This window comes from Rhinolophus ferrumequinum (assembly GCF_004115265.2).
Source record: "Rhinolophus ferrumequinum isolate MPI-CBG mRhiFer1 chromosome 15 unlocalized genomic scaffold, mRhiFer1_v1.p scaffold_54_arrow_ctg1_1, whole genome shotgun sequence".
NCBI lineage: Eukaryota > Metazoa > Chordata > Mammalia > Chiroptera > Rhinolophidae > Rhinolophus > Rhinolophus ferrumequinum.
The window spans coordinates 10,292,755-10,359,445 of record NW_022680357.1 but is presented as its reverse complement, the minus strand read 5'-3'; the positions used below and the strand labels follow the sequence as shown (position 1 = coordinate 10,359,445).

At 49.3% G+C, this 66,691-nt stretch overlaps 1 protein-coding gene across 1 annotated transcript; it reads left to right on the top strand.

Moving 5' to 3' along the window:
• Positions 1–13,142: 13,142 nt before the first annotated feature.
• TEKT5 (tektin 5) lies at positions 13,143–47,129 on the top strand. The gene is made up of 7 exons (XM_033102087.1): positions 13,143–13,718; positions 16,679–16,762; positions 17,392–17,462; positions 21,764–21,907; positions 25,989–26,211; positions 44,041–44,195; positions 46,916–47,129. The coding sequence occupies exons 1-7, from the start codon at positions 13,143–13,145 to the stop codon at positions 47,127–47,129; spliced, it is 1,467 nt and encodes a 488-aa protein (XP_032957978.1).
• The last annotated feature ends 19,562 nt before the right edge of the window (positions 47,130–66,691 follow it).

Genomic DNA, 66,691 nt, shown 5'->3' with positions numbered 1-66,691 from the left:
CGTCTTTGGGTTTTTAAGGAGGCTTCATTACATACGTAAGCATGATTAATTAAATCATTGGCCATTGGTGATTGATTCAAGCTCCAGGCCCTCTGCCCTTTGGTGTGTGGGTGGTTGGGACTGAAAGTTCTGATTCTCCAATCACATGGTTGGTGTCCTTGGCAACCAGCCCCCATTCTTAAGTCAGACATTAACATAACAAGGACAGCTTGATCACTCTCAACACTTAGGAAATTCTAAGGGTTTTAGGAGCTCTGTGCTAGGAATTGGGGGACAGGAGGAGAAAACCAAAAATATATTTCTCATTATAAATCACAATATCCCCGCATGTTTCAAAAACTCCTCAGGGTGAGGGCAGATTACACAGATGACAGTTTAAACTCTGAACACAGATCACGTGTTCAAATCCTGACCCAACCCTTATGAGCTGAAAACATTGGGCAAGTCTCCTTCCTGTCTCCAGCCTCGTTTTGCTCATCTGTAAAATGGGGGTAATAAAAGCATTTGCCCGTGAGGTTGCTGTGGAGATAAAATAATTTACTTTATGCAAAGCACCAAGCACAGAACATCCAGAGAACAAAGCTCCGATACAGGCATACATTGGAGATATTGCAGGTTCCGTCCCAGACCACTGTAATAAAGCGAGAATTGCTATAAAGTGAGCCGTAATCATTCTGCTGGGGGAGGGGCTTGCCTTCAACTTGTAAAAAACACAACATCTGTGAAGCACAATGAAGTGAAACGCAATAGATCCATCCACCTATACAGGTTGTAGGGTTGCAGGTGACACAGTTGCCGAGGTGAGATTCTGCACCCTTATTTACAGATGGGGGAACTGAGGCCTCACAGGGAAAGTTGCCCCAAATCACACAGAAGGTTATTGGATGAAACAAGACTAGCACGTGGGTCAAACTAATTAAACTAATTCATTGGGATGCTGATTCAGCAGGACAGGAGCATTTAAAACACATGCAGATGGTGGAAACTGAGTGTGTAGGGGTTTCCTGCAGTTCTCTGTGTAACCACTAGATGGCACTCCTTCCCCACATGTGAACAAAAAAGGAAATGGAAAAAAATTTAAGTTTAGGAATAGAGAATTTTCTACCTCTTCCCGTAGATCCAGCAAAAAAATATCTAACAAAGAGCTATATACATCGCAGTCACTTAATATGTAATTGAGTCGAAAAATAAGGTTCAGATCTGTTGCATACAGAGAAACCAACTCTTGTTGGTTAAGAACATTAGGTGTCTGCGTTTAAGTCCCAGCTCCCCATTTAGCAGCTGTCTGCATTCATGCCTCAGTTTCCTTCTCTGTAAAATGGCCATAATAATAATAATTACCTCAGAGGGTTGTCTTTGGGAGGATTAAATAAGTTAATATGAGTAAAGCAGTTTTTAAAAAGTGCCTGGCCCGTTTGAGCCTTCTATAGGTGTCCACAATTATTTCTCAAAACAACTTTATTGAAACCATCACCGCTATCAAGATAGTGGACACATGTGTCATCCCCCAAAGTTTCTTCATGACCTTTTGCAAACTTTCCCCTGTCCTCATCCTCAGGCAATCACCAATCTGTTTCCTGTCCCTGTAGATTAATTTGGATTTTTCTAGAATTTTACGTAAATGAAATCTTACAGTATGGGCTCTTTTGTATCTGGCTTCTTTCACTCAGCATACTTATTTTAGATTCATCCATGACGTTGTGTGTGAGGTTTATCTCTTCTGGTTGCTGTGTAGCGTTTCATTATCGGAGTACACTACTTGTTCATCCATTTCCCTGTGGATGGACGGTTGGATTGCTTCCATTTTGGGGATGTTACAAATAAAGCTGCTATGAACATTGTTGTACAAGTCTTTGTAATGACATATGCGAGGTGTGATCAAAAGACACCGTGAATGTTTAAATAAAAAAAATTTATTGCAGTAAAAGACACCTTGCCATTCATCCCCCTCAAAATACTCCCTCTCGCTTCGAACACACTTATCCCATCATTTTTGCCACTTTCTGAAGCAGTTCCTGAAGTCCTCTTTCGTGAGTGTCTTTAGTTGCACTGTCGTGGCTGCCTCGATGTCCTGAATCCATTCAAAATGTTTTCCTTTCATGGTCATTTTGACTTTGGGGAAGAGCCAGAAGTCGCACGGTGCCAGATCCGGTGAATAAGGTGGGTGAGGACACACCGTAATGTTTTTATTTGACAGAAATTGCCATATACCCGAAGCAATGAGCTTTACACAGAGCTTTACCATTGTGATCAGGAAATATGGTGACTGCTGCTGCCGAGTGCCATCCAACGGAAAGGCAGGGATCTTCAACATGGGAAGTGGCACATCCAACCTTAGTCACAGTGTGTGACAAGCTTCAACTTACTCGGCACAGTCAGTCGGGTGTGAGCTACAGTTGAGAGAAGGTGTGTTTTAAAGTGTGCCGCAAATCATCCTCCATCATCGCAATGCTCCGTGTCACACTTCGCTTCTGGTATGGCAATTTCTGTCAAATAAAAACATTACGGTGTGTTCTCATCCACCTTATTCACCGAATCTGGCACCGTGCGACTTCTGACTCTTCCCCAAAGTCAAAATGATTCAGGACATCGAGGCAGCCACCACAGTGCAACTAAAGACATTCACGAAAGAAGACTTCCAGAACTGCTTCAGAAAGTGGCAGGAACGATGGGATAAGTGTGTTTGAAGAGAGGGGGAGTATTTTGAAGGGGATTCATGGCAATGTGTCTTTTACTGTAATTTTTTTTAAATTTAAACTTGCACTGTATTGTTTGATCATAACTCGCACTTTCATTCCCTGGAGTAAATACCTAAGAGCGGATGGTAGGAAACTGCCAAACTATACACTCCCACCTGCAGTGTGTGTGGATTTTAGTTGCTTCGTATTCTCTCCAGCAGTGGGTATGGCCAGTTTTTTAGGTTTCTGACATTCTCTAATAGGTGATAGCGGTGTCTCATTGTGGTTTTAAGTTGTATTTCCCTAGTCAGAATTATTTGCTCATTTGCTATCAGTGTGTCTTCTTTACCGAAGTGTCTCTTCAAATCTTAAGCCAATTAAAAAAATGTTTTTGGCTTTTTGTTTTACTATTGAGTTTTGAAAATACTATATATATTATGAATGCAAGTCTTTATCAGTTATATGTTTGTCACGTATATTCTGTTCTGTAGCTGGTCTTTTCCTTCTCTAATGTGTTGTGAAGAGCCATTCTTAATTTTGATGAGGTCCAATTTCTCAATTTTTTTCTTTTATGTATTGTGTTTTGGATATCATATCTAAATCTTTGCCTAACACAAAGTAATCTTGGCCCAACAAGGATTTTCTCTTATGTTTCCTTCTAGAATCTATAGTTTTAGACTTACATTTAGGTTTATGACCCATTTGGAGTTAATTTTTGTATGTAATTTTTTCTATATGATGGAAAGTATGGGTTGAAATTCATTTTTTATATGGACGTCCAGTTGTTCCAGCACCATTTTTTGAACTGACTACCCTTTCTCCACAGAAATAACTTTGCACCCTTGTTGAAAATCAGTTGATCATGATAATGCAGGTACGTTTCTGGATTTTTTATTCTGTTTCAATTATCTTTGCTTATATGATAGATAGCCGGTACCATATGGGTTTTATAATAAATCTCAAAGTCATAAAGTCTAAATCCTATCACTTTATTTTTCTTTTCAAAGTTGTTTTTTGGCGATTTTAGGTCCTTTGAAGTTCCACATGAATTTTAGAGTCACTTTATTAATTTCTACCCCCGAAAAGCCTGCTGGGATTTTGAGTGGGTTAATCTTCAGTGTGGGGAGAACTGCCCTCTTGACAGTATTGACTCTTCCAATTCACGTACATGATACATCTCCCTAGTTAGGTCCTTTTAAATTTCTCTCAGCTATTATAGTTATTATTTTTCTGTTTCATTTTGGATACTTTCTATTGCTGCGTGTTAAATGTCTTCAACCTCACTAATCTTTCCTTCCGCAACGCCTAATCTGCCTTGTAGTGGACTGGATGTGTGTCCGCCCTCCCCCACCCGGTCCCCAAATGCCTATGTTGAAGCCCTACCCTGCAATGTGCCGGCATTAGGAGGTGGGCCTTTGTGAGGTGAGGAGAGTTAGATGGAGTCCTGAAGGTCTCATGTAAGGTTCAGTGTCCTTACGAGACGAGACACCAGAGAGCTTGCTCTCTCGTCGCATGAGGAAAAGGCATGTGAGGGCATAAAAGGTGGCTGACTGTAGCCAGCAAGGGAGTCCTCACCAGAACCCAACCATGCTGTCACCCTGATCTGGGACTGCCAGCCTCCAGAGCTGAGAGACATGCATTTCAGTTGTTTATACTAGGCCACCCAGTCCGTGGTACTTTGTAATGCAGCCTGGGCTGCCTGAGACATGCCTCTAACCCCATTTTGTGTACTTTTCATCTCTGCAAGTTCAATTCAGCTGTGTTTTTTTGTTGGTTTATTTTTTATCTTCCATGTCTCCACTTGACATGTCCAATCTTTCCTCTAGCTTCTTGAACATGTAGAATGCAGTTATAATAACTTTGTAGATGTTCTTGTCTACTAATTCTATTGTCTGTGCCATTTCTGGTTTGGTTTCAATTGTTTGATCCCCCTCACTCACCATTATGAGTTGTATTTATGCACTCTTTTCATGCCTGATAATTTTTTATTGGATGCCAGATGTTGTGAATTTTACCTTTTGAGTGCTGAAAATTTTTGTTTTTACAAATGTTCTTTACCATTTGTTCCGGGACACAGCTAATTGACTGGCAACATTTTTATCTTTTGGGATCTTGCTTTTCAGCTTTGTTGAGTAGGACCAGAGTGGTGTTAAGTTTGCCCTAAGCCTTAGGCAAAACCCTTCAGGTATTTGACTCGATGCTACACAAATTATGAAATTCTGTCCTGTGGTTGGCGGGATGGGGAGCTGTTCCCAGACTCCACGGAGCTCTGGGGATTGTTCCTGCTAATCCTGCGGGGTGGATTGCTTCCTCACAGGCCAGCACTGATCACGCTCAGCTGAAGACCAGGGACCCGTCTGCAGTGTCCAGAGCCCTCTCTCGGTAGTCCTCTCCTCTGTCCTCCTCTGTCCTTCAAACTCTGGCCACATTGGCGCCCCCCCTTCCCAGCTCTGTCTCCCTAACTCAAGAAGTGCCCTCTCCCTGCACTATGGCCTGGAAACTTTGTCCCCATGGTGAGCTGGGGCGATCGTAGGGTTCACCTCATTTGTTTCCCAGCTCTTAGGGGTGACTGTCCTTCACGGTCTGATGTCCAGTATCTTGAAAGTCATTGTTTTATTTTTGGGGGTTGTTCCAGACAGGAGGGTGCAGACAATCCCTATTATCCCATCTTGACCAGAAGTGGAAGTCCCATTAGGTCACATATATATGTATGTATTCTATATATTATGTGTAACATATAGAGTACTATATGTTATTATATATAACATACACACTACGTATGCTGGGGGTGCCAAAAAAATGTATACACATGACTTGTATTCATCTTTTGTTATTGGTATATATTATTACAATTTTAATACAGTTTTTTCCTTTCTTACAATGTGTATGCATTTTTTGGCACTTCTATATACTAAAATTAAAAAAATATACATATTCTGAAAAGCTTCATCAAAAAGTAAGTTTCCCTCTGTGCCCCGCATTCCACCCCCACCCCCACCCAAAGGTCATCACTGCACTGGTTCCTGTGTATCCTTCTGGAAGTTTTGTATGTACAGTCGGCCCTCTATCCACCAGGTTCCATATTCGAGGATTCCACCGACCATGGATGGCAACTTTTTGAAAAAAAAGATATTCCGTCGTTGCTGACGTGTACTGTATAGTTAGGCCTGTGATGGCTCATGTGTGCTGAGTTTTCTTTCTTGTCATGATTCCCTAAACAACACAGTATAACAACTACGTAGATAGCATTTACATTGTATTAGGTATTACAAGTAATCTAGAGATGATTTAAAGTACATGGGAGGGAAACATTCCAAGTGATGAAATATACCGCCCTGCAACCAAGATTGCTGTACCCAGCAAGGCTGTCATTTAGAATTGAAGGACAGATGAGGAGTTTCCCAGACAAGAAAAAACTGAAGGAGTTCATCACCACCAAACCAGTATTACAAGGAATCTCAGAGGGATTTCTTTAAGATGGGAGGAGGGTAAAGGATGGGTGAAAGGGGAAGGGATTAAGAGGAACAAATTGGTTGTTATACAGTAGTCAAGGGGATGTAGGGTGTAGCATAAGGAATATGGTCAATAATATTGTAATAACTAGGTACAGTGCCAGATAGGTACTAGATCTATCAGGGTGATAGATGGGAATGGGGCTGGGGGCAGGGTGAAAAAGGTGAAGACATTAAGAAATACAAAAGGTGAAGGCATTAAGTTAATACAGTATGGGGTATATAATCAACAATGTTGTAAAGATCATTTAAGGTGCCAGACGGGCACTGGACTTATCAGGGGGATCACATCACCGACTGTAGATGCCTGACCAATGCGCTACACACCTGAAGCTGAAGTAGAATAATATCGACTGTCAACTATAACTAAATATATAGGTACATATAGTCATGGGATGTGACTATCGGGAGCATAGGGAAGACAGGCAACAGTACAGTAACAGCCATATACGATGTCACAGGGGCAGTAGATTGGGGGGTGGGTTATCACTTTATGGGGGGTTTAAATGTCTAACTATTACATTGCTTTGTACACCTGAAACTAATAAAAAAGTTTAAAAATAAATAAAAAATGAAGTACATGGGAGGATGTGCATAGGTTATATGCAAATTATGCCATTATATGTAAGGTATTTGAGCATCTGAGCATTTTGGTATCTGGGGGGGGGGTCCTAGCACCAATCGCCTGTGCGTATCGAGGGACAACTGTATACAGTCGCGATACATACATAGCTGCCTAAGTGGTATCATTCTATATAAACTGTTCTATATCTTGTTTTCTTCAGTCATGTCTTAGAAATGTTTTCTTACTATCAAGTACAGATCTAACTTCTTCTGTTGCAGAGTATAGAATGGGTGTTCTGTCCTTTATTTAGCCATCCTGTGCTCAGGGACATTTGCTTAGTTCCACTTTTTTTTTCACTGCTACAATCAGTACAACAATGAACACACACGTGCATGCATTTTAGCACACATGTATGTATGTATCTGAAGGGAGATTTCCAGAAACATTGCTAGGTCATTGGATACCAGCCACAGAGAGCTCTAAGCACCAAAAAGAGAGCTTCTGAAATTCAAAAAAAAAGAAAGAAATTGTAAAATACAATTTTTGGTTTTCAGTGACACAAACCGACATGGGCGCTGAATAGGAAGCAGCTACTTTCTAGCTTTTCTCTCTCTTTCCTGCATGTGTCCCTGTTTTGCTGGGTTTCTGAGCACTGCTTGGAGTCACAAATTTTGGCTGCTAAGAAGGCCCAGGTGAAAAGTTCCTGCCCACCCGCAGAGGGCAGCCACGGAATGCCCGCTGACTTGCTGAGTAGATTCCTTCGCCGCCCAAAGTCCCACCAGACAGCGCTGCTGCAGCCATCACCCGACAGTCTCCAGGCCTTTCTTGTGTGGACTGATGGGTTTCTCATTAAGTTCGTGGGCAGATGTGGAGCCGTCCCTTCACAGCCATGGAAGTCAGGCAGCCCTGAACAGCAGGGTCCAGGCAGAGACTGCGATAAAATAGAGTCAGTGCAGGGCTGAGCCCGGAGCCTCCGAAGTTGGGGAGGCAGAGCTGGGTGGAGCTTTGGGAACTCCCCTCTAGGGGGCAGTCAAGTCTCCCATCTCCCCAGCCTCCCCTATTCCGCAGACGGGTCCCTGGTCTTCAGCTGAGCGTGGTCAGTGCTGGCCTGTGAGGAAGCAATCCACCCCGCAGGATCAGCAGGAACAATCCCCAGAGCTCCGTGGAGTCTGGGAACAGCTCCCCATCCCGCCAACCATGGGACAGAATTTCATAATTTGTGTAGCATCGAGTCAAATACCTGAAGGGTTTTGCCTAAGGCTTAGGGCAAGCTCTCCTTTCCCCCGTGGGAAACAGTGCGTTACCCAAGCCATTTCCGGAGAGGCACTGGGTACCCTCGGCAAGCAGAGTCACCTCTCTGAGCCTCAGTTTGCCTGTCTGTAAAATGAAGGAGCAAATAATGCCCACCTCCCAGTGTCAGCGAAGGATAAAATGAAAGGCTGTGGCAAAGTGTGGTGTAATAATACTATCAATAGCAATTGTTGAACACCTACTATGTGTTCAAGCACCTTGTTGTGCCCTTATTTGGTTCTTATAGCTCCCACCTCAGGGCGGCAGTTAGCATTGTTTTCCAAGCTGGGAGAGGGGGCAAAGCTGGGACTCCAGACCACCTCTGCCTGGACAGCACTGACCACATTTCCCTGTTTTCTTCATCATGGGAGCCCCTCAACCCGTGGTCACTGACCCAGCCACTGACATTTTTGTAAACAGGCTGAAGTGGAAGGACAAGTACTTAACAAGTCTGCGAAGATGGATTCATTAGTATCAAACCTCTCCCCAGCTTTCCACCCGACATAGATTCTATGGAAAAGAATGCTTGAGTCATATATATGTATGTGTATGTATATATATACACATACATATGTGTGTATATATGTATATATATGAGGTCTGACAATGAAGTTCGTGAACTCATCCTAGAAAAAGTGCTACATACCTCATTGCTGAGTATCACTACGGTCACCTTCGAAGTACACCCCTTGGGAAGCTATGCACCGATGCCAGTGCCTAGTGCACCCTTCAAAGCAGTTTTGGAACTCTTTTTCTGGAATGGCCATCAGAGCTGTCGTCTTATTACCCTTGATGTCCTGAATGTCATCAAAATGTCGTCCTTTCAGTATTTCCTTTGTCTTCAGGTAAAGAAAGAAGTCATTGGGGGCCAGATCAGGTGAGTAGGGAGGGTGTTCCAATACAGGTATTTGTTTACTGGCTAAAAACTCCCTCACAGACAGTGCCGTGTGAGCTGGTGCATTGTCGTGATGCAAGAGCCATGAATTGTTGGCAAAAATTTCAGGACATCTAACTTCTTCATGCAGCCTTTTCAGCACTTCCAAATAGTCAACTTGGTTAAGTGTTTGTCCAGTTGGTACAAATTCATACTGAATAATCCCTCTGATGTCAAAAAAGGTTAGCAACATTATTGCAACAAGTTCGCAAACTTAATTGTCAGACCCCGTATATATGTGTGTGTGTGTATATATGTGTATATATACATATATGTATGCATATGCATGTGTGTGTATGTATACACTATATATATATATATATATATATATATATATATATATATATATATATATATATAGTTTGGGCAAAAAAGGTGCATTGTAATAAATCTAACTGAAAGTCACCTCACAGGGTGATGTGATCATAAACTCCCAGCCGGCCAGGTCATGGTGGGTAGTCAGCCCCAGGCCTATAACTTCTTTAGTAAAAGTTTCTCTTTGCCTTAAGCCAGCCCTGTCCATTGTTTCTGTGCATCTAGGTTAACACACCTTTGAGATGCCACAGTAATCCTCTTTTTCAGACCCTTCTTAAGCTTTACCACCCTCAAGAAAGCACATAACCTTAACTGTCCTTAGTCCAATCCCCGCCCTGCTTTCTCCCACCTCCATGTAATCTTCCTTGCCTTCCCGCCTTAATTCCAAATGTCAAAAGAACTGGCAAAACTCATTCTCCAGAACATTTCATATCTTGCTTCCCAGCAATGTCGTCAGTTTGGTGCATAAAATCTTATAAAAATTCTCTCTAGGTCTGGACGTTTCTTATGTCGACAGTAGTATTATATATGCAAAGTGAAATATAAGGACTCTGAGATCCATTCTTTTTTGCAAGGAGTCCTGCCTTGCTTAGGAAAATCAAGCCAGAGCCCCAAAGGGCTGAAAGGCAAGCAGGTTAGTTTCTCTGGTAACAATTTCACTTTGTGGATGGCTGCCTTTCTTTAGGGTTTGTCCTCGCACATTTCCCCAGATCATTCAACAAGTGACCTAGAGCCCAGGTAAGCAAGGCCACAGATGTTTTCGTCCTGCTTCGAGCTGTCCATTCTGGAAGTCACCATGGGGCCTATCTTACCAGTCTCTGGTTTTTTTCTGAGGCCCCACCCCCCTTCCACAGCAGCCCTGTAACTGACGCCAGGCGGGGGGGGGGGGCCTTGGTGTTCATGTCTGAGCTCCCCACACCTGCAGCACCGGGCTCCTGACCAAGACAAACAGGCAGGAGCAGCCACCCCTGACTAATGTTCCTCGGTGTCTGCATCGGAAGCCATCGCCATGGTTCAAGGAAAACCCTGGCTGCTCCCTGCAGGGACCCACAGGCTGGGAAAAGCTTTGGGACAATACCCACACACACGGCAATCTAGTAATACAGTACATATATAGAGGCCCCAGGAGGGGGAAACCTTCAAGACGATACATATAAAAAATATACATGCGCTTCCATCTGGTAACTTCCAGAAGTTATGCTCAGACATGCCCAGAATGTATGTGGAAGGGTACTGGTTGCCTATACCATTATGCTAAGCTGGAGAGGCTGGGCTCCCAGGACTGCAGACTACATTCTCCTGGTTATATGGCATCCCCTGGGGACAGAGTGCCCATTAGTGGTTGCTGCCGTTGGGGGCAGAGGGAACGGCGCAGAACAACTTCCTGGGTGATGGAAGTGTTCTCATCTTGAATCTGGGTGGTGGAGATGTGCCTGTCAGAACTCAGGAGCCCATGTGCTGAGAGGGTGAATTCCGCTGTGTGAAAACTGTCCCTCCGTTAACCTGAAAGAGATGCACGTGAGAGGCCATTTAGGAAAGTACTGTTTGTAACAGCAAAAGACAGGAAATAACTTAGATGCCCAGTCAGAGAGAATGGTCAAAAGAATAATATAGTACCTCCATGTAAAGGAGGACCACGCAGCCACTAAAAGGAAGAGAGTTGTTTGTGTCCAAAGTGAAATGCTGTCCAAGAGCTGTGGTTATGTGGAAAGTGGTGTACGTGGTATTTACCTTTATGTAAAAAAAGATATAGGTTCACATATGCTTGTACATGCATAGAATAGCTCTGGAAACATACCAAAATCAGACAATAGTAGTTATAGCCGGGGAGACCGAAAGGAGCTAGGGGTGTTGAGAAAAATCTAATTTTTTTAACTTTTATTTATTTTAAGTGTGCTTTTCCAGGCCCCATCAGCTCCAAGTAGCTGTTTCAGTCTAGTTGTGGAGGGTGCAGCTCACAGAGGCCCACGTGGGAATCGAACCAGCAACCTTATTGTTAAGAGCACCATGCTGTAACCAACGGAGCTAACCAGTCTCCCTGAGAAAATCTAAATTTTACTGTATACCCTTAGATATTGCTCACATTATTTTTGCCGTGAACATTTAGTGCTTAAAAAGTACCCTGAGTCTTTTTGGCGCATTTCTTCACTGCCCTCAGTATGCTGACACTCCGTGCATGCAATGTCTCTTCTTAAAGGATCCTTCCTGCAAGGTGAACATTGTAGGTACAGAGGGGTCCAGACCCCACCCTGTTTTCTTATCTCACCCTATAAGGTGGGTGGGTCCAGGCTTTCTTTATAGGTTCACTGTGGAGATTAAATAAAGGAGTATATGTAAAGCATCAGGTATGAGGACGGCACTTAATAAATATTATTTCTCTCTGCCTTAGTCCTCTCAGACCCACTCCATTTTTCAGTTCTGGTTTTAGACAAGTGGGGAGAAAATTCCCACTGACCATCACATTTCACTAACAAGGACCATTTGAGGGTCAGATTCTTTTCTTTCCCATTTCAAAAGGGGAGAAAGTCCCCACAAATCAAGCACCCCTCTTGTTCTATACCTTGAGATTTCATTGCCACTCCCACAAGACAAGGAGGAAGGGAAGTTTCTTGATGGGATGAAAATATTGGTATAGGACAGAGAGTTGAATAGTTTTCTGGAATAATAAAACTCTCATTCTCGGTGCCCATTCATTCATTCACTAACGGTTGGCACTTAACGGTGAGCCAAATGGACATGTGCCTCGTGAAGCTCCTAATACCTCCCCACTCTCCTTTATTATGGTCAGACTTATTTTTTTTTAAACAGGACTTTATTGGGGAACAGTGTGTACTTCCAGGACTTTCTCCAAGTCAAGTTGTTGTCCTTTCAATCTTAGTTGTGGAGGGCGCAGCTCAGCTCCGGGTCCAGTTGCCATTGGTAGTTGCAGGGGGCGCAGCCCACCATCCCTTGCCGGAGTCGAAGAGTCGACCGGCAACCTTGTGGTTGAGAGCCTGCGCTCCAACCAACTGAGCCATCTGGCACTAGCCCATGTGGGAATCGAACCGTCAGCCTTCGGCGTTAAGAGCACGGAGCTCCAAACGCCTGAGCCACCGGGCAGGCCCCTATGGTCAGACTTATTGAAGTAGAATTTACATACAGTAAAATTCGCCCTTTCTAGTGGAGTGTTCTACGGGTTTTGACAAGTACGTTGGTTGTGTAACCCCCATCACAATCAAGACATACAACGGTACTGTCATCCCCAAATTTTCGTGTGCTCCCTTGGAGTCAGCCTTACTCCCCACCCCCAGCCCCTGGCAACCACTGATCTGTTTTCTGTCCATACGGATCTGCCTTTTCCAGAAGGTCATCTAAATGGAACCACACACGATGTGGCCTTTTGAGTATAGCTGCTTCCACTTAGCTGAATACATTTGAGATTCATCCATGTCGTTTCATGTGCCCAGGGTTTATTCTTTTTGGATGCCGAGGAGTAGGGCATGCTGTGGATGTACCACTCTGGTGCCATCTTAGAGACAAAGACAGAAGGGAAACAACGAACCTTGACCAAGCTGACCCTGGGCTGATTGTGTTTCCTGGAGCGGACTACATTAAATTTTCTCTCGTAGGCAGAGTTAGGTCTGGAAAGGCAGATTCAATGGTTACGGAAATAGATAAATGCCATTCTTTGTACCTCCAACTCTATGGGTTTTTCCATCCCCCTCTAAAGGTTTTTCCATCCCCCAGGCTTTATGACAACAGTGCGAGTCATAGAGGTCCGGCCAGTCCCTCAGAGAAGCTCTGTCCCCTTGCTGTGGTGCCTTGGGCCCGTGGACAGAGTTCTGCCTGTGTGGGGCTGATGAGAGAGGATGGAGTTTCTTGGAACCACTCAGACCGCCAGTTACTGTGGCCCCAAGAAGGCCTGTGACTTCAGGGCGCTGCCTGCGGCTGTGCCAGCCCCGGTAATCCAGGAATGTTACCAGCCCTATTACCTGCCTGGGTACCGCTACCTCAACTCGTGGAGACCCAGCCTCTTCTACAAGGTCTCCAGCGCCCAGACCTGTCAGGGTGAGGGGGCCACAAGCCACAGTGCCCTGACGCCGCCCACCATCCTGCCCTCGCTCCGTTCCACGCTCTTCTGTCGCTACAACCCCCACGACTGGGACCAGTGCAACCAGCAGCAGATGCGCGGGGCTGAGGCCTTGCGACAGTGGGCCAGCCGCATGAAGGGTGACTGCATGCGGCTCATGCAGGACAAGGAGCAGCTGACGCACCAGATGCAGGAGGGGGCCTGCCGGAACCTGGCCCAGAGGCTGTCGGACATCGGCTTCTGGAAGTCCGAGCTCAGCTACGAGCTGGAGAGGCTTCTGAGCGAGAGCCGTAGCTTGGCCACGATCAAGAAGCGGCTGGAGTGCGCAGCTGACGAGGTGAACTGCCCGCTGCAGGTGAGTGTGGGCTGGGGACGGGCTGGTAGCCGCTGGCATGCAGCCCAGGCACCTCCTGTCAGTGGAGATCACGGTTGCTCTGAGCGGCATCATCTTCTACAATCAGCTTTTTAAGGTAAAAAGTCAATTCAGTTTAAGCCCAGTCAAATCATGGAATCCCTTTCTCCTTGGGGTTCCATCAAAATGATAAGCTTTTCATGAAGACATTACGAGCACGTATGTGCCTACGTGTGTGTCATGGTCTCTAGGGGACATACTTAGAATGACTGCTTTACTTTGCCTGGAGCCCTGAACTCCTAACATACTCTGTCATTTACGCGTTTATTTACTTACTGGTTTTCTCCCTATTGTAAAATATAGGTGCCATGAGGGCAGGGACTTTTGTCGGCTTTGTCACCAGCTGTGAGGTACCCGCAAGTCCATGCTGGTCCATACCTGCCTGTTAACTAGACCAGTGTCCTCAATGTCTTCCCAGCCTAACGCATTGTGTGACACATAGTAGGCAACTCAATAAATGAAAAATATCTGAATGCGGACGTTCACACTTGCTCGGTCTCCTGTCATATCCTGGACCAGTAAGGACGGCTTTTGGCTGCATGTAAACAGATATTTGACTTACAAAGTCTCAACCAAATAGGAATTTCTTTTTCTGTCATATTGAGAATTCTAGAGAGAAGCAGATCAGCTGCGGCAGCCTCACTTGGTGCTGGAAGGGAGCCGACTCCTCTTTTCCTGCTCAGCCATCCTCAGCGTGGAGCTGCAGTCCTGTCTTGCAAAGAGGTTTTGTGTCTCCTATTGCAAGCTCCTGCTTGCAAGGAGCATTTTGATCTTCTCATTTGTGGAAGGTAGATGAGGGGTAGGACAGAGGGCAGATGTGCCACCTGTGTCTGTCCGTTTTTGTGGGGAATATCAGTTTTCCACAAGACCCATCATGTGGTTCCAGTTTTAGCCTTTTTGCCAGAACTCACCTGCACTCCCTGGCTGCAGAGGCAGCTGGATTAGTGAGTGTTTTCCTCTGGGTCCTGGAGTGGACATGGGGTGAGGAACAGGCCTTACTTGCCTTGTGCTGATGTTCTGCTGCTCTCTGGAGTGTGTGGGGACTCAGAACCCCCTGCCTGGACATCTGCAGCTATGTCTGCTCCATGTCAGGCATGGAGGGCCTGCCTCCAGGGCCCCCGGAGCCTCGGTGCCGGAGGGATCAGACTGTTTCCCTACAGCCCCGGGCTTCTGCGCTGGGAGGAGAGTGGGCAGAAATACCACTCAGAGACCCAGGGCAGCACCTCAAATCTGTGCTCTCCTCCCCCACTGTCTTCTCACTCCCCCAGCCTGTCTGGGAAAGCCAGCTCTGCTCATCGCATGTGGCCTCCTGGGACACTACAGGGTGGCACAGGGCGCGGACACATCAGTTCTGTCTACTTCATCTCCAGGGCTACCTCCTCAGTCCAGGCTCCTGTCACTGGACAATGGTGACTGCCTGGCCCCCCCCACCCCCCCCCAGCCCATTTCCCAGACTGCAGCCATAGGGCTGATTTTAAACATTAAACTGGATCTTCCCACTTCCCTGCTAAACCCCCGAGTGGCTTCCGCATGCACCCGGTTAACATCTAAATTCCTGGTCCCGGCCACTAGCCCCTCCAGGCCCACCCTGCCCAACACGCCAGCCTCACTTCCTCCACTCCGGTCCCAGGGGCTTCCTGTCTGCAACTCCTCCTACCTCGGCCTCTGCACCTGCTGTCCCCTCTTCCTGCCACGTTATTCCCATTCATCTCAGCTGCTTCTCATGGTTCAGGTCTCGGTCTGTCACCTTAGAGATGTTCTTCCTGAGACCCTGACACCCTTACTCCCCACCCCACACCCCCCTCACCCTATTTTCATCACAGTCAGAAATGGATGTGTTTCTTTATGTGTTTACTTGTGTGTGTTCTCTCTGCTCCGTGAGAACTCCAGTACAGCAGGGACCATCTGTTTAGTTCATTGCAGTATCCCCAGCACCTTGACTGAGGGAGACACAGAGAAGGGGCTCAGGAAATTGTGTGGAGTCAGTGAATCCCTCTCTCTCCTGAGTTCCCGGATGCACTGGCATCCCGACATCAAGATGTCGTGCTCCCCTGCTTCCTTGTCACTCCTGCCGCCCTTTGTGACATCACAGGCTGGTGGCTCAGCCCCCATTCTTGGTTCTGTTGCAGGAGCTCCCTGAGCTGCTGTTTTTGTCTTCTGTTCCGCTCGGCTCGTGTCCCCACATGGCTGGGTAGCAGGGTTACCTGGGTCTTGGCCCTAGTCACGTTCCAAAACTCTTCCCCCTTTTAGAGATCTCCAAAAAGGGGTTTTCACACCCAGTTGACCCTTGGATAACTAGTGTGTTAGGGGCCTGACCCCTGCAGTCGAAAGTCCACGTGTAACTTTTCATTCCAAAAACTTAACTGCTAACAGCCTGCTGCTGACCGGAAGCCTGACTGACAACATAAACAGTCGAGTAACACATATTTTGTTGTATGTATTATAGACTGTATTATTACAATAAAGTAAGCTAGAGAAAAGAAAATGTTACTAAAAAAATCAAAAAGGAGAGAAAATACATTTTCAGGATTTATTGAAAAAAATCCACTTCTAAATGGACCCACACAGTTCTAACCCACGTTGTTCAAGAGTTAACTGTATATTCATCGATGATATTTATTGACAGTATTCTCAGTGCTTTGCACTTGTCAAGCTGATGTACCCTGCACAGCAAAGCTATGAGAGCTGCACCAATATTGCACCCCTCTGCAATCGTGGCACCCACAGCCCCCCACCGCTGAGGGAGTGGGGGAGGCAGCAGCCCACCGAGGTGCACAGTGGTGAGCCCACATGAAGCATCCAGGTTTCCCAGGGGTGAAACAGATCATGGCCAAGACAGATGTGAAGGCTCAGAGGCTATATACAATTGCAGGGAGAACACAGTTTCCCCCTGCTCCCTACAGGTGGCCCTGGAGTGTCTGTACCATAGAGAGAAAAGGATTGGGATCGATCTGGTCCATGACAATGTGGAGAAAAACCTTATCCAGGTAAGGTTCCGCCTGGGTCTGCCCAGGTCCCCGAGGGAAGAGGGAGGGCCAGCTGGTCAGAGAGCTTTCTGAGCTGCCTGTCAGGAATAGTAGCCACACGTGTCACCCCATGCAAAGTTAGGGCTCAGAAAGCCTGGGTGGGGGCCTAGGTTGCAGGTTAGGTACAGGAATGGAGGCAGGAAGTCATGTGACCCTCAGTCTTTTCATCTCCAAAGTGGGCACTGTCACGATAATACCAGTAAGTAATAGTAAAAGTCAGTGTTTATTGAGCACCTACTATATATCTCACTGTACCGTTTTGTGTGCCTTAGTCAATTTAATGATGAAATAATCTATAAATGAGTACTTGGTACATAGTAGATGCTAGATTTTCTTTTAATCTGGAAGTATATAAAAAGAGAAGAAAGTGGGCAAAGAATGTGGAACCTCCACAATTGACCTTTAGCTATCTGGTCCTGGGATCATGTGGGATGAGGCAGGAAATGGGCCCCACCCTGACATTCCACCTTGTGGGGTTGAGGGTAGACAGTGAGAGGTGAGAGGTGGGGCCGCTGGCCTAGGAGACAGGCTACTGTGAGATACTGTGAGCTTCTAAGGGGCACCCCTCTTTCTGACCTTTTTCATTGCAGGAGGTAGATTTGTTAAAATGTTGCCAAGAACAGATGAGAAAACTAGCTCAACGAATTGAAATCCAAATGCGGTAAGGGCTGCTTTCTCTCCTTCTTGGAGTTTGTTTTGGGTCCCCCAGGTTTGGGGGGGCAAGTCAGACGGACCCCCTGGCTCTAGGTGGTTCTTTTGGTGAATGGGGTGCTGGTAAGTGTTTAACAATTCTGTAGGAAAGAAAAAAAAACAACCCTGGTGTGTAGCGTTTGCCGATTCCAGTGGTGTAAATGCTACAGCCAAGCCTGATACATGATCTCCATGAGTCAGCACATCCCTGGTGGTTCTTGTTTGCAGGGGGGGCTTTGACAAAAGACATTGGCCTCACCATGGCCCCTCTTCACCTGTGTCTTCCTCATTCAACTTCTGAACCTTGGGAAATGACAGAGAAGGGGTGGCATTAGGCATCCAGGTGAGGGCCGAGGCATCTCCAGAAGGGAGCTGGTGGACGCCTGAGCCAAGAGCCTTCAAAAGGGAGCAGCTTTCAGTTCTTGGAAGATTATGTAACTGATATCCTGACAAGCCAGAAAGCTCCCCCATAATTAAAGAGAGGCTTGAGTTTTACAGCGCTTGGGGCCCACATAAGCCCTTGGCACCCAGCTCTCCCAGAGACAGCCTTTCTGCCTGGGCGTTTGCCGAAAACTCTTGCAAGGCACGCTGCTCTGCTGGCCTCTTCATCTGCTCAGATACAGACAGCGAGAGGCGGGCTGGCAACCTTGCCAAGGCTGCCCCTTCTCACTGTGTGAGGCACATGGGCACCTAGATGACATGCTGAGGGGCCAGCCGGCTTGCAGATAGGCTCTGGGGGTTGGTGCCCTGGCTTGCTGTACCCCAGAAACAGCAGTCACATCTCTCCCCCTTCCCCCCCCATCAGTAAGCCCTCAACTCCACTGAAACAGTGAGAACTGGGTGGCAGGGAGGATAGCAGAGTCACCCAGGACCATGTAGCACCAGGGCAGTGTTGAAAAGCCACTGGTACATCAGAGGACGTGATCAGAGACAGATGAGTCGGGAAGACCCCGGGAGACTTCAGAGGGGCTGTTGGAAATACAGCAGTGGTTGAAGCGACAGTTGAATGATGAAAGCTGGGTTGAATTCTGTCATTTATGTGCCTCTGCCCTGATTTCTGACAATTCCACCTGCCACTTGGACTATTGCTTGCCTAATATTTGTCTATAAATTAATTCATTTAAAACAACACACGCACCTTAAATATTTACTTGTATTTGAACAGGAATGTTTGGGCAGGTGAATGTCTTTATTGTATTTTTCTTCCCTTCTTTTTATGATCATTTATTTTTGGCAAGAGAGAATGGTTTCCTATTTGTGGTTGACATAGGGCTATGACAAAACCCGGTGTTGGGGTGACAGAGGACTGAAGTTTGGGGAATGAGACAGTTTGAACCAGCAGAGTGAACAAAAGCCCAGACTTGAAATTGGGGAGCTGGACCCTGGATGAGATATTCTGAGACTGGGGTGAGAGCAGGCTGCTTGTGCAACCTCAGGTGGTGAAGGAAGAGGGGGGCGGGTTGGGAGAAGCAGAGAGATGGACAGAGACAGGCGCACCAACGGGGAGATGCAGAATGAGCATCAGAGGGAGAGAGAGACAGAAAAAGAAAGACATGAAGCCATCAGCAGAGCGAAATGGGACAGGAAGAAGAGGGACAGAGAGAGTCACAGATGTGCCAGCTGAGGTGAGTTAGAGACGGAGAAAATCAGAGATGGAGAGGGTCAGACTCACAGAAAGAGGAAAAGAGAGAGGCAGATGCTGGGATAGACACAGAGGGGAAGCAGCTGAGGCAGAGGGCGGGAGGGAGCGGGAGTAGGTGGAGGGGACAGTCCCCTTCGCGGGGACCACAGGCCGTGCATCCTGGGTATAGGCCCTCTTGTCAGAGGATGCCTGTCACCTTGCTGGAAGGCAGCTCCTGCTGTTGGGGCAGCCTAATTAACCTAGACTTGGCCAGAGCCTCATTAGCGGGCAGAACTCAGTGTGTCCTGGGCCCCTTGGGGAGGCCGACCCGCTCAGGTGGCCGTCCTGGCATGAGCAAGCCTGCACTGTTGACTCGTGGTTTTCTGGGTGAGGCCTGAGGCTTCCATCTGGGCCGGACCATGTCCTCACCTCACCAGGTGCCCTAACAATGCAGAAAAGGCTTCCTACCTGGGCAGGAGCCAAGTTCCGGCTTTTCTGGGTGGGCCGACAACCTGGAGAGCCTTGGGACTGGCCGGGCTGTCCGTCATGGGCCACGGAAGGGAGACAGGGGCTGCGCCCTCTGTCCTCAGGTTTCATTAGCAAGGGCCAGGAGGCTGGACTAGCTGACCGGGAGTTCTGAGCCCCCAGGTTCCCCTCTAATGCTCTGGCATGTTTCTTTTCTGCATTCTGGTCTTTCTTCACTTTCCAGCTCATTAAGCAAGACAGAGCCCCATGTCTTCATGGCTCTGCCAGTTCAAAGGCCCCAAGGGTCCCAGGATGGTTCCTCCTGCCCCAACATGACCCCCTGAGTATCCTGATAGGTGGGGGCCACCATCAGGATTTAATTGCCTTGCTCTTGGCCTGCTTGAAACCACTTACTGGCTCCCAGTATCCGCAGCAGAAAAAGAAAGTGGCAAAAAGATAGAGACAGACAGGTGGGGCGGGGGGTGGGGGGGAGTGGGGAGACATGCCCTGAGACAGAGAGAAACCAAGAAAGATGAGGCAGGAAGAGAGAAAGACAAGAGAAAGAAAGAGCAAATGAGAGTGTGCAGAAGGGGAAAGAGCGAGACCAGTGTGAGAGCATCAGTCACTTTAGTTGCTGGCTGGACATCAACTCACTTAGAGTTGTTCCCTTCTCTGTTCTCTCTCAATTTTTCTAAGTACTTGAAGGTGAAATTCCCACTCGATGCTTTTGTGTTTTAACACTCACTAATCTTCTTTCAATCAAGAGGGAAACCCAAAAAGCTTCAGGCTTAGAACCTTCTAGAGACAACAGATTCCAGTTAGGATTCTGTTAGTGCTCACTTAGTATTTATGTTTGAGGTGACCTTCTATTAATGGGAAGAATTACTGGTTTTCCTTTAAAGACAGTGATGGAGATTTTCCTTTTAAAATGTATTTATATTTTAAAAGTGATTTAATAAAAAAAGAAAGTAGCAAGTAAATAATAGTATAGGCATTTTGGGAATATGACAGGAATCATAAAAGTGGTTCTCCAATGTCTAGAGTTTGGCAGATAGTGGCCTTTAAGTCTGAGCTTCTCGGCCAGGATACTTGCCCTATGGGTTCAAGTCCGGGACCTGCCCTGTTATCTTTTCCTCACCTCTACTTGGCCCCTCACTCCACCCAATCCCTGACTCCCTCTAATCCCTGACTCCGCCCAGTCCCTGACTCCACCCAATCCCTGATTCCCTCTAATCCCTGACTCCGCCCAGTCCCTGACTCCGCCCAGTCCCTGACTCCACCCAATCTCTGACTCTGCCCAGTCCCTGATTCTGCCAACCTTAATGAGCTGTTTATAGGTCCTTAAACACCTGAAGGTCTCTAGCTCCTCTGCTTTTGCACATGTGGTGTCCTCAGGTTGGAATTCTCATCCTCTCACCCAACTTTGTCCATAATGTCTACTCCTATTATTATGAAAACCCAGCCCAGACATCTCTCCAGGAAGCCTTCCCTGACCACCCCCTTACCCTGAGTTAATGTCTTTTTCCCTTATGTTACTTTGTATCCTTTAAAAACCTGCACAGTTGCCCTTACTATTCTGTACCATATGTAGCTTTACTGTATTTATTTACACAAATCTGTGAGCAACTCAAAGGTAAGTGACTGGGTCTTATCCATGTCTTTTCCCTTTGTGCCAGGCCCAGGGTGAGACACAATAATTTATAAACTGATTTAAATCAATACTAGGCTTTGTCCAAAGAATGAATTCATATCTTCTAAATCATCCAGTCAGCAAACTACAGCTAGAGGGCCAAATCTGGCCCACCATCTGTTTTTGTAAATAAAATTTTATTGGAATACAGTCCACACCCATTTATTCACATATTATCCTTCCAAGTTAAGTAGTTGCTACAGAGACCATATAACCCACAAAGCCAAAATAATTAGTATTTAACCCCTTACAGTAAATGTTTGCCCACCCTGTTCTAAATGACAATGGGTCTGCTTGGAGTGGGGGCATGCCCTGCGTATGTGGCGGGGTGGGAAGAGGGCTGAGAAGCTGCTGGGGTGGACAGAGCACCCTCCTGGAAGTCCAGAGACCTGCCTTTCAGTAGTGGCTCTGCACTGACCTCGCATGGGACTTTGGGTGAGGGACTCTGGGTAAGTGCACAATCCAGGGACAAATCCTTGACCCCCGCCCCCCCCAGGGATAACCGAGACACTCAGCACGCTCTAGAGAGGGACCTCGAGGACAAAAACTCAGCCCACTTTATCGACGAGAAGTGCCTCAACCTGAGGAACACGTCCGACTGCATCACCTTCTTCCATGGCGTGGAGAAAATCGATGGCTCGTAAGTGCTGGGCTCTCGGTCCCCATCTGGCCATGCCTGCTGGGGACGGGGTTTCTGAGTCTGCTCCTGCCAAGCAAACTTCAAAGCAAGCTTCGTGTACCAGTCAAGTGAGAGGTGGTGTGGTCGATTGGGGATCCTCGGTTGCAAGCCACAGCATACAATTCTGACTAAAAGACTTAAGACAGAATTTACGGGAAGGCTGCAGGTTGCCACAGACTCAGCAGGGGGGAGGGCTGGAGGGGAAGGTTCTGGCAGCTTGAAGGAGCCAGGAAGTGGGAGCTAATCAGCTGTTGTCAGAGCACCACCGCCTTTCCACTCCTGCCTCACTTGCCCAAGATACAAATTCCAGCAGGACAGAGCAAGCGATTGGCTCAGTGAGGGTCACACTGCTGCTGGGCCAGGACGTGCTGGGGCACCTCGAGTGGCAATTCCACCCAACAGATTGCACAACACGATGGTTGTAGCCTAGGGAGGAGGAATTCAGGCTCAGCTGGGAGAGCCTATTGATGTCCACTCGGGTAGTGCTGGTAGTGGTTTAAGAGTGGATTCTGGAGCCAGGCTGCCTGGCTTCAAATCCCGCCTCTGTACTAACTCTTGGGAAAAATTGCTTAACCCCTCTGGGCCACCATTTTTTCATCTATACCACTGAAATAATAATAGTGCCCACCTCCCAGAGTTGCTGTGAGTATAAAAAGTGGCCATGTGAAGTGCTGAGCCTCGTGTAGGGGAATGACAACAGCTAACATTTATTGAGTTCTTGCTGTATAACTTCATTTTCTGGTCACCACAGCTATGTGATCGGTGTCTTCTGTATGCCTGGCACTGTCGTGGGCATGTCACAGTATCACAGAACTTCGTGAAGAACTAGCATGCTTTCCCAGTTGGTAGTTTGAAGGAGAGGGAGACAGACAGACACACAGGGACGCTCTAGGGTACAGGCAGAGGGTGTAGTGTCTGTCTGGGTCCCTTTTTAAAAAATCTCTAGCACATAGAATTGTGCTCGGCACATAGTAGGTGTGAAATAAATATTTGTTGAATGAAAGAACGAATGAGGGGCGGGGGAGAGAGGAAAAGAAGGAACGAAGGGTGGGGGGGCGGGAGGGCAGAGAGAAGGAAGGAAGGAAAGGAGTTTCTTGGCAGTTTCCTGGTCCACGCCCAGGGTCACTTTAGTGTATATGGAAGTATTGAGAGGATCCTTTGGGGTTTTCAGCAGTGACAGCTCCTAGGGAGCTTTCTTTCCTGACAAGGTTGACTCCCCCATGGCGCTGGCAAGGTGAGCAGAACTTCAGGGAGCTCAGTGCCCTCAGCCACAGCTGCCCACCTGGACAGGGAGTCCACAGGGTTTCCTTCCCACCCAGATGCCTCCCTGAAATCTGGGTGGCCAGGCTGGCTGGCAGCAACTCCCACTTCCATGTTCAGGAGGGGCCTGACATTTAAAGAGCCTCCACTGCTGCTTGTGAGATGTCCTAGCTCAGGGCTTTCATTTGGGGTTTTCTTAAAGCAGGGCTATGTCTGGGCAGCTTAAAGGACGTTTGAGGCTCTGAATTGCAGTGTCTCTGTTCACTGCAGTTCTCACTGCCATCGATTATCCGATGATGATGGTGGTGGTGGTGGTGGTGGTGGTGGTGATGGTGATAGTGGAGGCCTTTTACCTGATGTTTGCTATGTCCCAGGCACTGAGAGCTTTACACACAGTGTCTCACGAATAATGAACATTTATTGATCGCTTGCTATTGTAAGGTACCATTTATAAAGGTTTGACATTTAGTCACTCAACAACCCCTGGGGATAGGCACCATTATTGTCCCCATTTTACAATGAGGAGACTGAGGCTCAGAAAGGTGAAGTGACTGGTCCAAATTCATACAGCGAGTAGCAGAGCCATGATCTGAGCCCACATTGGACATTGGGCCTGTGTGTGTTTCGTCACGGCAACTTCCCGTGTCCATCTTCCCGTGTCCCCAACAAAGCCTTTAGAGGACATGGACTCCCTACTGAGGAGTTCCCCCCTACTGAGGCATGCCACCTGCGAGGGGACAGGCTGCCTCTGACAAATTCATCCCAGAGACCATGTGATCAAGCCCGTTATTTTCTCTGTGGAGTTCAGCTGTCTCCTCCAGAGGAGACAGAGGGCTGAGAGGTTGCTGTTCATGACATTGACATTCAGCATTGGGGTCTCTATCTGCTGGTCTCTATCTGCTGGTCTCTATCTGCTGGTCTCTATCTCCTGGTCTCTATCTGCTGGTCTCTATCTGCTGATCTCTATCTGCTGGTCTCTATCTCCTGGTCTCTATCTGCTGGTCTCTATCTGCTGATCTCTATCTGCTGGTCTCTATCTGCTGGTCTCTATCTGCTGGTCTCTATCTGCTGGTCTCTATCTCCTGGTCTCTATCTGCTGGTCTCTATCTGCTGGTCTCTATCTGCTGGTCTCTATCTGCTGGTCTCTATCTGCTGTCCTGGGCGCCTTCTCTTATCTGATGCTGAGTAGCTGTGTGACCTTGGAAAAGACATTTCATCTCTCTAAGAGACACAGGTCTTTGCTGGATGGAAGCTGTGGATCAGACACAGTGCCCTCTCCCATGTCCAGAAGCCTGAGACCCCTGTTTCTTGGTTAATTTTAACTTTTGCAAAAGCCAGACAAAACAACTATGTATTATATATGTTTTTCAAACATTTCTATTCAGCATGCAATATAAGTGCGTTTTAAAACATCTGAAAAGAGACTTGTATTTCAGATAATTCAGTCTCTTTTTTCCTACTTCCTTAGAATAAAAATCAGCTTTATTTAAGAACTGGAGACTTCCTGGCTAGAAAAGACCTTGAAAAGTGATCTAGTGTCATTTACCTGGGAACTGAAGGCAGCTCAAAGAAATGCATGTTCCTCCTTATCAAAGGCTTCCCAGAGGAGAAAACTCAGGCTTGTTGGTTGCTTTTTGCAGGGGCTTCCACACCTCCTAGAAGCTTTCCCTGCCTGCCCTTTCTGGTGTAGCCTGTGTCTCCATTCGTCCCCTAGATTCAGTCCCTGGCTGCCTGCTGTAGAGCAGGCTGCCCTTTGCAGAACACCTTTCTGGTTCTTTGATAATCTGTTTCCAGTTGGGTTCAACCAGTAGGAGGGACATCATCAGGAGACAGGGAGGGAAGGAAGAGAAAAATGTTGGGGCTTTATCGTCCTCTCCTCCCTTTCTCTTCTCTCCCTCCCTGTGATCCTCCAGGGCTGCTTCTCTCCTACCTGTCCCTCTGCTCTTGCCCTTCACAGCTGGGGTGGTGACAACTCCATGCAATTGCTAATCCATGAGCACCTCAACACTCTCTGAGTATAAATTCCATGTATTTCCTTCCGCGACTTTGACACAGAGTGGCCTCACTGCACTGGTCTGTCCTCATCATCCTGCTCCTAAATTCCTTGCTAGCATGTAACCATGTTAATTATCTGTGCTTATTGCCTCTGTCCCTGCCACAAGGACAGGACTGTTAGCGCTCTTCTTGAGGGCTCCCTCCCAGGCGCCTAGACGAGGCTTGGCCTGTGGTGGGTGTTCAGAGAACATTCACCGAGCAGATAAGTCAGTGTGGGGCACATGGTCACAGTTCACCCCTGAACTGAAGGGACCCCGCAGCCAGCGTCATGCCCCCTCTCTGTGTTTTTGGTGATGATGGCGGAGGAAGTGTTACGGAAAAGAGCTTTTCGGGGGAATTTCTCCTCTTACAACTCAGCAAGGGTCCTTTGGGAAAGCTGCTCAGCAACTCAGCAAGGGTCAGCTGCTCTCTGTAGGCTGCAGTGGCCTCCCCGGTAAGATGAGGGGTTGGATTAGCCTAGCGGTGCTCAGCTGGGGGCCACTGTGCCTCCTCCCCCAAGGGACATGTGGCAAGCCTAGAGACATTTTTGGTTGTCACAACTGAAAGGGAGGCATTGGTGTCTAGTGAGTAGAGGCCAGCGAAGCTGCTAAACATCGTGCAGTGCACAGGGCAGCCCCCCTTCCAGAATGACCCCCACCCCAATGTCAAGCATGCCGAGAGATCTCTAAGGCCTGCAGCAAACCCCTGCTCCTCGCCTGTGTGAAATTCACCTTCGTGCCTCTTGCAGGGTCTCCGTGCCCGAGACCTGGGCCAAGTTCAGTAACGACAACATCAGGCACTCTCAGAACACGCGGGCTAACTCCATCCGGCTGCGGGAGGAGGCCACGAGCCTCTTTGAGACCTTGTCAGACCAGATGTGGAAGCAGTTCACCGACACCAACCTGGCCTTTACCGCCCGCGTCGCCGAGGTGATGGACATGAAGAATAAGCTGCAGACGCAGCTGGCTAAGGTCAGTAAGCGGGGTGCACCCGGCACCATTGCCACCCTCCCTGTCCTCCCATGGTCTCAGCAGCTTCTGGCCAAGCCGCCCACCCAGCCCTGCTGCTGAAATGGTTCCCACCCGCCCCCATCCCTTGGTCTGTGAACTTGTCCAGTCCAAAAGGGGGCAGGGCTGTGACCTTCATGGGAAGATTCGAGCATCTAGGGGTAAATTCCTTGCTCACTGGAAAATGGAGCTTGGAGTGTGGCTGTCACCACAGCACCCAAAAGGCTGTTGATGGCTCCCAGGGCCCTTCACTCCATCCGAGGGCCATGTGGCTGAGCATGACCCGCGAAGGTGGGTGTGGATGTGGGAGCCCCAGAAACTGAGTCTGAGCAGCTCCTCTCTGCTCACATCAGCATCTTTGAAAAGGGACCTTTTGACCCTCGAAGGCTTTAACAGCATCAGGACCCGCTGTTGAGGGGTGGGGTGCTTTTGAATTTGAGGAGTAAACACAACTGTCTGATTCTGGCGCTGTCTCCTGTTGCTCCCTTATTCCAATCTGCCCTTTTCACCACTTCCTTATTCCTGTGCGTCATGCTGTTTCCCACCCCGGGGGGTCCCTCTGCATGGAATTTGTCCTCCCTGCTCACCATAAATTTAGAGACCTGCGGGGTGCCAGAGCACCACTCCGGATCCCACCTTGTCCCCCCATTGTGTAGGATGCCGCCTGGCACGCAGTAGGCACTCCTTACCGCTCTGTGCAGCGAACGAAAGGAATCTACAGTGATGACTGTTGAACTGGTGTTTTTTAAAGAACGATGTATGAATGAGTGAATGCTTTTCATTTCAAGCATCTTTCTTTTTATCTCTTTTTGGTAGGGAAAAATTACGTTTCTATTGTGGTAAAACACACATAGCAAAAATGTTTCGCCATTGTCTTAGTCCACTGGACCACTGTAACAAAAGTACCACAGACTGGGCGGCTAAAAACACGAGAAATTTGTTTCTCACCGATCTGAAGGCTGGGGAGTTCGGGACCAAGGCGCTGGCAGGTTGGGTGTCTGGTGAAATCCCGTGTCTTGGTTCATAGATGTCATCTTGTCATCTTCTCGCTGTGTCCTCACTTAGTGGAAGGCGTGAGGGAGCTCTCTGGGGTCTCTTTTAAAAGGGCGCTGGTCTCATTCCTCAGCCTCCTGATGACAGTCGCCTCTCAGACACTCGCACCCCCTAATACTGTCACAACGGGGATTAGATTTCATTAAACATGTGCATTTGGGGAAACACGTCAGTCAGTCCATACCATCAGTGAGTGTGTGGTTCTGGAGTGTTAAGTACCTTGGCGAGAAGGTGTAGCCATCACCACCATCCGTCCCCAGGACTGTTGTTCCTGCCATTAAACTCCATGCCCCTTAAACGGCCTCCCCAGTCGTCCTTCCCCAGCCCCTGGCAACCACCGTTCTGCATTCTGTCTCTATGAGTCTGACTACTCTGGGTACTTCATTTAAGTGGAATCATGCAGTATTTGTCCCTTTGTGACTGGCTGTTTTCACTTAGTACAGTGTCTTCAAGTTTCATCCATGTTGTATCCTATGTCGGAATTTCCTTTTTATAGGGCTGAGTAATAGTCCATTGAATGTATAGACCATGTTTTGTATATTCATTCATCCATTGATGGACACTTGCTTGCTTCCACCTTTTGGCTGTTGTACACGTGTTTTCTTTTAATGAGGTATTTCATTTGGTGGAGCACACGTAGTTCATTGTCACGTTTCATGGCATTGAGTCTGAGGCCTGGAGGTGACTCGGGAAGGGTCCTTTGGTGGGTCTTGGTGGCTCATCTGAGACAGGGAATAAGAGTTCCAGCTTGAGAATGTTATTGTGAGGGTTAATGAGTTGTTCTCTGGAGCTCTTAGGACAGTACTTGGCACATGGTAAACGCTCAATGAAAAGGTAACAAGTACTGTCACTGGAAAGAAAATGAATCTTTTGGGCAGGGGTAGGGAGCAAAACCTTTCCCTTTCCAAATTTCTCTGGGGAAGTTTTGAATTATTACTAACAGCCTCATCTCTGCTGATCGGAGAGTTTTTGGAACCACGAGAGTTTTTATTAATAGTCATTATATAATCACCAGCTGCTTTGCAAATAAGCCGGCGCCCGTCTGAAATCCACCAAAGCCCAACACGACACTGACAACACTGCTCAGCAAGGACTGATCTTCCGCTTAGGGACTGTGTCACACGGTGTTTTTCTAAGGTAATAAAAGAAGGAGTTGATAATAATGAAGGTAAACATATAACAGACATTTCACCTTTCAACAGTTTGCTTCAGCTGGAGGATTTGAAATGCTCCCTTTAAAATGTTAACTGTTAATTTTTGAGCTTGGCCTGATTCCCCACGGCAAGAAGCGTTTCTGGAAAATGCTAGGTCCCCATCCTCACCTGTGCTACGAAGCAATTAAATTATTGCCCAAGTGGTCATAGGAATCCACTTTGAAAGGCCAGGTCTACATGGCATTTCATGAAGACTTTGACTCTCCCAGTGGTTTGGGGCTGCATATCCACCATGATCCTGGGGGTCCATCCCCAGAGCCACACCCCAAACCTTTTAACTTGTCCTGGGTCCTCGTCCTTGCACTTTGGGGTACTCCTGGTCCTACTGACCACTGCTAGAAGGAGGCTGGTCACTTCTCTGAGCTGAGGCAGTTGATGACCACACAGGGGGTCCCTCCTGAGAGCCGGGGCCCTGGGGGGGGCTCTCCAGATAATCATAAGTCCCCATCTGCACCCAGTTACCCTTGAATGCTCCTTTTAGGGGGAGGACGCTATGTGGGGAGAGATGCTCGCTGTGAGTTGTGGGAACTCCACCCTGGCCGGGGAAACGACAGGAGGCGGGTTGCATGGACGTAGTGTTAATATCACTGAATCACACAATGAGGAAACTTCCCTTCTTCAGTCGTTTTCAACACTCGGGATAATCTCGAGGAAAGCTAGAATGGCCCCCTCACTTCTTTTATACCCGCCGGTCTCCCTTGTAAACGGACAACGTGGACCTCAGGCTGAGAACTTGGGGCAGGCAGCAGTACCCAGCTAGAGTCGAAATAACGTGGTTTCACTTTCATCTCGTTTCACGCATTTTTATGGTTCTTTCCACTTATGGCAAATGATGCTGATTTTTCCATTGATAATAGTGATGTAAAGTTTTGTTTTTAAGTAAATGCATTTAAGCGTTTTGTTTAATGAATTGATTTGAAGAAAAGATGGTTAATCACATTCCAAGTGGTGTGAGGGAATGTGGCAGAAGTGTTAAGGATGATGGTGCAGCCTGTGTGTCAGGGCACGTGTGTGCAGGCATCACCAGTGTCACCTGGGGACTGCGGCAAAATGCAGATTCTGGCGGAGCAGGGCAGGGGTTGGGCCTAAGAACCTGTACTTTGGACTGGCTGGTAGAAAGTAGCCAGAGTGCAGGTTGTAGAGTCCTTTGGCTTTGAAAAACATCTGAGTAAGCGGCTGTCTCCTTCCCTCCTGTCCCGCCCTCTCTGTCCTCTTCCTTCTTCCTTCCTCTCTTCCAGACCCAGAGTACTGGGAGAACCAAATCCTTCCAAAAGGCAAGCCTGGGTCATCCAATTCTAATCAGATTTTCTCTAATTGCATTTTGCTTCTAAGCTTCTCAGCCCAGCCCAGCCATTCCTCCTGCGAGGGTACAGGCCAGCTTTACCCTGTCATACAGATCGTGCCGCTGCAAACGCCCTCTGGGGCTTCTGTGCCCCCTCAGCCCTGCGGGTCCTTGAGTCACATCTCATTATCCCATATTGCTCGTTAATGTAGTCGGCGCCTTGGGAACTGGGGGCTCAGGATAAGCCAGAAGCACAGCCTCCATCAGGTAATCAAAGCTGCAGGAAAGGTGGATTTCTTTGCTTCCCCTCAACGGCTCACCCCACACGTGCTCTATGGAGTCTTTCTTATAGTCAGAGGCAGCAAACAGGAGGAGCCAACGCCTGCCCTACTGCCTGCTCCACCTGGAGCCCTCCCAACGCAGTTGGTGGCCTTGACTTCCGGATGCTTCCAGGGGCTTCCAGGGGTTCTGACTTTCACTTGCTCAGTCCCAAACCTTGGAGTCCACTTGGGTGCCTCTCTTTCTGTCCCGCCCCACATCCAGTCCATCCGCAAATCTGGTTATTGCTACTCACAGAACGTCATTACTTCTCACTCCTCCTTCTGCTCACCCCCACTCCAGCCTCTTGCCTGGGTTGTTGCCGTGGTCTCTGTTTGCTTTTGACATTGCCAACCGATTAGCTGGCAGCTAGTTAAGAGGGCATTCGACCCTTGAGTAGCCCAACTAGATTTTCAGAGAAGAAGTTCAAGTACTTCAGATCTTCAGAAAACCCTGAGAGTTTAGCTGGAGAGGGCAGGCAGCCGACTCTGTCTGGGTCATGCCTGCCGGTCTCTGAGGGTCACCGCTTTCACGGTGGCCGGGCTCATCTACAGCCCTGCTGTTAACAGGTTTTTCTCAGCACCCGTCACCCTTGCAGGCATGGTCCTCACAAAATGCACGGTGCTCACTGAAATTCAAGTGAATATTGATTGTGTGTTTCCAATCAGAGGATCAACACTAATAGTCCATGAGGTGAGCTTAACCCACCTATTATTTGGCCCCTCACAGTTTTCTTTTGACAGCTTTATTTCTACTTGAGACCTCATGAGCTGCACGTATTTCAGGGGTGCAATTTGAGAAGTTTTGACATACTGTATATACCACAGGGCCACCACCTCAATCAGGGTAGTGAACATATGAGAGGTTTCCTTGTGCCCCTTTGTCATCTCTTCCTCCTGTCCCTCCCTGTTTCATTCCTGACACAAACGCTGATCCGCTTCCTGTCACTGTAGACTAGTTCGCATTTTCTAGAATTTGCTATAAAGGGAGACATACCCTATGCACTCTTTTTTCATCTAGCATCTTTCAGCATAGCTGAGATTCCTAGTTTATTCCTCCTTATTGCTCAGCAGTATGTGTGGTATAGATATTATATGGCTTGACCCTAGTAGCTGTGGTGTCCATATACCATTTGTTTTTATCCATTCACCTGCTGATGTTAGAGTTGTTTCCAGTTTTAGGCTGCTGTGAACATTCGGGTACATGAACTTCAGATTTCCAGAATCTCTTGAAAAATCAGTAGCTCTAGCAACTCTGAGCCCACTTTTCTACAGGGGAACAGCGGGCAGGAGGTGCGTGGCCATTGCGTCCGTGGACCCAGGCTCTCCAATTCGCCTCCATTCCCTCCTCCATGGCTCACTGCACTTATTTGCATCACTCACCTGGTTCCAGCAGGCTTGTCCATTGGCACAGTCTGCTTTGTGCATCAGATGAAATGCAGGAAAGCAGATGTATAATAGCGGCCAGGCTATTATGCTGGAGAGAGTTTAACAGAACCCAGAGGGGTCGTGAGTTTTAACCTTGAAAGGCTTTGCGCTTACGCTTAAGTTTCTTTGGGGTTTAGACTCCCAAGTGGTCATTCACACCAGCGGAACCACCCTTTCCCCAGGAGGCACTGCCAGGGCAAGGAGGCACAGTATCTGAAGGGTTAGGGCCCACAGCCGGCCAGCGATCAGAAGGCCCCAGCGCCTGCCGCCAGCCCCTCTGTTTGTCCAAGGAGGTCTGGAACCCATTGTGGAATGGGAAATGCTTTTGTGCTTTGCAAGCAGCCGGATTCCGTCCAGCACCAGTGCCGCAGCCAAGCTACTGACTGGCTCTGGCTTGTTTCTAAAACTGGCTCAGCCCAGGGGAAGTGGAGCCGCCCTCCCTTCCCCGTGCCCCCGTGGACCGTCTAGTGAGGAGGGGCAGGGGCCAGGCCTGAAACACATGGCATCCTGGTGAGAGGGTTCTTTTCAAGTTCTCTCCAACTGTCCTTCTGAGAATGTCCAGGAGCAAGACGCTGTGATCCAATGTGTCTGTAACCTCTGTTTCATTTGCAGTCTCCCTTTCTAACAACAAGGCATCAAGCCTCAGGCAGGCTCTGAACCTTTGAAAGAGAATAGAACCTAGTTAGAATTCACTTCTTTTTTCCATTTTCTCTATTGTAATGGTACCCGCTAGTAATGGCAAGGGATACTACCTTTCTTTCCACTTCCATATAGACATTCTATTTCAGATACATTTGTCAGAGGCTGAAAAGGGAGTTGATTTGAAAACAAACAAACAAACACATTCAATAAGTGTACAGATGGCGTGTGGGTTTGGCAAGCTCACTCTCAGGAAAAGCCTCAGGGTGGCATGTGGTGGGTCTCTTAGCCTGGTGCTCACCTGAGTGCCAAGAGGGATCAAAGGCCCTCCAGTGTCACATGGGCTCAGGTCTCATCGTTGTGCCTGGGGACACCCAGCATGAGAGGGTCCATGACACCCTCTCAGGTGGTGGGGGGAGTGTGTCATCAGTATCTGTCCACAGCGGCACTCACTGTGCCAAATCAGAGAGGAGCTGCTGGAATCAGGGAAACGGAGCCAAAAAGTCCAGAGCTGGGAAGGTAGCCAACAAATGCAGGAAGTTGGAGGGACCAGACAGGAGGGGGCGGGAGAATGAACAAGGGTCAGCATGGTGCGGGGGTGGGGGTAGGACGGGCAGTACAAATGAGGCTGTACTGAGCTCACTTTGTGAATGCCACCGGTTCTCAAGGAAGCTAGTACTCCTCTCTTCCCACTGTGCTCTACAATTGGTATTAGCCAATCATATGCTTTGACTGGAAGCTCTGGGCAGGGCAAGCGGTGGGATTGGTTACTGGGAAGATGAGAAGAATATAAGATGCAGCCTGGCTGAGGCAGAGGTCAGCCTGGGCACGGCCATGTCCCAGCAGTCTCCTAACATCTTCCACTTGTCACTTGGGTCCTTGGCTACTTGCCTGCTTGGGACCTGCTGCCCAGCCTTGCCCGTACCCCTGGCTTCTGCATTTCCTTGCCTCATCCTGTTCTAGCTACCCTTTCTAATTCAACATTCTTTATCCCCCACATGTGAGGCCCACAGTGCAGTGCAGAGGGCTGGGTTCAGTTCTGGCTCTAGCACTTTCTGGTTGTGTGACCAAGGTCAGGTTGCTGTGCCTCAGTTTCCCCCTCTTTCAAATGGCAGTAATAATGATTGGCAAATATTTGTTGTCACAATAAGAGCAGCAGCCCCAGTCACCTTAATATTGGGCTTCACATTGAATATTAGCTACAAAGATGGCAAAAGGCCATGTCTGATTTATGACCTGCTTGAAGGGGCAGGACAAGCACAGTAACTGAAAGAACATGGAATCTGGAATCCAAAGACCAGGGTTGAATTTTGGTATAGCTAAGGGATCTTAGGAAAGCCACTAACTCCTCTGAATCTCAGTTTCTTAATCTAGAAGAAAGGAATAGACCCACCAGCTGTGAGGATTGAATAAGAAGGTGAAGCTGAGCAGGTCTCAAGCTGGGTCGCACACTGGAATCACCCAGATGCCCGGGTGCCATGTGTAGGGATTCTGGTTTAATTGGTTGGGATGTGGCCTGGCATCCAGCCTTTTAAACTCTCCCAGCCAAGAGTGACAGCCAAAAGTTCAGAGTTCAGCCCAGTGGTCCTCCAGCTTTGGTCCTTGGACCAGCAGCAGCATCACCTGGGAACTTGTTAGAAACGCAGAGTCTTGGGCTCCATCCCAGACCGTCTGAACCAGAAACTCTGGGGCGCAGCCATCTGAGTTTTAACCAGTCGTGCAGGTGTGTCTCCCAAGTGCAGGCATGTAACAGATGCTTGTTAATTCCCTCCCTCCTTGAAGCAGATATTTACTTCGTGCATCCTGTGTACTAGACTCTGAGTCAGGTGCTGGGATACACAAGAATGGATCCTTGCACTCAGGGGGCTTATGTTCTAGTGAGGGAGACTGGTTTAAACAAATAAGTCACTGCACAGTTAAAAATTGTGATGGGTTAAAAAGAGACCCTCGACGGCCTGATGTGGATTGCTGTGAATTTTCATAGATTCATGCACGTGTCCTCTCTAGCACGGAGCCCCCACCTGTTTCCATCCCCCGTCAGGACTTTCAGGACCCTTGACCCCAGATGGCCTCTCAGCAGCTGAGATTTGTATTGGCCTGGCATTGTCGGAAGGCAGCTGACCACCTCTGGACAGAAACAGCTGGGATAAGGGCTTAGGCAACATCTGTCCTCCAGAGCAGTAGTTCACACCCGGGATGAGTTTATTCCCTGGTGGCATTTGCCAGTGTCTGAGACATTTTGGTTGTCAGAGCTCAGTGGGGGAATGGGGCGGGGGGCGAGCAGTGTGCCCCTGACAGAGTGCATGCCGCTAAACACGACAAGGCACAGGACGGCCCCGCAGAAGTTGTGGCCCAACAAGTGCCACGTTTGGGACACCCTGCTCTGGAGCATTCACGTCCTGAATTTCTGGCGAGGTCCCTCTGGAGCACTCACCCCTTTCCTTGTTCTCCTTGCTCCTGGGCATGGCTGCACTTGAAAACCTTCCACCATTTGACCAGAAAAAGGATTCTAAGCTGCCCTTCCTGAGCTGGCGAAGCTGCACTGAGCCAGGCATCTCCTTGGAAACCTCTTGGCTTCGTGCAATTTGGAAAACAATAAATTTGCAAGGTTGCACAAAGCATCCAGAAGCCGAAAGCCGGCTGGAACTGCTAAATCCATTTTTTCCCTCCACATCAAAAATCATTTCCTGGCCTTAGAGGCCTTCTCTGCTGTCACAAGACAAGACGTAGGCAGATAGTTTTACATGGCAAATTATCCTGCCAAGCACATCCCCCCTTTCAAAGGCTTTTGGGGTGGATTTCTATTCCAGCCAGGAGTATTGGTGCACTTTTCCGCTGAGCCAAGCTTGGTTTTATCCGAGGCAGTCCTGGAATTGTCTTTTACACTCCAGACTTGGCAAGAGATAATTTCCAGTGCGGACCTCACCCATTCCCCACACCAGGGCCTGGGGTTTGCCTTCAGCGGGTCCCCAACAAGGGCTAAGGACGAATAGTCACAGTCTAGTTTGCACATAGGAAAAAGAATTAAAACTTCCCCATAATCACAAAAGACATATTAGCCTTATGTGCAGCCAGAGTTCCAAGTGCTTTCCTTAGGTTAACTCACCTTCCCTTCCCATGTAGAAGGGATCATTATTAGCCCATTTTACAGATGAAGAAACTGAGAACAAGTGATGTGCCAGAAGTGGGCCCTCCCCCCACCCCAGCTAGTAAATGGCAGATCCAGGATTTGAATTCAGGTGTCTTGCTCCAGAGTTCGTCCCACCGGCACAGCCTAATAATGACAATAAGAATAGGTAACGTCCAGCTCAGTGATTCTCAAACGCGGCAAGTTTGCACCCCAAGGGACATTTGACAATGTCTAGAGACATTGCTGGGGTGCTACTAGCATCTGGTGGTCAGAGGCCAGAGATGCAGCTACACATTCTCCAGTGCACAGGACGGCCCCCCACCACAGAGAGTTATCTGGCTCAAAATGTCATTAGTGCCGAGGCTGAGAAGTCCTGGTCTCCTGGCATTGAGGTTTGATTTTCAGAAGAAAGTAAGGGAGGGAGGAAGGGAGGAAAGAAGGTAGTAAAGACCGTGTGTCCCTGAAAATAAGACCTAGCTGGACCATCAGCTCTAATGCATCTTTTGGAGCAAAAATTAATATAAAACCTGGTATATTATATTATACCCGGTCTTCATATAAGACCAGGTATTATTATATTATATATTATATAAGACCCGGTCTTATTTTAACACATGTTAAAATAAGACCGGGTCTTATATTAATTTTTGCTCCAAAAGACGCATTAGAGTGGTGGTGCGGCTAGGTCTTATTTTGGGGAGAACACGGTAGGAGGATAGATGGATACGTGGATAGGGGGATGGGTAGATAGAAAGTGCTGAGGTTGAGAAACCCAGATCTCTGTGTGCCGGCCACAGTGCTGAACACGGGCACCTAAATCAGTGCTCACAGTTAACCCTCCGGGGTAGATGCTACCCACTACATGGATGGGGAAACTGAGGCTCTGAGAGGTCTGGCGATTGGCCAAGGTCACATGCTCTGCAGTGTGGTCCTGGCATTTGAACGCAGGCTGGCGGGTCCTAAGCCTTTCTTCTAGGAGGTTCCTCCAGATTTAGGGGCTGGGAGGATTGAAATCTGTGCAATTTGCCCTCACGTAGCACACGCCATCGGTTACTGGTGCTCCCAATTTTGCCTGTTGTTAACACCTGTGACCTTGTTCCTTCTGCGTCTCTCCCCTCCCCTGCCCTCTGTGAAGCCGCCTGCCTCTGTCCCATCTGCTCATCATCCAAAGAGCAGCCAGAGAGCTCTGCCTCAAACTACAAATCCGACCATGTCTTTCTCTGCCTTAAAACTTTAATGTGCATATGATCCCCATGTTAAATCTCTCTCTCTTTTTTTTTTTTTAAAGATTTTATTGGGGAAGGGGAACAGGACTTTATTGGGGAACAGTGTGTACTTGCAGGACTTTTTTCCAAGTCAAGTTGTTGTCCTTTCAATCTTAGTTGTGGAGGGTGTTGTTTAGCTTCAAGTTGTTGTCCTTTCAGTCTTAGTTGTGGAGGGCGCAGCTCAGCTCCAGGTCCAGTTGCCGTTGCTAGTTGCAGGGGGCGCAGCCACCATCCCTTGTGGGAGTCGAACCGGCAACGTTGTGGTTGAGAGGACGCGCTCCAGCCAACTGAGCCATCTGGGAGCTCAGCGGCAGCTCAGCTCAAGGTGCCGTGTTCAATCTTAGTTGCAGGGGGCGCTGCCCACCATCCCTTGTGGGAAACGAGGAATTGAACTGGCAACCTTGTGGTTGAGAGCCCACTGGCCCATGTGGGAATCGAACCGGCAGCCTTTGGAGTTAGGAGCATGGAGCTCTAACCGCCTGAGCCACCGGGCCAGCCCCCCATGTTAAATATTAAAACACAGATTTTGTTGGTAGGTCTGGAGTGGGGCTGGAGCTTCTGCATTTCTAACAAGCACTCAGTCCAGCGACACTGGTCCACAGGCCACACTTTGAGTAGCAAGGTGCAGCCTTGTATGCTTAATGGGATCAGGACTTCCTCTGCAATGGGCTACAGCAGGGGTCTCAAACTACTGGGCCCAGGGCCAAATGTGCCCTGCTCCTGCCTGTTTTTGTAAATAAAGTTTTATTGGACCACAGACACGCCCGCCCCATACATTTATGTATTATCTGTGGCCATTGCATTACAGTGGTTAAGTTGAGCAGTTGTGAGACCGTGTGGCTCGTAAAGCCTAAAATACCTACCACCCAGCCCAGTACAGAAAAATGTGTCCACTGTGTAGCATATCTTCAAGGTGGCCCAGAGGCTGTGTATTGGGACTCCAGCCATCTGAAGGTTCACACACACACACACACACACACACACACACACACACCCATGCCTGCAGCTGACGGGTCTCAGGCTGATCTCAGAGGCCATGGCTCTGGACATGTGTGGGAGATTGATGGTGCCTTGGGGCAGATGTAGAGCAGGTTACCTGTCCAGGTGCACTTAGAGCAGCCCAGCCAGAGAGGAAGCACGGCCTTGAGCCCCCATTTTCTGGACAAGGAAACTGGGGCCCCGCACAGCCTAGGGCTCTGAGTGGGGCTGTGAGTTGCACAGCTGGTTTGGGTTAGGGCTTGGCTAGGAACCCGGGTCTCCTGACTTCCTGCCCAGGGCTCCTACCTCCAAGGCACCCTGCGTGGAGGCCCCTGTGGCTGGAATCTGCCAGGAGGGGGATTGGTTAACAAAAAGCACTTTGGTGTGTGTGTGTGGGAAGGAAGAGTGGGGGGAGCGCCATAAAGAAAAGTCCCTCCTCCACTGCACAGGCCACCCCTGCCTTGACCCCTTACACCCAAATAAGTGGGTTGATGGAGGTGAAGTCCAAGCCCTGGACTTGAGGTCTGCGGGAGTTTAAGTTGCCTGCAAAGACAAATTCCATGAAATGAATCTGAGTTTCCTGTTGTCTTACATTAAAAAAAGAAAAGACCAGTGATCCCAAGGGAAAAATCTCCTAAGAGACTGAACACTCCGGGATAGAGGTTGGCGTAGGATGCAGAAGAGTCCCATGGCACATGCCAGGCCCTGGAGGAAGCTCTTTACACACATTATCTCATTTAATCCTCACAGCAACCCTGTGGGTGAATTGTTATTATTAGGCCAGTTTTCCAGACAAGAGAACTTGTGCCCCACACAACGCCTGGCTCAGCAGACGCTGAGTACATGACTGGTGAGGCACAGAGAGGTTAGGTAACCCCGTTCAAGGTCACACCATGGGGAAGAATAGGAGCTGGAATATAAACCTGATCTGCGTGATCACACAGTGAACTGAAGTGATCTGTCCCCCACCCCGCCACGCCATCCCCCTGCTGGCATGTGGGAGGCTTGGGACTCCTCCTCCGTCTTGCAGCCTTGACTGGCAGGCAGCCTGCAGCGCACAGAGCACAGAGCTAAGGCATGGGGAGCGCAGGGGGGGGGGCGCTCCACTCCCACCAGCTCCTTCCGTGCTGAGTTCCAGCTCGGCCAAGGCTGTGGAGACTCCTCCCATGGGGTGACCCCCTGGGCCAATCCCCCAGCGCCCCGCCCAGCCACTCGGGTGAGCCAGGCTGAGCCCTGCCGGGAGGAGCCTCTCTCCCCCCATTTGGCTTTGTGGGAACAGAAAGGTTAACCTCTCTGGGGACTGAGGAGGGGGGGCTTCTGAGGCTCAGGGCAGCCTGTTCGGAACTCAGGGACTGGGGGGACACGGAGGTGGGTGGAGGGGAGGAGAGAGGGAGGATGGAAGGATCACTACCTGGCCGAAGCGAAGGTGGGGAAGTGGGCATGTGACTTTCTTGTAGTTTCCAGGGTGTGTGTGGGAGAAACGCACACACGTGCACAAATGCGCACACGCGTGCTTTATGAAAAGCGGAGCGAGGCATCATTGCTCTGTGTGTGACTGCAAAGGAGTGTGTGGTTCACCAGCTGTATGCCAGCAGCGAAGGCGTTTCTACTCCCACTGAGGTTTCCAAGATCTTGTCCTAGGCGGCTATTGCCTCATCTCCACTCTGCAGCGGGAATGGTTATGAATCAGGTTTAAATTCACTGTCTTGCCGGAAAGGCTTAGAGAGCATAGGACTCTTGCCTGTGGTCACCCAGCTTGGATGTGCTGGGTCTGGGATTTGGAGAGAGCCAGGCAGTCTAATGCCAGCGTCTGTACTCTCGTCTTAACCAAACCCCCGTGGTGTGTATTCCGCCATCCAGGGAGCAAGTGTTCATTGAGCACCTACTCATTGGTCAGTTAAAAATTATGGTCCCCAGTGGTGGCCCTGGGTGAAGATATCCTACAGGATATACCCAGAAGTGGGTGTGCTGGCATATGTGAGTGGCAGGCAGTCTCTTCGACTTGGGGCTCTTCTCCCTGGGGAACATAGTGGAATTTGAGGTCCAGGGACCTGGCTGACCTGGAGCTCAGAGCTCGCTGGGCCAGGATGGTACCTGGAGCCTGTGTTGGCACTGAGCAAATCCTTCGCTTCCATGTGAGCATGAAGGTCAAGGCTGCTGTGTCTCCAGCCCTTGCCCAAGGTCACCTCGTGGTCTCTGCCTCCTAGCCCTTGTCAGTCGCATTCCTCAAGCCTCTGGAAGCTGAGTCACAGCACAGGCTCCTGGAGGTGCATAGGCTGGTAGGACTGCGGTGGGCAGGAGGGGCTGCCCCCATGACAGTGTGCGTGTGTGTGTGTGTGTGTGTGTGTGTGTGTGTGTGGCTTTCTTCTTCCTTCTAATGAAGAGGACCCTGGCTGTGAGTGACAGGCTGGACGAGAGGTTACAGGAAACGTTTCTGGCAGATTATACACCTGCCTGAGCAGATTTGCCTTGGGTGTGAGTCATTGATTGGTTCTAGAACAGCCAATTCTGGAAACCCCCTACTGTTCTGGAAAATCCACAGGCAGGCCCGCTCAAGAAGTGCCAGTGGGGGGTGGGGTGGTGGGTGAAGAAATAAGCAACAGTTGGTTCCAGCCTTCACCTCCTCCCCACATACACACACACACGTACCACCAGATGCCGACGTGAGAAGATGGGAGGCAGGGCCTTCGAGATGGGCTCTGTCCCTCAGCATCCTCGCTCTGCCACCCACCTGGCCCCACCCACCAGTTGCCCCTTGTTTCTCTCACCTGCTGTATCTTAAGTACGGAGGAGACACATAACGTTATACGGGGTTTCCGAAATTCAGTCACTTCTGGGCCACCTTCCAATTTTGCCGTAGCCATGTGCCACCTCGGCTGTTATTTACTTTATATTTCTGATTAAATGGAGTCACTGAAAAATGATAATTCATTTAAAATGTATTTATATCTCTTCTATAAGTGGAAAACCAGTAGCACTTGCCCTAAGTAGAGGGTAGCTAGAAAGATACATATAAGGAAAGCAGAACAAACTTGTTAAAATGTAGCCGGAGCTTGTTCAGTGCGAAGCCTCTTGATTCCACAGCTGCTCTCTGTCAATTAAGGGAGATAAGCAGGTGTGAGAGAGGCGGTGCCCTACATGGGCTGGCAGCACACTGGGCTTCCATCCTGGAAGTGGTCAGGAGGTTTGGAAAATAACTGATACATTTCAGTTTTCCAGAAGCTTCCATTCATTGTGTTGCTGTGGCCCTGCTTGTGCGGGAGTTCCTGGAGAACTGAAATGAACATGTATTGGATGCCTCTTAATGTGGCCCCATCCCGCACCCTTGTCCAGCACACTCCGGACATCTAGTATGTGTTTTTAACCGAGTGGGTGGAAGGAACTTGAACTTCTGTGATGCTGAAGAAAGCACTGTTGGAATCGTAGTAAGGGCTTGTCAGTGATTCATAAATGTTTGTTTCTACAAAGGTGTAAATGATTGAATAATTTACTAGAATGTAAACCCTAGGAGGACAGGGTTTTCCGTCTGTTCTGTTCCCTGCCGTGTCCACTGCCCCGAGCAGAGCTTGGCACTTAATAGGTGCTCAGTGAGCATTTGTTGAGTCAATGAGCGAAATCAGTGAATCCATGAATTAATGAGTCAGTGAATGAAGAAATGATTGAGCACATGAATGATTGTCAGTTTTTTCCCCTAGATTCAAGAGACAGGCGTTTTGTAAAACTGCAGGCCTCCGGTGAGGCTGGCCAAGCCTTGAGTTGGGAGCCAGAGGGTGCAGAGAGCAAACAAAAGAAACCAAGAGAAGCACAGGCTCAGGGCCCTGGCTGGGGCGTCTGAAGGTTCCCCGAGCAGCAGCCCGTACTGGCAGCTGGCTTCCATGGTCTGGGCTGGGGCAGGGCTGAAGGATGCAGCTAAACGCTCAGTGACGCCCCCTCCCCCACTCCAGCAATGAGCCTCCCGCCCCCAGTAAGGACGTCTAGATGGTACAGCGGGGGGCTCTTTTCCACATGGGCAGTGTGGTGCCAAGAAGCGTTTTTCATCTATAGAAGGCTTGATTTTCTTCTGTATCAGTTATTTTCCAAACCTGCTTCCTGAGCTTTGCATATCTGCAGCACCTCCCACCCCCACCGCCCAAAGGGCAGGTGTCTGAGGAAAACCTCCAGGGTTCCTAAGAGGTGTCCCCCATAGAGTGTTTATATGTCAGCTCACATGCTGGGCACAGAACATTTTGGGGGTAATGTTCAACCATCGTGTTGCCAGCATCACTCTGGTTCTGTGGCTGGCTGAGGACCAGGTGAGGGGTCGGCCTTCCTCCTTGGTGGACTTGGAAAGGGGCAGAGCAGCCCCTGCCCTCCCTTAGTTCTGCTGCCCTCCTCTCAACCCCAGTGGGCAACGGGCATCCTTTTGTCCTCTTGAAGTAGCAAAATGCTCTCTTTGTAGGCTTTTTTCTTACACTAACAGGGAAGCCAGGACCTTTAATTCTTTGGGGAAAAAAATGTCTTTTAAGCAATTTCTTGGTACCTATAGAATATGAACCCAACCCAGCTAAAATAGTGATGGCAGTACCTGTTATAATTTGTGAATATTTCATAGCTCATGAAAAAGGGGAAAACATGATTGTAAAGCCCTTGAAGGCAGGGACTGGGTCTTATACCGGGGGTGGGAAAAAATGTACACACATGACTTGTACTCATCTTCTGTTATTGGTACATGTTGAGTATTACAATTTTAATACAGTTAAATACAGTTTTTCCTTTCTTAAAAACGTGTATCCATGTTTTTGGCACCCTCTGTATTTGCAGCCCCACCCCACTCAGGAGCACTGGTGTGTTCATGTGCCAGTAGTTTTCCCTGCTCTCAAAATCTGAGATGGACAGGACCATATACTTATTAGGGTACCCTGTTCTCAAACCTTACTGTGTGTGAGGACCATTGGGGAGCTAGCTAAAAATCCAGACTTCCACATCCTATTGTGATCATTCATTCACTCATTCATTTATTCAATAAACGTTTATTGAGCTCCTGCTCTGAGTAGAGTTGCCAGATTTAGCAAAGAAAATTCAGGCTGTCCAGTTAACTTTGAATTTCAGATCACGCAGTAGTTGAGACGTATTGAAAATGCTTTGTTGTCGATCTGAAAACTCACACATAACAGACGTCCTGTATTTTACCTGGCAGCCCTCAGTCTGCACTAAGCACTGCTCCTGGCAGTGGGGATACAGGGTGGACGAAACAAAGCCCCTGGCTTCTCGGGGTGTACGTGCTAGCGAGGGAGACAGACAAGCAAACAGCTGAAGGAAGGGTGTTGGGGGCACCATGGCGGTGCCACTTCGAGGCTTGTCAGGACCAGAGCACATGTAACCTGGCCAGTGGGTCCTGCCAAGTCTGGGGGGCATGCTGGCACCACCCACCCACAACGACCCTTCTCGTATCAGAGGGGCATGAAAACTGGCGCTGCTCACAGATCTAGGGCCGCTGGTGATGGTGGGAGGAGAAGGGGTGTTTTAGCTGTAGTGAGGTGACGTTCAGTACTCTCGATTCTGTGTGTGCTTAAAGTTGGTTAAGTGTGAGGGCAGGGTCCTCTGGGAATGGACTGCGCTGGCCTGCGCGTTCTTTATTCGTCCTCTGACTCTTTTATTACGGAAAACTTCAAACACGCAGAAGTAGAGACTTACGTTAAAGACCCGTGTATACCCAACGTGTGTATCAGCATTTTGCCGATCTTTTCTTGTGATTGACCTTGTTCTGATTTCAGCTTTATTTTCTGTTGACATATATCAATCTCACAATAAAGTGTAAACAAAGCTTGATGAATTTTGATGATGATTTTCTTCCCTACGTTTACGCATGTGAAACCTCCACCTGGATCAAGATGGAGAACGTTCCCAGTCCCCAGCGGGCTCCCTCCTGCCCCCTCCTGCCCTCTGTACTTTGATCAGTGGCGTAGGGCACAATGGTGGCATTATAGGGAGGGAAATATTTCTATAGAGAAATAGAAAACTTTGAGTTTCTCTTCCTCCCCTTCTCCCTTTCCTTTTTCATTTCTCCTTCCTTTTTTTTTCTTTCTAGTTTATTTACTGAACTAGTTATTAGGAAGGTAAACTCTAGATTGTAAAAGGATGTAGAAGAACCCAGATTAATTCAGGTAAAAGTGTGTTTAGACATTAGCTGTTGCTTGGATTATCTGTGTTGATCCTACAGGCCTGTCTCCCTCCCTTCCTGGCCTCCCTCCCACTGAACACTAGTGGGCTAACTCCAGTGGATATTGGGGAATGACAACAAAAGCAACCTCGGCACCTGCCCTTTCCAGAGTTCACAGCATCCTGGTTGACAGGAGAAGCCAAAGCCGCTTTCCCAAGGTTGTCTTAGGAAGAGTGAGGCCCCTGCCCCCCCGGTGTTTAACGTTGGCAAAGGAGCCGTTTAAGCAGCTGCCCCAAGGCTGAGCTGGTTGAGCCCACACCTCCATGACTCCGGCACGTTTCCCCGCAGACGCTGCAGGAGATCTTCCAGGCGGAGAACACCATCATGCTGCTCGAAAGGTCCGTCATGGCCAAGGAGTGCCCTCTGAAGGTGGCGCAGACAAGGCTGGAGTGCCGGACCTGGCGCCCCAACGTGGAGCTGTGCAGGGACCCCCCACAATTCAAGTGAGTGGCGCAGACCCAAAGGGGAAGGGGTGGGTTTTGCGAGCTCCCAGGAAACTTAGGTCTGAAAAATGACCTCTCCACCAATCAGGAAGTCTAGTCCCACAACTCAACAGGGCACTGGGCGAGGGTCTGGAGTTCTGGGGGTCCCATTGATAGCCTCCCATCACAGAGAAGGCCCTCCCCTCTGCACTGCAGCCTTCTCAGCTGCCTGCACCAGGGATGGTTCTGTAGCGCTGTTGCATTCTGGGAGCCCCCTTGAAAGCTAAGGTGAGAGACCCTCTCAGGCCAGAGACGTGCCCTTTGGCCCATGGTTGCTTCAGCCTCTCTCTGTCTGTAGGCTCCCATGAAAGAGGCACCCAGCCCACACCTCACTCATTCTCCATCGCAGCCTTTGTAAAGTTCTCACTTGTGAGCCATTAGAATAGCCAGAGCCCACCTGTCCCTTTTAGCTAAGGAAGGGCTGCTTCTCTTGATAAAGGGCCTCGTCACAGGAGAGGGGCGAAAAGCTCAGGCAGCGCCCAAAACAGGGTTTGTGAGCCTGGGGTAAGAGCTTGGATGGGATGGCGGCCAGGCAAAGAAGAAACGTCAGACATGGGGGATTATTTTTCCATGACGTGATGTGTAACTTGGCAGGCCACTTGGCTGTTCTGTTCCCTCCATGGTACGGCACCATATTCGTTCTCTTCTGCTGCGTAACAAATTCCCCCACAACTCAGTGGCTTGTCCTCTTGAACCTAGATGTGGATAAGAGAGATGAAGTAAAGAGAGGGAGGAAAGATATTCTGATTGAAAATGCTGGGCGGTTCATGTGATGGTGTTTGCATAGCCCCAGTTGCTGCCTGAGATAGTCACTTGGGAAACAAGCTGGGGGCGGGCAGGGACAGCGACTCGAAAGCCTGGCTTCCTGCTCCTCAGCCTGCTGCGGGCCCGGAAGGTCTCACCCTGGAAGTGGGTGCAGTGCGGCCAGGGTCCTGGGTGAGTGGTTGGGGGAGGTGTCCCTGGTCCTTCCTCTACCTGTCTCTGTTTTTCAGTTGCTCAGGTTGGGCTCCAGCCCCCCTGGGCAGAGGGCTCTGATAAGCCCTTTGTCTACACCACGGGACTTAACGGGGTTAGGGGAGTGACCAGATGTGGTCCTGGAGGACCTTCTGCTCTTGGACAAGCTCCCCGTTTGTCCTGCCTCCACTCTTGCCCCCTCCTAATCAGATCTTTACATAGCAGCCTGGAGTGCACCCCAAAATTCGCATCAGCATATCATTCCCCCATGTCAACCCCCTCCCCCGGTGGCTTCCCAGTGCACTGGGAACAAAATCCGAGCCCCTCGACTTTGCGTGTCCTCTTCTCTCCAGAACGTCCACTGTCCCCACCAGCTGCCTGTGGCTCTTCCATTTACATTGAAAAGATTTGAAATGAAATACAATTAAAAATTCAGTTCCTCGGTTGGACATCATGAGTCTTCTGGGCCCCAGGTGGCTGGTGGTGGCCGTGTTGGGCAGGGCAGTGACAGCGCATTGGCATGGCACAGAGCACTGCCACTCAACACGTCCCTCGCGGTCTCACGTGGCCGGCTCCTCTCGCCTCTCTTCGGCTCCCAAGTGCCCTGCTCAGAAGGGCCTCCCTGGTGCCTTTAGAAGGTTCCACAGAAGCAGAGCTTCAGGAGCAAGGGAGTGGGAGTCAGCATAGGGGGCCCAGCTTCACACTGGTCCCACAGGGGACTCTGGAGCATGAATGGCACCAAGGAGCTGGTCCCACCTTGAGGCAGGGGGTGGCCTTTTGTGACCCTGTGTCGGTGAGCCATCGTCTTTGGAGAAGTGTGAACCTATGAGCCGTCAGTTGCCAACACTTAGAGCAGCTGGGGACAGGTGCCTGAGCCAGTGAGGGGGCCTGAGCAGTGGACACTGCACCTGGCCGTCTTATCCACATGAGATGGATAAGATGGCCGTTACCTGGTATGGTGTTGTTTTTTTAAATAAAATACACATAACATAAAATGTACCATTAGTGATGTTTAGAATATTCACAGTGTTGTACAACCACCACCACTGTCTGCCTCGGGAACATTTCCGTTGATTTCTCCCAAAAGGAGAGCCCGTGCCTATCAGTAGTCACCTTCCCTCCAGCCCTTGGTCACCACTGATTTACTTTCTGTCTCTACGGATTTGCCTGTTCTGACGTTTCATAGAAATGGAATCATCTGACATATAACCCCTTATGACTGGTTTCTTCAAGGTCCATCCATGTTTTCACATGTATCGTGCTTCATTCCTTTTTATGGCTGAATAATCTCCCGTTGTCTGGATAGACCACCTTTTGTTTATCCATTCAGCTCTCCATGGATGTTTGCGTTGTTTCCACCTATTGACTCATGTGGTGAGTGCTCCACAAGTTTTCGCACAGGTATTTGTTTGAGTGTCTGGTTTGAACTCTCACAGGCAGGTAGGTGCCCAGGAGTGGAAAGGCTGGGCCGTACGGTACGTCCCCGTGAATTTACAGGAGCAGCCGGATTGCTTTCCAGAACATCCTGTCTGCTTCTCCCTCCATGCTCCTCACCCTCCGTAGCTCTGTTGTGCGCTCACTCGTCTGCTTGTCTTTGCTCGACGACTGAGCCTTGCCTGTGGGGCTCGCCGCAGTCTCCCAGCGCCTGGCACAGTGCCTGGCGCGCAGTAGGTGTGTGTGTGTTGAACAGCGGGCTGAACTGTGCTTCCCCTCTGCTCTGGCCTCAGGCTCCTGAACGAGGTGTTCACCATCGATGACACTCTGCAGACCCTCAAGCTGAGGCTGCGGGAGACGCAGAACACGTTGCGGCTGCTGCTGATGACCAAGTGCCAGCTGGAGCAGGAGCTGGCCATCAAGGCGAGCTCCCTGTGCATCGACAGGCAGTGTGTGCGCATGCGCAAGACATTCCCCAGCACCCCTCGCCTGGTGGGCTACACCTGAGCCGCCGCCGCCAGCCCTCGGTGCCCTGCTCCGTGCCCGTTACGCAGCATAAAATTTGAAAAGGCAGAAAAACTAAAGAGTCGTTTTTCTTCCTTTCCTCCTATCATGGAAACATACATATATACACTGAGAGTCAAATAAATGTGCCTAAACCAAAGATCCTGGTGCTCGTTCCTCGCTGCAGAACCGGCCTCGTGGCAGACGGTGACCCCTTGGGGACAGAGCATTGCGAGGTTGTCAGCATCCCCAGGAGTGGAAGAGGCCGCGTTTTTAAAAACCCGTCTGTCCCTTTAGGAGCACCGTCTAGACACCAGAGCTGAGAGACCAGAGCCCGCCTGTCACTTAGGAGCCGTGTGGTCTTGAACAAGCTCCCAGCCCGAGCAACAGCGTCTATACAGTGAGGTCAGTCCAAGTTGGAGGTGACTGTCAGCTGTGTGGGGCAGTGCAAAATAATAGGGGTTGGAGTCAGAAGTCCTGGGGTTAAAACCCAGCTTTGCTAGAAGGGGTGTTTTAGAAATTGCTATGGGAGAAGGAGGTGGCAAAATCAGTTCTGTGGTTGGGGCAGGTAGGGGTTAAAATAAAGCTGTACGAAGCAGTAACGTTGCTTCAAAATGTGAAACGTAGAATTACTGTACAACCCAGCATTTGTACCCCCGGATGTGTAACTGAGAGCATTGAAAACAGTCACTCAAACAAAAACTTGCACACGAAGCTTCATAGCAGCACTAACCGCAATAAGCAAAGGGTGGAAACCACCTAAATGCCCATCGATGGGGGAGTGGGAAAACAAGATGTAGTCTAGCCGTGCAATGGACTAGTACTCAGCCATCAAAAGGGAACAAAGCACTGATACCCGCTACAACACAGATGAACCTGAAGACATCATGCTCATGAAAGAAGCTCGACACGATTCCGTTTGTATGAAATGTCCCGAACAGGCAAATCCTTAGAAATAGCAGATTGATGGTTGCCAGGGAAAGAGGAACAGGAAGTAACTGCTTAGTGGGTACAAGGTTATATTTTGGAGGCCTGAACTGTTTTGGGACTAAATAGAGGCGGTTGCAAAACATTGTGCGAAATGCCATAGAGTCATTCACCTTAAGTGCTTAATTTTATGTTTTGTGAAATTCACCTCAATTAAACAAGAGAAAAAAGAAGTGCCGTTGGAGCTGTGTCTTGAACAGTGAGGAAGTTGAGGCAGAAGTGGGTGGGATTTCCCGTGAGAGGAGTAGCAGGGACGAAGGCAGGGAACTCGTATGGATGCAGAAGCTCTTGGAGAGGCGTGTGAGGCTCTAGGAGGGTCCCGAGGCCACATCATGGATGGCAAATAGTTTTGACTTTTTCGTAAGGTCTGTATTTCCCAAACTTCGTTATTCACATCAGTGCTTCCGAAGTGTAATGTGCCTACCAGGATCACCTGGAGACCTTGTTAAAAGGCAGATTCTGGGTCAAAAGGTCTGAGGTGGAGCCTGAGATTCTGAATTTCTAACCAGCTCCCAGATGATGCTGACAGCCCAGAGACCACCCTTCGCGTAGCAAATAACACCTCCCAAATTTTGGCTATCACCAAGTATCACCTTTACCGTTATTCACTCAATCTTTTAAGTTACTGCACTTTAAAAAAGATTTCCGATTTATTTTAAAGGCAATTTACAGCATGACTGCAATCAGGCAGCCTGCTTTGCCTAAGGTTGAACAAAACAAAATATTGCTAATGTCTGGCCAGGGAATGTTACCTGAAACCTTCTCTTCTTTTGTTCAAAAGGGGGACCAGCCAGTCTTAACGAAGAGTTAAAGGGCGCTTAGCACCCAGGGGAGACTCTCCTTGAGGTAAGTCTGCTTGAAAGATGATGGAAAAGCCACTGTTGGTACAAATGAGTTTCAGTGCTACGTAAGGCCTGCCTGCACACAGTCTGGAGCCCATCGGTTCCCTGAAGTGGCGATGTGAGTGGCCACATTGGTATTCTAGAAATAATCCCTCCACAAGGAGAAGGAAGGTAGAGGGAGGTGGGGAGACCAACTGTTAGAATTTCAGGCACAAGACACAGGACCTGGGTTAGGACAGGTGCCTGAGGAATATTCACGAGGTTGGAACCAGAATCCTTGGAGTGTGGGTTGTAAGGGGCAAGTGGGAGACCCGGTGAGGCAGAGACGCCAGGCTTGGGCAGCTGCTTCCTTGAGGAGGGGAGTGAGAAGGGAGGTAAAGGCAGAGAGAGGTGGGCTACCTCCCGTTCCTGCGAGGAGTTTGAATCGTCGCAGAGGGATGTCCTGGTGTAAATATCTGAAAGGAAATGGGGTCTTAGAGCTCAAGGGGCTACAGGAGAGATCCAAACCCTCAGGAATACATGGGCCGGTGCAGGGGATCGGAAGAGAGAAAAAGGTTCCCCTTGGGATGTGATGCTGGGTGGGCAGAGGACCAAGGGCGGAGGAGAGGGAGCATGGAGAGCAGCAGACAGCTTGGAAGAAGCAATGTCGAGGGGATCTCGGGGACAGCTGTCGGAGTGGGGGTGTTGGGATGAAGAATAAAGACAGCCCTTGGGAGCCCGCATCCTAAACAGGCCATTGACCCGGCCACCCACGGGTGTCCACTTTTGGAAAGCAAACTGGCAACATGTGTCCAGAGCCTTAAAAATACCCCGTTCCACGTATTAATGTCTTTCTTAAGACGATGCCATTAGAAAACTATCCCAAATGCAGACCCAGATGTGTGTTAAGAAGCTATTTATCATAGGAAGCCTCTGAAAGTTATTCAACAGTCAAGAGAAAAGCTAAAGTATAGCACAGCCAAGTCATGGAGAACTAGGAAGCTAAAAACAAGATGCTCCCCAAATACTTGGATCCTGAAGGAATATGCTTGTGAGGTTAGAGGATACAGGAAAGAAGATTGCATTGAAATCTACGGGAATGTTAACAGAGTTTAGTAAGCAACTGCTGGGTTCTTGTTTATATTATTAATTTTCTACAGTGAACATGTGTTCCTTTGTTAGTCAGAAGGAAATGCTTTTTTAAATAGACTTTTTATTTGGCAGTGGTTTGAGACGTAAAGAAAAGTTGCAAAGGCAACATAGAGCCTTCTCATGTACCCTTCACCCACCTTCCCCTGGTGTCGGCATCTTACATAACCGTTTGTTATGGTGCATTTGTCAGAACGAAGAAATGAGCAGTAACGCATTGGGTAACGGACCCAAACCCCAGGATTTGGTTTTCCATTGCTTTCCCTTCTTCTCCTCCAACATCCAATCCATGGTGCCACGTTTCCATGTAGTTATTAGTCTCTGTCTGGGACCACGTCTCAGTCTTTCCTCGTATTTCATGACCTTGACAGTTGAGAAGAGTACTTGTGTCTGCAGGTAGTTGTCAAATGTCCCTGAATTGGGGTTTGTCTGCTGTTTTCCTCCTGATGCGTCTGGGGTTACAGGTTTGGGGGAACACCACAGAGGTGAAGTGCCCTTCTCATGCCCTTGTACCAGGGTGTTCGTGATGTCCCTAGGACGTCACTGGTGATGTTAGCCGATCGTTTGCTTAAGGACCGGGTGCCTGCCAGGTCTGCACTCTGCAGTTTCAGCTTTTCCTTTCCACACGCTACTCCTTTGGAAATGAGTCAGTAAGTCCAGCCCACACCCAAGGAAATCGGATTAGGAGGCGGAGTGTTTACATATATTATTTGTAATTCTCCTAGAGGAAAAATATGTCCCTTTCCCCTTATTTATAACTATCATTTCTTTGTATCAATATGTATGTTCTCATGGATATTAATCTTAATACTTTGCCTTATAATCCAATGCTAATTGACATAGATTATTTATGGTGTTGCTCAAATTGTTCCAGCTTGGCCATCAGGTGCTCTTTCAGGTTGGTTCCTGTGTGCGTTTGACACGCACCCATCCTTTTGGTTTTTGAACACCCCTTTACTTTCTGGTACTGTAGGATGCTCCAGGCTCATCTTGAATTTTTTTCCTGCACCAGCACTAGAATCAGTCATTTCTCCAAGGTTCCTTTTATTAGAAAATAGTATGTAGAAAGCAAGGTCTGGGAGGTGGGTGTGTTCATTGTTAAGAAATTTCTTTTCAATTTTTCTTGTTGTAGTAAAATTCACGTAACGTACACTTTACCATCTTAACTGTTTTGAACTATACAGCTCAGTGGTATTGGATACATTCACATCGCTGTGCAGCCATCACCACCACCCATCCCCATAATTCTTTTCATCTTGTAAAACTGAAACTCTATGCCCACCAAACAATAGCTTCCCACACTCCGCTCCTTCCGGCCCCTGACAACGACCATTCTACTTTCTGTCTCTATGATTTTGACTAAGTACCTCGTATACACGGAATTATATACCGTGTTTCCCCAAAAATAAGACCTAACCCGAAAATAAGCCCCAGTTAAGATCGTCAGCCAGATGGACGCATTTAGTACGTTATGACGACGTTCCAGAAGAAAATGACGTGACTGTATTTGAATAAATGTAGATTGTTGTACATGAAAAAATAAGATGTCCCCTGAAAATACGCCGTAATGGGTCTTTTGGAGCAAAAATTAATATAAGACCTGGCCTTATTTTCAGGGAAACATGGTAGTGTTTGTCTTCTTGTGACTGGCTTATTTCACTTAGCATAATCTCCTTAAGGTTTATCCAGGTTTTAGCATATGTTAGAATTTCCTTTTGAAGGCTGAGTAATATTCCACTGTATGGATGCACCACATTTTGCTTATCCAGTCGTCCGTCGATAAACACCTGCTTCCACATTTTAGCTCTTGTGAATAATGCTGCTATGAACGTGGGTTTGTACAAATATCTCTTTGAGATCCTGCTTTCAGTTCTTTGGGATGTATACCCAGAAGGGGCTTTGCTGGATTGTATGGTAATTTTATTTGTAATTCTTTGAAGAACCACCATGCTGTTCCTACCAATAAGAGTTCCAGTTTCCCTGTATCCTCGTCAGTGCTTGTTATTTTCTAGGTGCTTTTGTTTTTGTCATTGTTTGTTTTTGATAGTAGCCATCCTGGCGGGTATGAGATGTTCTCTCATTGTAGTATTGATTTGTGCTTCCCTAATGATTAGTGATGTTGGGTGTGCTCATTGTTAAGAAATTTTTTTAATAAGGAAAAAAAGAGAGGCTGCTGGGTTTGGTGCCCAGGAGGCTTTGGATGGGCTATAAAAAGTGGTTTAGCTGAGTGATGGGGGCAGAAGACAAAGTGGAGGGAATGGGGCTACCCTGAAATTGTAGTCACTTCCGTGCCCGTTGTCCCGGCACACAGTGGGTGTGTCCCACAGTACTTTATTCAGTGAAGAGTAAGTGGACAAACAAGTATAACACATGCGTGTATATCCACCGTGGACTGGTGGGTTATTTTTGAGTTTTAGGAGGAAAGGGTGTGGTTGCCTTTGGATGTGGGGAAGGTAAGCCTCCCACCCATCTGCTGTTTACAACTGAGGGACCAGTAATGTGGGATCTCACTGTGGCTCACAGAAGCTGGTACACTGAGCACAGCCGCGCAGGGTGTCACCCCTGCTGTAGCCCAGACAAGAAATCCTAGAGTCAACTGCAAGTGCTGGCTCCCTGCCAGGCCTGCGAACACATTGGGAGAACTTGGAGGACCTCCCAGTGGACTTGCTTTCCTTGTTGGCTCAGGAGGGGTGCTGTCCAGCTGGCCCCAGGGAACACACCGCTCCCTAAGCGGGATGTGTGACTGTGTGTGTGTGTGCGAGTGTGTGTGCACACGGGCACACAAGCATGTGCTCACGCTTCTAGCCTTCTGCCTCCATGGCCAAACCGAGCATGCCATCGTTTTTCAGAAGACCAGATTTGTGCTAGAAACCCAGCAGGCTTTGGAGGCAAAGTGAGAAATGACAAGGAAGGAAAGAGCTGAAGATGTAGGGACTGGCAAGGCTGAAGAGCATATACCTCAGTCTCGATCTGTAGGAAGCCTTCAAAAAATATATATATATATGTATGTATATGTCTGTATATACTTACAAGAAGCGGAGTACAGCATTAGAAATAGAGACAGTGGAAATGTAATGGCTGTGTGCGATGTCAGAGGGGTAGTGGATGGGGCAGGGGGCTTGACACTGTGTGAGGGATATAAATGATAAACGTCTAAGTATTACTAAGTATTACACCTGAAACTAATAAAAAAATATATTGAATTAATTGCCAACATTTGAATAATAAATTCTGCATCAAAATATGTATTTTTTGGCTTCTCTTAAACATGGGATGACCTGGCCACCCTGCGCCCACGTCCCCGTGTGGCTGAGGCCCTGAGCCTGCGGTGCTCACTTTGCTCCAGTCCCCACCACCCCCGGTTGCCACACCCCAGTCCTGCGTCACTCACCTGTGGTGCCTGATGACCCTGAAGGCAGCTGATTGTCTCACTCCGCCTTGTTGAGACTCCCTGAAAGACCCTTTGATCCAGCCTAGAAAATTGCGGCCCAGGGGTTAGAGAGGAGAAGGGACTTCAAGGGGGGTCATGCAGCTGCAGAGGAGGCAGCTTTGGGGTAGGGACCAGGTCACCTGACTCCTGTCCAGCTGACTTCCTGTGATGCCGTGCTTCTTCCTGTGTGAATTATTCAGAGTTAATTATTGTGCCAGACACCAAAAGGGACTCTCTGTCCTCGCGGTCCATTTCCCAGTTGGGGTGCGTCAAAAGAAGGGGCATGGGGGCTAAGATATAAAGCCTGGAGCTGTTAGGGGCCAGGGTGCTTATTAATTTGAACACTATTGTAATCTCTTTCCCAATTCCATTTCACTAATTCAGCAAAGTCTAGGAAAAAGCATAGTAAAACCTCAGTAGCGACGGTCTAGGAATGCAAAAGTCCTGGGATTTTTCATTTTCTGGTTAATGAAGGTGATCCAGAAGGCCCCCTTTTTTTGGTTTGAACTTTAGAATCACATGATGTTTCTCGTGTGAGTGGATGAAAAGGTAGATGGAGCTGGCGAGGTCTTCAGGAGGGAGACTGCCAAGGCCTCTCTGGAAGTCCCATCCAGGGAGGCACTGGCACTCGCTGCAGTCACACAGCAAGTCAGAGGTGGAGCCGTGCTCCCCGTTCTCTGCACAACTCCCAGGCCTGCTGCAGGAAGCCCTGCTGCAGGGTCTTGCCCGGTCAGGAGAGCTGAGGGGGCAGATTGAGTCTGTCTTTGCTGAGGATGACCTGGTCTAGGAATGAAGGTGGCCGTGGATTAGGGTGCACAAGACAGCTGTCCTTGGAAGCCACCGGTACTCAATGTGAAGTTGTTTTCATTCATTCATTCATCCATCTATTCATTCATGTCTTCATTTGAAATAGTCACTGAGCACTTGGCACATGCCAACACCTGTGCTGGGCATTGTGGCCCCAGCAGGGACACACCAGGCCAAGTCCTGCCTTTGTGGAACTCACAGCCACAGTTGTTTGTCAGACTTCCCAGAGGCAAACAATTCTGTTTCACTGAAGGGTTAAATTAGATTTTTTAAAATGTGCTTCAAACGTATATACTCATCTCTTGAAAAAGGGAACTTGCGAGGCCTGCTTTTATTCAACAGCCAGGTCAGAAGAGGCACCTAGGTCTGAGATTCCCTGAAGGTGAGCTCCGCCTGCTCCATGCGGACCCATCTGCCCTTTGCCCTACCAGGCGGCATGCACAGGCCCTGCTCCCACCCAGGCCTCTGCGCCAGCTCTGTTCACTGAGTCCACCCCGGTCCCTTCAACGCGGGCTTTCTCCCATCGCCATCTTTCCCGGCCTCATGGGCCCGTAAGTGATGCAGTGCAAACTGCATGTACTTAGCAGTCAGTATGATCAGTTTTAACATGTGTCCACCCCAGAAACCGTGTCCACAGTAGAGACAGTAAACGAATCCGTTCCCCCCATAGCCTCCTTGCTCCCCCTGTCGTCCCTCCCTCGGCTGGGCATCACTGGTTTGCTTTCTGCGGCGGTAGGTTAGTTTGTGGTTTCTAGAATTTTCAGAGTTTAGTACAGTCAGTGTAACTGCTTGGAGATGCGCCCCTGTTGTTGCAACAAAGTTGTTTTTTTTATTATTATTATTGTTGAGTAGTCCCCTGTGTTTCCCATTATAATATGAGTAAAACCCAGACCTCATTCCATAAACCTGCAGGGTCTGCTCCCTGCGTCCCTCCACAGCCACAGCCCCTGTCATCTCCCACTCATGGTGCACCGGCCATACTCTCTTTTTGACCCATTCCTCAACACACTCAGCTGATGCCTGCCCCCGGGCCTTTGCACTTGCTGTCCCCGCTTCCTGGAATACTTTTCATGTGTCTGGCTCCAGCTTGTCATTCAGTCTCAGCCCACAGATCAGTTCCTCAATGAAGTCTGCCTGACCGCTCTCCCTCACCTCCCACCTCCATGACGCTCCTATGACCTTGTCTTACATACGTCACAGCACTTAGCACGTGAAATCCACAGGAACGGGATGAATGAATGCGTGAAACTATAGGGCACCATAATTCACTTCTGTCCTGATGCTTAGGTGTAAATTAAAAGCTCTGCTACAAACTCAGTGAGACAAAGATAGAATTGCCATCGACTACAGGACATCGTGTAAGACGCCCAGACTAGAGCTGAGTGTGCATTTGAATCCCCACTTCAAGAAACCGTGACTCGAGACTCGAACCCAGCTCCAGGGCTCTCTTTATCCCCACTGCCTGCCGTCTTAGCCTCGGAAGGCCTGGCTTGATCCCCTGGGGATGATCCCAGAGGGAGACCTTGAGCCCGCAGCACCCCTGTCCCTGGGTTCCTCACCCCCACCCCTCCCCCACACTCTCCCCTCTGTTGTAGGTTTCATGACGTCCACCTCGTGGTCCACACAGGGCTCATCAACACGACGAGACTCACTCCCCACTCGGGGGGCTGGAGCCGACCACCCCAGGGATCGGGAACCCTGGACATTTAGTTTGTTCAGATGCTGTCCCAGCCTCTGACATCAGCAGGGCCTGGAGCGCAGTCTCCCCTTTCTTTGGCACCTCTTCCCTGCCTTCAGTCCCACTCGGTGCCTGCTCACTCCCACTGTCTCCCACCCTCAGGCTCCGGTATCTCCCTCCTGACAACACGACCAGCTTCCCCTGCCCAGAAACAGTGCCACCACCTGTCCCTCCCTGAGTAAATGCCACCCCCCCCACCCAACCTGGCGGTCCGCTTTGATTCCTCCTCTCACATCCCACATTGAATCCATAAGCGAGTCCTGGTAGGCCCACCTTCATAATCTCTTCTGAACTTGACCGCTGCTCAGCTTCTCCATGACCCGCTAGACAAGCATCCATCGCCTCTCACCTTGGTGAGGATGGGGGATGCGGATGACCGGCCGCACTTTCAGATGCCACAGGAGAGAAAGAGCCCCAAACAACGGACACAACTAATCATCGGTGAGGCAGATGGGAGTCGGCGACCTTTCAGAAAAGGTCACCTTCGAAGTCACACAGACCTGAACTGGGAAGGTTCCCAAACTTCAGGGAGCCTCAGTCCCCTTATCTGTATAATGGTCCTCCTCTGTAAGGATCCCTAGGGAAGCCTCGGCACTAGGACAGGGTCCTTGGGCCCATGTGAGCATCAAGACACAGGTAGGAAAATCATAACGCATCTCAAACAGAAGCTAAACTGCAATTTAAATGTTTGTAGATGTGTTCACCCGGTGTGTTATTGAATTGGTACTGGCCTTCTGCCGTGACCAATTTTTCTTGACAAATCCTGAAAACAGGACTCTTTCATGTGGGGTAGGGGCCTCTTAATCAGTGTTTAAAAGGGGTGCAGATATAATGTCATGGCTAAAAGCAGGGCTTTCAAATTAGACCTGGGTTCTAAATTTCCACTCCCTATTAGCCGTCTTGCTCTCGGAAGAGCCACGTAACCATTCTGAGCCTTAGTTTTCTCATCCATAAAATGGGGCCAATAATACTCTTTCATTGTTGTTAACCAAACACCCTTTTATAGGGTGATTGTTAAGACTAATCTGACTCTGCATATAAAGGGTATCCAGTAGTATTTTAAAAATAACACCTCACATTTATTGAGTACTTTCTGTGTGCCAGGCAATATTTTAAAAGTACTATCTCATTTAATCATCCCTCAGCCTTGGAACATGGGTTCTATGTATCCTATCATTTTATGGACTTGGCAGTTGAGGCACAGAGAAGTTAAAAACTTCTTGCCCGTTGTCACAGTCTTGCCCATTGTCACAGTGAATAAATGGCTGCTGAGGCAGGACTAAAGTCCGGCTGTGTGACTTCAGAGTCTGAACCTAACACCACAGCCTTCCAAATATAGGAAAAGCCACTGTTTAGGGTGGACCTTGAGTCCAAGAGGGGTCTGGCAAGGCCACTGGCAAAGGCCAGCCCCAAAGGGTGGTCTAAAGAAACAGAGGACCCCATAGCCTTACTCACCAAGCCCCTGGCTAGGAGAACAGCATTTCTCCGTTCTCTGCTAACAAATAGCATGAATAATAATGATGATTGGAGAGAACATCTTGAACACTTGTGAGATGCCATATGCTTTACCCTCTATCTCAGGATCCTTTGAAGGAGCTGCTATGCTTGTCTCCACTTTACAGATGAGAAAACTGAGGCACAGAGAGGCTGGGTCACTTGCTCACAGTGACACAGCTATGATGAGCTGGCACTAGCCCCCAGGTGGCTCCCCACTGGCACTCCCACCCCCCCACACACCCACACCCACACCCACATGAACCAGCCAGCATCAGGCAACAAGGCACTGGGAGGGAGGCGGCTGCATTTTTTGCTTTGCCCAGAAATGTCAGTGCGTCACCCTCACACAAAGTCCTGGCTGTTTGCTCCTGTGGTTCCTGGGGTGCTCTTGACAAGTGTCCCCTCAGGCAGACTGAGGGGGAGGGGCAGGAATGGGAGGCAGGTTCAAAGCACACAATTAAAATTCTTGAGGAACTATGTGGACTCCTTCTATTCCTGCCCTAAAAACACACAGAACATTCTTGGTCTCTGTGTATTGGGCTGGGGGCTGGGCTTTCAGCCTCTCGCACCTTCTCCGGTCCCACGTGACCACAGACGGGCTCCCAACTGGAATTCTCTGTGTCCCAGAGACAGCCAGCCGGTCCTTCCTCCTCCCCACCCAACTATGCTGCTTGGGATGCCTGGCGCTCCTCTGGGGGCAGGCACGGGTGCAGGCACCCGTGGGGAGCAGAGCCCAGGATAGCCTGAATGGGGGGCGTCTAAGGGGCTGCTGGCCTGGCCCCTCCCCTGACACATACCTGGCGGGCTTGGGCCTGTCAGTGTGTGTGTCCTGAGCGGAGTGCAGCCCCAGGCTGTTGGTGGTCTCAGAAGAGGAGGGAGACCACCAGCTGAGGGTGTGAGTCAGAGAACTGGCCTTCCTAAGAGGTGTGTGGCCTCCTGTCTTGATAAGGGGTCATCCTGATGCGAGCTGAGAAGCGGCCAGTGAGCCCTCATGTCCTGGCAGGGCAGAACTAGAGACACTTCCACCCAGGTTCCCCTCACTTTTTAGCGTCTGGGGGTAGTAAGGCATGGGGAGGGACTGCTTAACAGTCTCCTCTGGGGGTGATGGAAATGTTTTGGAACTAGTTAAAGGTGATGGTTATACAACACTGTGAATGTACTAAACACCAGCGAATTATACACTTTGAATGGTTAATTTGTGAATTTCACGTGTGAATTTCATCTCTATTTCTGAAAAAGGAGAAAGAGAATCAGCTATGGCTGGTGCAGCCCAACCCATTCCCTCCTTCTTCCATCCTTGTGTGTGGAACATTGCCATTCGATCCCAGAAAACGTATCAAAAAATTGGAAAATATTTTGAAATTTTGTGTAAAAGATCGAAATGCACATCCAAATGTAAGAAGCCCTTGGGCTCGGGAACCTGTGAGTTTAGGGTCCACTCGAGCACACGGGCCATACAGCATGGACCCAAGGGCCTCCTCGCATTTTGTTCCTCGCTTGCCTTACCTCGTCCCGGCCCTGCCCCTGGTCACCTACACTGTTTCCTGTCACCCCGTTTCCCTTCCTACACAGGTGACGTGGACGACTTTCGCCTTCTTTGTGGGTCAGCAGGAGAGTTAAAAGCATTCACTGCGAGGGTCTGAAGCCCCTCTGCCTGGCTTTAATCCTTGCACTGTAGGTCTCTCTCTGTGTGACTGGGCAACACACTTAACTTCCAGGAGCCTCGGTTTCCTCATCTATAAAATGGGGACGATGATAATAGTTTCTGCTCACAGGGGTTTAGCCAGTTATTTGGGATAATGCCTATGAAGTGCAGGCTGCAGAGACTGGCAACAGAGGGCGTTTGCAAGCTGGTTGTGATTGTTACATGGTATTGCTTGTCCAGTATCTGTTAGTGACCCCCACAGCCAGGCACAGAACTCCAGGCTGGGGGGACCCTTCAGTGGCCTTGTCAGTTGATCCACACGGATTTAGCAAAAAAGCGGAGTGAGCTTGGCGATGGGGGTCCTCACCGCTGCCCCTGCAACGAGAGGAGAGGGAGAGAGTTTGCGGCCCCCAGAGGGAAACGAAGGGGCCGAACCACCGTTGGAATAGAAAGATGCAGAAAACGCTGGTGGGATATGCCTTCTCACCCCGCCTTCCCATCCTGGTTTCTCTTAAACCCCAGTGTACTTGGCTTTTACACAAATTGTCCCAAGGGCGTTTTCATCAGTTCACTGAATGGGGGACAGTTCTCCTCCCCTATTTCCCTAGATTCCAGGAACTGGTCCAGGAGCTTTAAATCTAGTCAAACAGAAGATAAAGATGCTGGGGGTGAGGAGCGGTAGAGGGCCCCCTGGCTTATGGAGGCGGTGAACCTGAAAACTGTGGAGGTGGGGATATTGCAGACAAGAATCAACAGTGGCCCTGCCCTGCCCCCTCTGACCCCGCCCCTCAGGGTTGTATGCAAATGAGGCTCAATCTGTAGCCCCACCCCCACACCCCTGAATGACGTCAGGGTACCTGACCAGCTCGGTGCCAACCCGTGCTTGGCAGCCCCGCCCCCATGCGCCCTGCCCACATCTCCCCACTGCCTCCTCCTACCCACCAGCCCCTGCAGGATTGAGGAGCTGAGGAACCCCCTGCCCCGCTGGTTCTCTGCCATCTACACTGCTGAGAACGGGCTCAGTCAAGTCCCGTACAGAGATGAGGAGCGTCCCCTGAAGGGTTGAATGTATGCTCTTCTGCATTGCGCTGGCAGGTGACTCCAGAGGGCAGAGGAAGTGGGTGGAGTGTGGGGGTCCTGCACTGCCTCTTGAGGGGCAAGGGAGGAGGGGGTGAACCTTGGCAATGGACTAGAAAACAGATTCTGGGGCTGCCCACCGGCTGCCGAACCTGCAGGGATGCCAAGGTGGGCACAGCCAGTGGGAGGAGCAGAACCAAGTCCGGAGCCTCTGGGCTGCCAAGGCAGGCCTCCAGGCTACCTGGGCCATCCCTCCTCGTCTGCCAGGCGTCCACAGGAGGAGGCAGTGGAGAAAGAAGCCTGGTTCTGCCAAAATCTGGCCCTGGGCCTGTAAGGCTCAGTGCGTGCAACTGCTAATGGAAAAATCTCTTCAAAGCACCGATAACATGAGCCCCTCTCACACAAAACCTTCCAGGGCTCCTCCGCCGCCACCCCCCGCCCAAATAACTCAGATCCACCTGTGCAGCTCCCTCTTCCTCCTCAACTCCAGCCACACTGGTCTTTGAGCTTCCCACCACAGGACCATTGCACATGCTGATCCCTCTCTAGGAACATGAGTTCCCCCTATTTCACCCAGCCAATAGCCTTGTGCGTTAGCTCCAAGCTCTCAAGTCAGTTTCCCAGGAAAACCTCAGCTGATCTCTCTGACCAGTCCTCAGCTTCCTTCCTTCCCAGTGTGTAGCTCCTTTTGGAAATTCCTGTTCTCTTGAGCTTATGTTTCTAAGTTCCCTCAATAATAAAAATCATGTGGACGACTTTTTAAACATGCAGATTCCTGAGCCCTTTCCCAGCCTAGAACCAGAACCACCAGGAGAGGGGGCTGGGCACTGGCTAAGGAGCCCCCGAGGCGCTTCTCTCCTTCTCTGTGATGGATGTTTGCACCCTGTTCTCCAGCTCCACTCTTGAGTGCTGGGAGGTGGGCCCATCTTTTTCTTTATCCTTGCAACTCGTCCTCCAGTACCGAGTCTGGCACATGACAGGGCTCAAGAATTATTTGGGAAATGAATGGATGAGCATAAAATGAATGGAATGAGCTCCAGGGACTAACTTTATTCACAAGGCCAGCACACCAGGACAACCCAAGATGGATTGACATGTCCCCGGAGAATTCGAGCTGAGAGAGAATGACAGGGTATTAATCAAACCCACGCTGGGCTCTCAGATAGAGATGAGTTTGCGAAGGGGACCCTGCCTGTGCCGGGCACCCCCAGCAGAGGACAGAAGAGTCCTGGAGACCATTCTGAGGTCGCTAAACCCACCCCCTTTGGGAAGGCGCCTTCCCCCTCACATGCATGTAGGCAGAGGAAATGTTTACCCCTGTGGGGAACTGAGGACCCAGAGAGAGGACAGAGTAACAGTAACCACAACAACAACCATAGTAATTGAGGTACGCATTGTTGGCACCCCTCTAATGCTAGGCCCTGTTCTGGGATTACACAAGTTAGCTCATGCAATCCACTCGCTCTTCGGGCACAGGCAGTACGTTGATTTCCTGCCCTGCACCCCCTTCCTTTCCCTTCCCTCCTAAACGTTAAGCTCTGAATTAGACCCACTCTGGCCCTCCTTCCACCCTGCTGTGTCCCGGATTTCAAACAGCCCCCCTCCCTCACAGCCAGCGTCCCTGTGAGCACCGCATGCATAATTTGGGGCTCTGAAAACATCACCACTGCCCTGGAGTGGGGGTGTGGGGTGGGGGTGGGGCCCTTCTGTCTGATGCAAGAGTGTAAGGGTGAGGGGAGGAGGGGTTGGGGTGCAGCAGAGGGAGCCAGCCGCACCCCAGCTCTCCTCCTTCCTGGCTTCCCACCCTGCAGCCGGCACCCACGAGGTGGCAGCTTTCATGTCAGGATTTTGAGCTTGGCAGGATGCCCGCAAGGTTCATTTCTGAGGGGGCAGGGAATGGAAAGAGAGGAAGGGAGGAGCCAGAGCTTTACCCATGCCCTGCCCGGGCTGGGATGGACAATATCTTTGGGATCAAAACCCATCTGGCCTACACCCAGGCCTGCGGGGAGTCCCTTCCCCTTGAGGGAGGGGAGGGATGGGGATGCAAAATAGGGGTGGGTGGGAGGCGGCAGGAGTTGGAGGTGGGTTGCCCTGTAGTCTCTGGGCCCCGAGGGGTTACTGACAGGCCCCACCCCCCCCAGAAGACAGAAGAGACATGATTCAGGGCTGGGTGGGCTGCGCTGACACTAAAGGCTTGTTTGCCTGCCGCCCACACTCACTGGGAATCGCCTGCGTGGCTGGGTACCCCGGGGCTGCCACTTATGCCAATGCCTCTGCCACTTGGCTCCCCTCCCCTTCCTTGCCTGTGTCCCTGGAGCAGCTCTAAGAGTGCCCCAAAGGGCAAGGACCTCTGGGTGGTGACCTTTGGGGCAGGGCAGGGAGGGACCAGGCTGAGCCAGAACCCCTGCACTTTGCCAGGACAAAGAGGTAAAAAGGTCTGAAGTCTCCAGACTGTTCGTGGCCAACTGGGTGACTCAGGGGTGGGGAGTGTGTGGACAAGCTGGGACTCGTTCCTGCCCAGGGCTTCCTGGGGTGGGCATTCCCCCCCCCCCCCCCACAGACCAGGAACTCTCATCATCCCACTCTTGAGCGCAGCTCTCAGAAACAATCTTAGCTCCACCATTCCCCTTTCTAAACCTGGCCCCCAGCTCCGGTGGGTCCAGAAAGGAGGCCCCTTGGAAATCCTGAGTTCAGGATTTTAAAAGGAAGCAGACAGCAAAGCATTTCTTTGGCAAGGAGTGCATCTGTATTGGGGTTCCATGGGTCCAGGGGGTGGGGTGTGCTCACATCCAGGAGGTTAGAGTCTTCCCTGCTGGGTGAGGTGGAGCAAGCTGGACAGGGGAAGGGAGGGCAGGTTGGCACCCTGGATTCCGACTTGGCCTTTGTGGTCTGTGGATCTTAAGCAGGGCTGGCTTTGTGGGCATGTCACCTGGGTAGTCAATCCCCCAGGGTCCCGAATTCAGAACGGCCCTGTACGCGATTTAATGCTCCGCCGGCACCATCTTGAAATTCTTACTGATGTTGAACAAGGGCCCCTGCATTTTCGTTTTGCACGGGACCCTGAAAATTACAGAGCTGACCCCGGTCTTAAAATTCAAGGAAAAAGTAGTGCCTCTCGAGTTTCTGTTTAGGGGGAGCTTCCAAGTAAAAAGCTGGTTGGAAGTGAGAGCTGGGCAGTTTGTCCTGATGCTACACTTGAATAATAACAATAATAATAACAATAAAAAGAATACTCTTACAGTGCTTACTATGCGCCAGTCACAGTTCTAAATGCTGTATGTGACTTAGTTCATTTCATCCTCACAACAGCTCTGTATGGTCAGAACTATTACTATCCCCATTTTACAGAAGAGGAAACTGAGGCTCGATGAGGTTAGAGAAGTGATCCTGTGAAAGCTGGGCAGTTTGGCTCCACAGCCCTTCTTCACCTTCTGCTAGAGATCCCGTTCGCTTATATTTGAAGTGGGTTTCTTATAGACAACATGTAGTTGGGTCTTTCTCTTCTATCCACCCTGACAGTTTCTGTTTTCTAATTGGTATATTTATACCATTCACATTTAATGTAATGGTATAGTTGAATGCCTAGCTCCCATTTGTTTGTATTCCATGTATCCTTCCTCTTTTAAAACCTTCCCTTTTTCTGCCTTCTCTGTTTTTGTTTCCTATGATTCCAGTTTTCTCCTTTTTTAGCCTATCAATTATACCTCTAAATTTGTTTTTAATGGCTTCCCTATCGGTTTTGCAGTATACACTTACTAATCTATGTCCACTTTCAGATGGCATGATCGTACTTCACAGAATCTTCCCAATCTCTCCCTCCCCTCCCTTCCTACATGACTGCCATTCATTTTGCGTATCCGTACGCTACAATCACCAAACATGTTGCTGTTCATCATTTATTTTTCCTCTTTTCCTGAATCCTCACAACGACCTTATGAGGTGGGGGCCCTTTTACAGGGGAGTCTACAAAGGCACAAAATGTTTAACAAAGTGCCCAGGTCACAGCCAGTAAGTGGCAGAGCTGAGCTTTGAGCCCAGACATCTGCACTCCGCACGGCAGGCAGCCTGCCTTTGTTTAGTGGGTCTGTTCTGTGTCATTCGATAGAGCAAAGTTTTGTAAAGAGACTTCTATTCTTCTTTTATATGGTGTTTTCATTTACTATTATTCTGGTCAGTGTACTATTATTATGGGGTGGCTTAGAGGGGCCGATGGAGATGGGGAGCCAGCAGAAGAATTCGGGTTCTGGTCGCATCCGTTGACTCCTTCTCAAATCTCACCACCCCCCCCCCCGCCCCTGCAGGTTTAGAGTGAGAGGGAGGTGCTGGCAGTGCCCACCCTGTGGCATGAGGTGCTGGGGGCCCAACACAGGCATCTGCTCCCCAAGATGTTGCAAAACCTCCCTACAGGAGAACCTGAACTCTGCATTTCAGGCTGTTCCCTGATGGCCCAGGGATGCTCGGGGTCCTTAGAAGGAGGCCGAGACAGGCATTTTGGTGACCCTCCCTGCAGGAGCCCGACTTCCTGAGCCAGCTGGGGGGCAGTCCCGTTCCCTGGGACAGGCAGGAAGGAATCCCTTTCTGTTTGTAAACAGTGGCCATGCCCTGCTGGCATCCTTCCTTCCTCCTACCCTCCCTGCACTCTGCCTCCTTAGGCAGGGAGAAGGGACCTGGCCCAGAGGCCTGGGCAGAAGTGGGCAGGACAGTCCTCCCCAAGCTTGTTGGGTTGATTTTCCAACAAGGGATTCCCCAGAAAGGGCATCTGGAGTTTGATCTGAATTCCTGGGGTAGACACAACCCTAGCTAAGCTTTGAGGGGGAAACCATGCTAGAACAGAGGGGACCTGAGGACTCCTCCCCCCCAAATGCCTGTGGAGCTGGGCAGTGACAGGCCAGGAGGGTACACGCTGTGGTAAGCATCTCATCGTCTGACCAGCATCTGTCCTTCCTTCTGTCCCCAGCATCTCAATTTCCCTTTAGGACCTACCCTCCCCCCTTTCGAGTGACCTCTCCCCTCTGGTAGACCAGACCTGGTCAGTCAGCTTCATCCGGCTGCCGCGTTGGTTCAGGCTGTCCACTGAGTGAACCCTGGGACTACCGAGAAGACCAGACCTCTATTTGCTGAGCTGCTCAGATGTAAACGTGGAGCTGCTGACAGCCAATTGCCTGCCAACAGGGGGAAAACTGAGCCTAAAGATGATTTTTAAAATGGCATTTCAAATTAGTGGGGAACGAATGAATTATTCACTAAATGGGACAATTGGCTACACATGTAGGGGAAAATTAAGTCAGCTCCCTACCTCCCATCACAAACAGAAATAGATTCCAGTTGGATGAAAGGAAAAAAGGATTAAAAAATGAATGTAGTGGAAGAAAATGCAGGATAATACTTTTTCACAAATTTGGGAGTGGGCAAAATAACGATCTTCCTTGGCATGACGTAAAATCCAGAAGCCACCAAAGGAATCTTATTCGCAAACTGGCTGAATAAAACAGAAATCCGTGTAGCCGATGATACCATAGAAAAAATTGAAAAGCCAGTTATTGCAACTGACAGATGTAAATACCCTTAACTACAAAGAGGTCTGCCAGCCAATAGGACAAAAGGAAAACCACTTAAACGCAAACTGGGCAAAGGACCTGAACAAACACATCACAGAAGAATAGTCAGCCTGACCGTTGTTCACTTCGAGAAGCATCCATCCAAAGGAGCACCTGAGGGAAGGGGTTAGAAATAATTTCATGTGTGAACTGTCAAAGGAATGGAGAATATTTAGCCTAGAAGGAACTAGATCACTGTCCAATAAAATATAATGTCAGTCACATGTGCAACTTTAAATTTTCTAATAGCCACTTAAAAAAAAGCAAAAAGAAACCAGTGAGGTGAATTTCAATATATATATATATATATTTTTTTTAAATGACTGGCTCCAAGGAGCAATTCTTTTTTTTTTTTTTTTTTTTTAAGATTTTATTGGGGAAGGGGAACAGGACTTTATTGGGGAACAGTGTGTACTTGCAGGCCTGTTTTCCAAGTCAAGTTGTTGTCCTTTCAGTCTTAGTTGTGGAGGGCGCAGCTCAGCTCCAGGTCCAGTTGCCGTTGCTAGTTGCAGGGGGCACAGCCCGCCATCCCTTGCGGGAGTTGAACTGGCCACCTTGTGGTTGAGAGGATGCGGTCCAACCAACTGAGCCATCTGGGAGCTCAGCGGCAGCTCAGCTCAAGGTGCCGTGTTCATTCTTAGTTGCAGGGGGCGGAGCCCACCATCCCTTGCGGGACTTGAGGAATTGAACTGGCAACCTTGTGGTTGAGAGCCCACTGGCCCATGTGGGAATCGAACCGGCAGCCTTCGGAGTTAGGAGCATGGAGCTCTAACCGCCTGAGCCACGGGGCCGGCCCTCAATATTTTATTTAACCCAA

Excerpts from the sequence above, each read along its gene's own strand:
- TEKT5 (XM_033102087.1), top strand. The coding sequence starts at position 13,143 with ATGGAGTTTCTTGGAACCACTCAGACCGCCAGTTACTGTGGCCCCAAG. Across the intron at positions 16,763-17,391 it reads TGGAGAAAAACCTTATCCAG|GAGGTAGATTTGTTAAAATG; the intron begins GTAAGGTTCCGC and ends TTTTCATTGCAG. Across the intron at positions 21,908-25,988 it reads GTGGAGAAAATCGATGGCTC|GGTCTCCGTGCCCGAGACCT; the intron begins GTAAGTGCTGGG and ends TGCCTCTTGCAG.